Source organism: Arachis hypogaea, chromosome 4 (genome assembly GCF_003086295.3).
Source record: "Arachis hypogaea cultivar Tifrunner chromosome 4, arahy.Tifrunner.gnm2.J5K5, whole genome shotgun sequence".
NCBI classification, from domain to species: domain Eukaryota; kingdom Viridiplantae; phylum Streptophyta; class Magnoliopsida; order Fabales; family Fabaceae; genus Arachis; species Arachis hypogaea.
Window position 1 is genome coordinate 98,540,720 of NC_092039.1, and position 72,089 is coordinate 98,612,808.

A 72,089-nucleotide genomic window follows, 5' to 3' on the forward strand; every position below is an offset into this window, starting at 1 on the left:
GTATATATATTTTAAATTAATTTCAATATTATGTTATATTAATTATAAATTTATTGTTTTATTTTTAATCACACTTGTTGAATTAGAAAATAGATAAAAAAAAAAGCATCAATTAAAATTCAGAAATAAGGATATCAAATTTTTGGTAATAATTTTTTTTTATAAATAAATCCATTATAAATAAATTTTTTTATAAATTATTGTTAAAACTTTAAAAATTCGGTTTACATTCAATATAATTATAACCCAAAAATATTTAAGTTTTATTAAATATATAGTTAGATTAAGGTTTAGAAAATAGACTCAAATATATATTTAAGACTGAATCTAAATTATAACAAACTTGATTTCACTGGACCTATGTACACTTCTATTCCGGACCTCCGGCAAAAAAAAAAAAAAACCTCAAGTAATCAATTGCATAATTGAATAGACTAGTCATTTAGCGCTTCTTTCTCATTTATATTCCGTGTCGTGTCGCTGGCCATTTTATTTCATTTTATTCTAGACTCTAAACGTAATTAATCATCGTTGTATTCCTTTTTAAAATTAATTATATCAAAGTAAACAAGCATAAGTTTACATTTCATAAATTTTAATATAACGTAGCTTATTTAAAGTGATTATGTCTTCTTTATTTCTTCACGTATCATATCTACGGCAATTTGGAAAGTATATCTCATGTCATTGCTTTGAATAAATTACAGTAAATAAAATTGCTTTCCTAACAAACGATTTATCCAACACTCTGATTTGTTGGTACCTATAATCATCAGAAATAATGTACCTTTTAATTAAATTTTAGAGGTGCGTAAACTGGAAACCCATTATATATTTGGTACACGTAACCATTGTAGATAATTGAATTGGCCAGGGATAACTACATACTCAGAAACCTTTTTCATGGTGCTTAATTTTACAAGCATTAATGACTAAACTACAAAAATCACGTCGGAATAATTTTGTTATCAATAAAAATATATTTAAATTTTGTTATCGATAAAAATATTTTTAAACAATTTAAAAATACGAAAATATCTATATAACAAATATTTTTTTAAATGACAAACGATTTTTATATTTGACAAACCGTTTATATATTTGATTTAAAATTTTATAAAAATATTTAGATAATTATTTAAAAAATAATAAAAAATTGTTCTCTATATTTTTTATTTTTTTAAAATATTACTGGTTGTTGACAAAAAAAAACAAAAAAAATATATATTTAGCGAAAGATCACTAAATTTTAACGATAAAAATATTTCATTTTTCTAATTATCTTGTAAAAGACTACATTAAAATTTAATTTTTAAAATATTTTTTGAGAACATATATTTAATGTTGGACATTTTTGTCGCATTTTTGTCGATAATGGAATTCAAGTGCATTTTTCTCAGCGATAAAATTATTCGAATATATTTTGGTGGTTTATCCAACATTAATAGTAGAATAAAGTATAGAAAGAAAATTCTGCATCTTTTTTAATTAAATATATATTTTTTAATGTTTTAATTCATGACTAAATATTTATATAACCTTTTTATATTAACCGTATTGTCAGGGATAAATAGCAATTGAGCCAATAAGCTGAGCTGGCAGAGTTGGTTAGTTAGTTATGAGAATAGTTAGTCGTTGTTAGTAGTTGTTGTAAGAGCTGCTATATAAGACTAAGAGTCAATGTAATAATCAGCTAATGAAATCATTTCTCTCATTCACACTCTATGAAAGGGGTCCTCTCTCTCTTTTTCTCTCTCTCTCTCTTTCTCTCTCTCTCTCTGCGCCGGTGTGTTCTCATCCTCTTCTTTGAAGAGCTCTGATACCTCACATGGTATCAAAGCTTTCAGGTTCTAATCCATGGCTACTCTGAGTGAGTCTCAAGCTTCCGCAACCTCAAGTATGCGAACAATAAACACAGTGTCATTCAAGCTAGATGAAGATAATTTTGTACCTTTGAGACGGCAAGCGCTGGCGTTCATCAAGTCCAACAGATTCAAGGAACACCTCAATCCGATGAAGATACCAAAGAGATTCAAACTGACAGAGATCGCGAAGCAAAAATTGAGACTTAGGAGTTCTTCGATTGGGAGCAGGATGATCAGTTCTTGGTATTGTGGCTGTTTGCTTCAATATATCCAAACTTCACAAGTCAGGTAGCGAACTGCGAATTTGCGTGTGAGATTTGGTATAAATTAGAGGAATATTTTGCAAAATGACTAAAATCAAAGGTGAAGCAACTCAAAACACAAATCAAAGGCATCAAACTACAAGGTTCTGTAATGGCATACATGTCTAAGCTCAAGAAGGTAACAAATGCTCTCTCTACCCTAGGTGCACCTCTTTCAAGTGAGGAATTTGTAGAACTTGTGTTTCAAGGTTTGAATGAGGATTATAGTGCCTTTATAACCATGATTAATGCTAGAATTAATGAAATAGCTGAGAGTGAAGTAGAATCACTACTAGTGAGTCAGGAAGAACTAGTAGAGCATTTTTAAAGGACTATTCTAAGCACAATGCAGGTGAATTTAGCACAAAATATAGATCTAAGGTCACAAAGTCAACAGCCTAGCTATCAAATGTATCAACCTAATTTTCAACAACAGCAACAACAATTTCAAGGTAGAGGTCAGAATTTTAAAGGAAGATTTCACTGCTTTAATCACTATTTTCAGAATCCACATCAGACTACTGATAATGGACCAGCACCACCTCCCTCTTTCTTCCACCAGCCACAACAAAACCAGCAAGTGCAATCTCTCTTAGCCACTACACCTGTAGTAACACCTCTCATTGACAAAGCCTAGTGCTTGGACACTAGAGCTTCGCATCATTTGACCTTTGATGCAAACAACTTGATTTCAGGTTCAAAGTATGCGGGGACAGATTAAGTACTAACAGGTAAGGGCGAAGGTATAAGTATAAATAGTATTGGCAAAATTATACTGTTCAATGAGACCAACCCTCACTACTTTAAACTATTAAATCTGCTTCATGTACTTTCCATCACCAAAAATCTAATAAGTGTGGCTAAGTTTTCTCTTGACAATAATGTGTTTTTTGAATTCCATCATTTTGATTGTTTTATAAAATGTCAAGAGACCAAGAAAATTCTGTCAAGACACCAACACCCACAACACTAATACCCTCAACAGATCTCCCAGCCACAGCAGTACCTTCATCAAGTTCCCGTGAGTCCTCATCTTCAATCTAATTCGTCCACTCGTCAAGGAAGAGTTCTCGAGTCAGCCACTGTTATATCTTCTCCTCCAATTCTAGTTCCATTCGAGCCAACCTCAACCTCTCCACCAACCATAATCGAGTCATTTGTCAGTCCTATTTGTACTAATTCTTACCAATTCACTGCTGACACTTGCATCTCTAACTCTACTTTTGAGTTTTTCTTGAGTAATGCAGGGTTAACTGAACAATCATCACGTGTTGTTCCTGAGCCTGAAGCAAAGGTTGGACGCACTCACCTTATGGTAACTAGAAGTTAGGCAGGTATTTTCAAGTCCAAGGTATACTATTTCCAGGTTTGCTCCTCCTCACCTGATCTCACACAAGTGGAGTTCTCTTCCATTGCTCAGGCTCTTATCTCACCACAGTAAAAGGAAGCTATGGATGAAGAGTATGCTACCCTGATGAAGTGCAAAACCTAGAAGCTTGTAGATCCCTCAACAACAGCAGATCCAATTGGATGTCGATGGGTATTCCACATCAAAAGACAGGCAGATGGAAGTATCCAAAAGTACAAGGCGCGAATGGTAGTGAAAAGCTTTCATCAGAAGGAAGGCTTTGATTATGGGGAAGTATTCAGTCCGGTGGCTAAACCTGCTACAGTATGCGTTGTCTTGGCAGTTACTTTGTCAAGATAGTGGCGAATTAGTTAGTTTGACTTTAACAATGCCTTTCTCAATGGTGATTTATCTGAAAATGTCTACATGGTGCAATTTGACGGCTATGTGCAAGCTAGAGAAAGCATTATACGGCCTCAATCAGACTCCACGTGCATGGTTCCTCAAGCTAAATAGTACCTTTGAGAGTTTTAGGTTTATCAGTACTACCTCTGACCCCTGCTTGTTTGTCAAGCACAGCTTCCTCTCTACTATCTATCTTTTGGCGTATGTCGATGATATTCTAGTGATCGACATTATTGCAAGTGAGGTAAACAAGCTTATTGCTTATTTGAATGAGGTCTTTATGCTCAAAGACTTGAGATAAATGAGCTTCTTTTTGGGTATTGAGGCTGAGAGAACAGTCGTTGGTTCCTTAGTAATAAAACAAACGAAGTATGTGAAGGACTTACTCAAGAGGGCAGATATGGCTAATGCTCGCGCTACGCCTACCCCTATGATGAGTGGTCTTCGGCTTGATGCATCAGGAGCAGTGTTTGATAGGTTAACTCTGATCGATCGTGGTTGGTGGCTTGCAATACGCCATCATAACGAGGCCAGACATTGCATACGCTATAAACAAAGTCTCACAGTTTCTACATTCTCTCTTAGAACAATATTGGAAAGCTATGAAACGCATCCTGTGCTATCTGGCAGGCACGCCAAACATGGGACTTGAGTTCCATAAGAGTGAAGACTTCAAGATTTTAGCATTTTGTGACTCGGATTGGGCCGCTGATCCCGTTGATTGCAAATCTACTACGGGTTATTGTGTGTTCCTAAGATCGAACATCATCTCTTGGTCTAGCCAGAAACAAGTCTCAGTGTCCAAATCCAGCATTGAAGTGGAGTTCAGGGCGCTAGCTGATGCTATGATGGATACTATGTGATTGCAGAAACTACTATCTGAAATTCACCTTCCTCAAGACCTAGCACCTATACTGTACTGTGACAATCATAGCACCATACTAATGAATAGAAATTCAATACTTCACAGCAAGTCAAAGCACTTTGAAATTGACTTGCATTTTGTTCGGGATCGGGTTGTTCAACAGGAGGCATATGTTGTGCATATTCCCTCCCTTGATGAAGTTGTCGATCTTCTTACAAAGCCTCTATCTCATGATGCATTTATACGCCTCAGGTCCAAATTGAGATTGGTTTCACAACTTTCTTCAATTTGAGGGGGGATGTCAGGGATAAATAGCAATTGAGCCAGTAAGTTGAACTGGCAGAGTTGGTTAGTTAGTTATGAGAATAGTTAGTGGTTGTTAGTAGTTGTTGTAAGAACTGCTATATAAGACTAAGAGTCAATGTAATAATCTGCTAATGAAATCATTTCTCTCATTCACACTCTATGAAAAGGAGTCTTCTCTCTCTCTCTCTCTCTCTCTCTCTCTTTTGATCTCTCCCTCCTTCCTGGTATGTTCTCATCCTCTTCTCTGAAGAGTTTTGATACCTCACATGTATATTAAAAATTAAATTCTTATTTAGATAAAGTTTTATTTTTAGCGATAGCTTTTCTTTAAAAGCGAAAAACATTTGATTATTATCTACTAGATGTAACGAGAATATTGAATAGGAGTGGTGTATAATTTTCTGGTTTAAAATACTTCTCATTAGACATGGTCTCTAAAAAAATTGCTTTGAGTAATGCTACACATCTAAATTTTTCTATAAACCAAGTCTAACCAAGTTACATAATAAGACTTGGAATAATACTAGTTATAGCTGATTTTTGTTATGTTAGACCAACTTAATTGGATTTAATTAACAAAAGGACTTGGAAGTGTAATATTATTCATTTTTATATACATTTAATAAACAAGAGAATTGCTTTCAAAAAATAAATAAGAGAATGGAGTAAGAAGTGAAACATGTCATATCTCGAAGTGCGATTAAAATGCAGTATAGCAGAGTTCATATAATCCAAAAAAATTTTGAAACAAATGAAGCTTAACACAAAAGTGGAGTGAGAAAGCTAGAATATAAGCACAACATAACTTTAGACACCTAGTAATTCTAACATCAATAGCTTATCCCAATGTCATTTTCGACATTGCCATTAACAACAAATGGGATCCTTGCACCTCCACTCCTTGTAGTGAAGTATAGTCATGTTGAAGATTTCTTCATCACCTTTTCCTATGTTCTAAAACAACCTCCTGTTCCTTTCCAACCAGACGTTCCATACAATCGAAAAGAAACCTATGAACCATTTTTTACGCTCCTCCTTCCTACTTGTAACACCTGTCCAGCATTGAAAGTGTTCCTTCAAAAACCCGGACAAGACCATTGTCTGCCAAAATCAGATAACCAAGCACACCACACATGTCAAGTAAATTCACAGCCAAAAAACAAGTGGTGAACATATTCAACATCCTTATTACATAATACACACAAGTTATCACCAAGATTAATAATTTCGACTCAACCCAATCTTTCCTTTGTATTCACCCTGCCTAACAAGACAAACCAGGCAAACAGTTCTACTCTTGGAGGGACTAACCATTTCCAAAGAGTCTTAGTAAAACTATAGCTGGTTACGTCATCTGGAAGCGTTTCCGCCTGTAGCACCTGCACAAAAGAGTTAGTAGAAAAAACACCTTGTCTGTCATACTTCCAAACAACTATATCTTCTCTATCAGCGGCTAGTTTAACCGACCTTAAAGTGTCGTGTAGCTGATTCACAAGTTCCAACTCCCATTGGAATAGCTCACGCCTCTATTCGAAGTTTCATATCCACTCTAAGCCATCCTAGAACCCACATGCCCCTATGACAGAGCCTTTCTGAGTTAAAACTGAGAAGAGCCTTGGAAACCTGTCCTTTAGAGGACCACAACATAGCCAAACATCTTCCCAAAAAAGAGTTCTTCTTCCATCACCAACCTCCATAGACAAGCCAGTTATGATCTTGTCTCTTATACCTTGCTTCTTAATCTGTAACGGGCAAATATCCTTCCATAGACTCCCTCTAATAGGAAGAGCCTGGGTGGACAACAGTTCATTAGGGGAGAGGTTATTACAAGAGCATACCACCTTCTTCTACAAAGGACAATCCTCCTTTGAAAACCTCCACCACCACTTAAACAAGAGCTTAGTGTTACGAACCATCGCATTTCCGACTCCTAACCCCCAGCTTCTTTAGAGCTTGGACAATTTCCCATCTTACCAAGGTCATACCATGCCTTCCATCCTCCTTACTTCACAAAAACCTTCTCTGTAACGAAATCAGTTTCTCCGCCACTGCCTTCGGCATCATATATAAGCTTAAATAATAAATTGGCAAGCTGTTTAAAACTGCTTTGATAAGCACCAACTTCCCTACTTTGTTTAGGAGCTTTGATTTCCATGAGCTGAGCTTCTCCTTCACGTTATCTATAGCTGGCTTCCAAGTCTTGACCAATCGCGGGTTAGCTCCTAGAAGAATTCCAAGGCATCTAACCGGTAAACTAGCTACCTTGCACCCCAGCAAGTTGCACATCCTTCGAACCCACGATTGTTCACAATTGATTAGGATCAAGCTGGATTTATCAAAATTGATACTCAGCCCCGACATCAACTCGAAACATCGTAGGAGCCTCTTGTAATTCTTGATAGTCTCCTCCTCCGGCGGGCAGAATAACAATGTGTCATCGGCAAATTGGAGATGTGACAATTCAATATTATCTCTCCCAATAGATAAAGGAGATATCTGGCCATTTCTAGCTGCCTCTCCTATCATTCTATGCAGGACATCAACAACTAGTATGAACAAGAATGGAGATAGAAGATCACCTTGTCTCAGACCTCTTTCCATCTTAAATGGCTTTGTTGGTGAGCCATTTATCATCACCGACATAGAAGATGTGCCTACACACTCAATAACCCACTCCCCCCCACCTTTTCCCAAAACCCATTTTCTGCAGAACCATGTGCACAAAGCTCCACTTGACCCTATCGTAAGCCTTTTGAAAGTCCAGTTTGATTATTGTTGCTTCCTTTTTTCTCATTTTAATCCAGTGTACAGTTTCACATGCAATAAAAGCCCCATCATGTATTTTTCGCCCCTTGACAAATGCACTTTGAGTGTCTCCAACTAGGTCTGGCATGACTAATCTCATCCTCCTTACCGATACCTTAGAAATCACCTTGTACACACAACCAACCATGCTAATTGGTCACAAATCCTTAATCTTCTTAGCCCTAATGAACTTTGGTGCTAGTGCAACCCATGTGATATTAGAGTCTGTTGGTAACCTGGATGTCTGAAAGAACCCCATTATAACTGATGTGAACTCAGCCCCAATCTCGTCACAGCACTTCTTAAAAAAATTCATGTTTCACCCATCACTTCCAGGCGCCCTTGATGATTCACAGTCCCACACTGCCTCTCTGATCTCCGCCACCGACGGCAACACCTCTAAACTCGTAGCATCTTCTTCAGCTATCATATCTACCAGCCCATCCCTGAACCCCACCGTAGGAGACTCCTCCTGATGATATAATTTCTTGTAAAACTCTCTGACAGTTGATGAGCGGATAATTTATACACTTTTTGGCATTGTTTTTAGTATGTTTTAGTTAGTTTTTAGTTAAAATTCACTTTTCTGGACTTTACTATGAGTTTGTGTGTTTTTTTGTGATTTCAGGTATTTTCTGGCTGAAATTGAGGGACCTGAGCAAAAATCTGATTCAGAGGCTGAAAAGGACTGCAGATGCTGTTGGATTCTGACCTCCCTGCACTCGAAGTGGATTTTCTGAAGCTACAGAAGCCCAATTGGCGCGCTCTCAACTGCATTGGAAAGTAGACATCCTGGGCTTTCCAGCAATGTATAATAGTTCATACTTTGTCCGAGATTTGATGGCCCAAACAGGTGTTCCAAGTCAGCTCAAGAATTTTGGCGTAAAACGCTAGAACTGGCACAAGAATGGGAGTTAAACGCCCAAACTGGCACAAAAGCTGGCGTTTTAACTCCAAGAAGAGTCTCTACACTAAAATGCTTCAATGCTCAGCCCAAGTACACACCAAGTGGGCCCGGAAGTAAATTTTTATGTCATTTACTCATCTTTGTAAACCCTAAGCTACTAGTTCTCTACAAATAGGACCTTTTGCTATTGTATTATCGTCTTTTGATCACTTGAATCTTTTGATCATGTTTTTATGATTGAACCCTCTTTGGGAGGCTGGCCATTCGGCCATGCCTAGACCTTGTTCTTATGTATTTTCAACGGTGGAGTTTCTACACACCATAGATTAAGGTGTGGAGCTCTGCTGTACCTCGAGTATTAATGCAATTACTATTGTTCTTCTATTCAATTCAACTTATTCTTGTTCTAAGATATTCATTCGTACCCAAGAACATGATGAATGTGATGATTATGTGACGCTCATCATCATTCTCACTTATGAACGCGTGCCTGACAACCACTTCCGTTCTAAAAGCAAACAAGGCTTGAATGTTTATCTCTTAGATCCCTTAATCGGAATCTTCGTGGTATAAGCTAGAATTGATGGCGGCATTCAAGAGAATCCGGAAGGTCTAAACCTTGTCTGTGGTATTCTGAGTAGGATTCAAGGATTGAATGACTGTGACGAGCTTCAAACTCGCGATTGTGGGGCGTTAGTGACAGACGCAAAAGAATCACCGGATTCTATTCCGACATGATCGAGAACCAACAGCTAAATAGCCGTGCTGTGACAGAGCGCGTTGAACATTTTCACTGAGAGGATGGGAGGTAGCCACTGACAACAATGAAACCCTACATACAGCTTGCCATGGAAAGGAGTAAGAAGGGTTGGATGAAGACAGTAGGAAAGCAGAGAGACGGAAGGGACAAAGCATCTCCATACGCTTATCTGAAATTCTCACCAATGAATTACATAAGTATCTCTATCTTTATTTTATGCTTTATTCATAAATCATTCATAACCATTTGAATCTGCCTGACTGAGATTTACAAGATGACCATAGCTTGCTTCATATCAACAATCTCCGTGGGATCGATGACAAATGAATTTTTGTCGGTATAGAATTTATCAAGTGATCAATCGTAGTATAGTCTAAACCAACGCAAAATCCATCATCAAACAAATCTACAATCTATATCCGAGAGTACTAATCTCCCGAGTCGTTCTCCCTTGGAATTGCCAAAGTGTGCATCTTATTGATTTAGTAAGCCTTGTTTGAGTTCTTTGAAGATCTTAGCAAAGTAATGAGAAACAAACAATCAATTATCAAAAGGACTTGACTTAGGGTTGGCATTAGAAATCTTATCATTATAGTCCACTCAATGTTGACAACAATTAGGTCTTGCTCCATTTAGTTATCCCCCAAGTGTAGAGGAAAATCAAATGAAAACGATCAACTTAAGTCACAAGTTCTAGTTTCACCTCATGGGAATCTAGCTTTAGTGCACTCCAAGTCAATTGGCAATCCCTAACTCCAAATCAACCATTGACACAACTATTCAACTTATTCCAATGACCAAACCCTATGCCAAGTGTAAAAATTCTACTCCATAGCTAGTGTTGACATTTTATCAAACATGTAATGAGCAAAAAGGAAGGTCATAGTAAAATGAAGAGAAAAGTAGAATTAAAGATATTACACTACAAGGAATTAACAACAAACAATTGTCAAGGAGCAATAATGAGGATCAAAATCTCAAAACATCAATGGAATCCAAAAAATCATAAAGTTGAATCCTAGATCCAAGGAATTTTAGCAATTACAACTACAACTTGGAATTGGAAAAGAAAACCTATTACATGAACAAAGTGGAATGAAAGTTGCAATGGATCTCACCAAGGAATGGGTAAAAATCCAGAATTTTGATGAAGAAGAACCCTAGTAAGAACTTGAGTCCTCTCTCCTCTCTCCCAAAAAATATCTCCCAAAACTAGAAAATGAACTAAGTGTCTTTTACCCTTGCCTCCTTGGTCCTCTTAAGCCTTTTCCCGCCAAAGCCTTTTCCCCAAAAGTGGGATCCTCAACTGCCTCCATGCTTAAGTCACGTGACTTCTAAAAAAAAAACACATTCGCAAATCGGCGCGCACGCGCAAGGTACGCGTACGCGCCTGTTGAGGCGTCTTGTATTGTGCGCAGAGGCGTGATGTACGCGTGCGCATCCCTGAGGATCCTGGCTTAGCCGCCACTCAAACCGGCTCGTGGCTTGGCTCTTAGTCTCGGCTTCACGTTGCTCTCATCCGCGCGGGCGCGCCAGGTGCGCGCACGCGCCCGTGTGGAAATTTCCAAAGCCTAATTCTCATGCTTTCTTCCTTTTGCACCCGTCTTCCTTTTCTTTTCCTGTCCATTCCTACTCTATATCCTGAAACCACTTAACACACAAGTCACGGCATCGAATGGCATCAAGAGAAGATTAGAAATGTATCTATTTTAGTGCAAAATAAGCATGTTTTCATTCATGAGGCAAAACTAGGAAAAGAATGCAATTCCTTGTATTTTCATGCAGAAAGTGTGTGAAATCATTGATAAACCCCTTTGAAATTAGCACAAGATAAACCCTCAAAATGGGGTTTGTCAATCGACCCTTACTCGCGTAAGGTTTATTACTTGGACGACCCAGTGCACTTGCTGGTTAGTTGTGCGAAGTTGTGATAAAGAGTTGAGATTGCAATTGAGCGTACCATGTTGATGGCGCCATTGATGATCACAATTTCGTGCACCAACATTTACTTTTATTCTAGCTTGATTTCTTACCACCCTTTCATTAATAACCAATGCATTAATCCTGTTATTCTTCCTTCTTGCTGAAGCTATGTTTTGGAATTACCTGGTGTTTTTGTCCATGTCCTTCACGAGATGGAATCTCGACATCTGTTTCCAATGTAGTTCTTTTCTCACATACCACTTCTAACAACAGGTCACTAACGCCTTTCTTCTTGCCTCAATCGTTCCATCATACACCCCATTGCTAACCATGTCATCTACCTTCTAGATCTCTTCCTCAAACTTCATAATTTTCTTATTCATGTCGCCAAAGTTATCCCTGTGCCATCTCCCCAGCGGAACCGTCAAGGCCTTCAATTTATCTGTAAATTGTATCTCCTCTAACCCCCTCCATTCCTCTTTAACCATTCTCAAAAAGCCTTCATGTGTGAACCATGAGTCAAGGCTCCGGAACGGTCTAGGTCTACATCTCCACCTAGTATCTTCCACTATCATTGGGCAATGGTTTGACAACCCTCTTGGTCCTCCTCTCAAGCGAATCTCTAGGAATTCCTCAACCCATTCTAGACTGAGCAGAACTCTATCAGTCCGTCTGCATGAACGACCTCTAAACCAAGTGAACTTACGGTCATTGGGCGATAAGTCCACCAAGTGAATATCCTATATCCAATTCTTGAATTCTTCTGCAGATATTGTTAAGCTAGTAGTACCTTTCCTTTCCTCTACATGAACAATCTCGTTAAAGTCTCCCATAAAGCAACATGAGACCTGGCATAATCTAATTGTATAGCTCTACTCCTCCCACACAACAAGTTTTTTATCTCTAGTATGAGCACCATAAACCAGGAAAAAAACATAATTGAAACTATTCTTTAATATGACTCCTTCCACACACAACCACCTCTCCTTTTTATAGCAATTACTCATTTTAAAGATTGTTTCATCCCATATTATCAACAAACCACCCGATGCACCATCAGATTCAACATATTCCCATCCTACACTATCACACCTCCAAATTCTAGCTACATCAAATTTTGTCACTACATGTCTTTTGGTCTCAATCAAACATAACATATTCAATCTATATTTTTGCTTTAAGTCCTTAATCATTCTCAACTTTCCATCCCCCCTCAACCCCTTAACATTCCAAGAACTAAAGATCATTTTAAAAGATTGTTACACACCTTATTTTTATTCTTAGGTCTGCATCGTCTTGCCTCTCCTTTTGTTTTGACAGCCTTCTTTTCTGAGCAATTTCTTCATTTTGTGCTTAGAGAATAACCATGATATCGTCTTCTTCATTGCACAAAATGGCACTAGACTCCACTGCTATTTTCCATATCCTCTTGTTTTCCAACATTTGCTCTTCAAAGGTTGCACTTTGATTGTCACCCATATCCCCGTCATTTTAACCTCCAGCTTTCCCCATTTGAGTACTTCCAACTCCATCTCCCCCCTTCACCATCGTTCTCCGACATACCTTTGATTCGTCACTTACCTTTACAGCATCAACATCCTCAAGTTTATTGTTTGCCCAGTTCCTGTCTTCAGTTTCACTTACAGTGTTGTTATCCTCATTTGAATAATTATACCCATCAACATCCCTAAAATTTCTGTCTTCACTAAGCTCCCCACTTCATAGCCATTTTCCGTCTGGAACCCCAAGTTGTCAGCCCCCTCAAACCCTCCAGATCTTCCATCATCCGACTCTTCAGGAACCGCTACAGCAACAACACTCCCAACCACCCCCGTGTCACAGCATCCACCATCCTTGACCGGCGCCAAGGCTGGCACGCCAGTCACAACTGTCCCACAATTTTTGAGCCCATGACTCCTGCGGTTCAGCCGTCGATTCCCTGTGCTAGTTCGCTGTGCTCGTGCAACCTGGGACAACACAGCGCCCCCTCCTTGAGTCAGGCTTACTCCTTGTGATGCACGCTGGATAGGTCAGTTGCTCGTTTGGTTACAGCGCTCTTCAAGGCAAGATTCCACCCGACCGGCTCCTGCGCCCGGTTTGCCTGCCCCAGCACCCCTCTGCGTTGATCCAGATGAGCCAAGCGGGTCCAACTGCAGTGTGCAGCCCATATTAAGATAGCTAGCTATAATGGTCCTGTTTTCTTTTCTATTAAGCTAGCGTTTATTCTTCTCCCCCTTATGGCATCCTCCTGTAGCCCATAATTCGAACAACCAAAGGCCCATGACATCGTTTCATCCGAATTCTCTTTAGACCTCATACCGGTTTGCCCCACAAAATCAGCATTCCCTATATTCACATCATTATTTGATTTGTAGGTTACCAAATTTAAATGATTCTGCTTTAAATTTGCATTTACCCATTCATTAAAAATACTTTCTGAAATTACAATTCATAAACAAGATTAACATCATTAGTAGGACCGTAGGAGCATCTTCATATACAATAACAATAATATATTACTAAAAAATAACATATTAATTGTGTAAATTTTCTACCATTTTTGTTGCGGATTTATATTTGTAACATGAGTTCGTGAATAATTATTGATGCTGTTTTTAAAATTTACATATAATTTATCTTTAAATTTTGTCACAAAAACCTATAAAATTCGCAATTCATTTCATGAAAAATCAGACAATTATGTCAAAATTTGTTGCAAATTAAGCGAACGAAATTTTTACATATACCAAATATGCAACATAATTCATAGGTGCATGTGACAACAAATTCTACGAGTAATACACTTGTAATAAAATTTGCAACTAATTTTCTCAGCAAATTTCATAAGTAACATCATAATTCGTAACAAAGATCACAGGTAATTTTTGTAGCAGTTTTATAGATAATTAATTTATAGCGAAATTCGAAGCTAATTTTTACCGCAAATTTTGCAAATAACAAAATTTGCAATAAAAATTGCAGTTAATTTTTGCAGTCTATTTGACAAATAATTAATACGTTATAAAATTCACAACTAATCTTAATGCAAATAATTTTTGCAGTAAATTTCGCATATAATTAATCCGTTGTCAAATTTGTAGATAATATTAGTAATAAATATTTCAAATAAAATTATTCATAGATATTTTCAAATGGATTTTGTTTGTTAGAAGCGTGAACTTTTACGATATTAACCATGAGAAAGAAACAGGTTTATGAATAATTAATTATTGACAATATTCAAAAATGATGTGAAAAGCGGGTATGTCTAAAACGAGCACAACAATTATGTGTTTATTAGATGAGCTACCTTTATATAGATTATTAGATTTGATTAGATAAAAATCAAAGATTAATATGAAAAAAGAGCATTGATAGACTCTAATAAATACAAAATATCATAGTACATAAATAAATGCTTTAAATAACAATACTTTAATATACAATACTTTAAATGGTAACATAATCTTTTATTCTTAAATAATTAAATATAAAATATATAAATATAAAATATGAGTATTCTTTATTCAGTAAAATTAATTATTATGCAAGAAATTTTTATGATACTAAAAAATTATATTAAAAAAATTTTAAACTGTAACATAAAAATATGAAATAATTAAAATTTTATTTTATATTACACGACAAATAATTAGATTATTATATTCAAAATTTATTAATTAACTAATTTTGTTAAAGATATTATTATATAAAATAATTTTTTATCAAAATATTTTAAAAATATAATTTATTTAAAATATTATATATAAAACATGAAAATATTAATTTTTTATATTTTTTTTTTAGAAAAATAGAATAAAAATAATATAATTCTAAATACATGTCTATCATATTATATATTTACTTATATTAGTAAGACCTAAACTAATCAAACCTATGTGTTAAGTTAAGAAATTAACTAACATAATAGATTATGACAAACATTAGATTATTGGGCTAATTACCCAATTAGTTTTGATTATTTTGGTTGAGTGATGCAGGCCAAAATTCAATATATAGCTGCAGCCCAAATAAATGGAACAAAAATCTGAAGCTTTTATAGTGTGCTACACTTACAAATAAAGCCCAAATTAATTTAGAACAAAGAAAGAATACTACAGCATCCCAATAGGAAGAAAATCAAACCAAAAATAAAGTGGGCTACAAAGCACTAAAAGCTCAAAGCTATTAAGTAAAGAAATCACTTGGGTTGAATATGAAGAAAGCCAACCCAAATCCTAGTTGCCCCCTCAAGTTGATCCTACCAAGCTTCTCATATAAGATTGAAGTCTTCACTCTCTCTTATTGATTCGGTCAGCAACAAAATAAAAGAAAGAGAGATTTGTTCCACCTGCTCATTTTATCAGAGAAGAAAGAAAGGAAAAGCTTAATCATAAAGCAAAGATCTAATCACCCACATCAATCCATATTAAACGGAGTCAGAAATTAAAGGTGATTTATTTTCATTTGCATGCAACTTACTTTCTTCACTTCATCTCAAATCTTCTGCTTTACCATTTTTGGATAAATGAAAAAAGTGTTCTCTGTTCTACACTGTTGTGCATCTACGGTCACAAGTGAGTCTTGGGGACCAAGTAGCATTTCAGTAAAAAGGAGATTATAACAAAGGAGACTTTTTGTGTTTGCTGTCATGAGGCCTTTGGTCAACAAAGGAGATTAGAACCAAAGTCCCTAATTTGAGTAAAAATAGAAGAAAGTGAACGACTGAGTTGGTGAAGCACAAAGCTCAAGGTTTGACCTAGGAAAAAGCAACATGCAAGGAGATACAAAAGAAGCTGGCTCACCATTCAGAAGCCAAGGAGAGTAAACCAGTGTTCTTGAGGTGTATGTTCTGAGAAGAAGGCTCTTTGAATAAGAGGCTAGCAATTAGTGTATAGTCATTCTGCCTTACATGATAAGCTGCTATGTCTTACTTAGTTTAAACGCCCATTTTGCTACCATTCACTACATGATCATTAGTGTCTAGTGTCTATGCATTAAAGCTATATGAATCCTTCACCTCTCTTAAATGAAAAATGTGCTTAATTACAAAAGAACAAGAAGTACTTGGATTTCAAATTTTATCTTGAAACTAGTTTAATTATTTTGATGTGGTGGCAATACTTTTTGTTCTCTGAATGAATGCTTGAACAGTGCATATTTTTGATCTTGTTGTTTATGAATGTTAAAGTTGTTGACTCTTGAAAGAATGATGAACAAAGAGAAATGTTATTGATAATCTGAAAAATCATGAAATTGGTTCTTGAAGCAAGAAAAAGCAGTAAAAAAAAGAGAAAAAAATGGCGAAAAAAAGAAAAAAAAGACAAGCAGAAAAAGCCAATAGCCCTTTAAACCAAAAGGCAAGGGTAAAAAGGATCCAAGGCTTTGAGCATTAATGGATAGGAGGGCCTAAAGGAATAAAATCCAGGCCTAAGCGGCTGAATCGAGCTGTCCCTAACCATGTGCTTGTGGCATGCAGGTCCAAGTGAAAAACTTGAGACTGAATGGTTAAACTCGTGATCCAAAGTAAAAGAGTGTGCTCAAGAGCTCTGGACACCTCCAACTGGGGACTTTAGCAAAGCTGAGTCACAATCTGAAAAGGTTCACCCAGTTATGTGTCTGTGGAATTTATGTATCCGGTGGTAATACTGGAAAACAAAGTGCTTAGGGCAACGGCCAAGACTCATAAAGTAGCTGTGTTCAAGAATCAACATACTTAACTAGGAGAATCAATAACACTATCTAAAATTCTGAGTTCCTATAGATGCCAATCATTCTGAATTTCAAAGGATAAAGTGAGATGCCAAAACTGTTCAGAAGCAAAAAGCTACAAGCCCCGCTCATCTAATTAGGACTAAGTTTCATTGATACTGTAGGATTCATTGTATATTCTCTTCTTTTTATCCTATTTTGTTTTCAGTTGCTTGGGGACAAGCAACAATTTAAGTTTAGTGTTGTGATGAGCGGATAACTTATACGCTTTATGACATTGTTTTTAGGTAGTTTTTAGTAGGATCTAGCTACTTTTTGGGATGTTTTTATTAGTTTTTATGCAAAATTCATATTTCTAGACTTTACTATGAGTTTGTGTGTTTTTATGTGATTTCAGGTATTTTCTGGCTGAAATTGAGGGACCTGAGCACAATCTGATTTAGAGGCTGACAAAGGACTACAAATGTTGTTGGATTCTGACATCTCTGCACTCGAAGTGGATTTTATGGAGCTACAAAATTCCAAATGGCGCGCTCTCAATTGCGTTAGAAAGTAGATATCCAGGGCTTTCCAAAAATATATAATAGTTCATACTTTGCTCGAGTTTTAATGACGCAAACTGGCATTCAAACGCCCCTTCTCTGCTCTATTCTGAAGTCAAAACGCCAGAACTGGCATAAAAGTTAGAGTTAAACGCCCAAACTGGCATAAAAGCTGGCGTTTAACTCCAAGAGAAGCCTCTACACATGTAAAGCTTAATGCTCAGCCCAAGCACACACCAAGTGGGTCCGGAAATAGATTTCTGCATCATTCACTTAATTCTGTAAACCCTAGTAGCTAGTTTCATTATAAATAGGACCTCTTATTATTGTATTTTCATCCTTTGATCATCTTTTGATCTCTTGATCACATTGGGAGCTGGCCTCACGGCCATGCCTACCTTCATCACTTATGTATTTTCAATGGTGAAGTTTCTAAACACCATAGATTAAGGGTGTGGAGCTCTGCTGTACCTCAAGTTTTAATGCAAGTACTACTATTTTCTATTCAATCCATGCTTATTCTTATTCTAAGATATTCGCTGCACTTCAACATGATGAATGTGATGATCCGTGACACTCATCATCATTCTCACCTATGAACGCGTGACTGACAACCACTTCCGTTCTACTTAAGACTGAGCGTGTATCTCTTAGCCTCCATTCTGAAAGATCGGAGTCTTCGTGGTATAAGCTAGAATTATTGGCGGCCATTCCTGAGATCTGGAAAGTCTAAACCTTGTTTGTGGTATTCCGAGTAGGATCTGGGAAGGGATGATTGTGACGAGCTTCAAACTCCCGAGTGTTGGGCGTAGTGACAGACGCAAAAGGATCACTGGATTCTATTCCAACATGATCGAGAACCGACAGATCATTAGCCGTGCGGTGACAGCGCATTTGGACCATTTTTACTGAGGACGGGAGGTAGCCATTAACGCCAGTGAGACCTGGACATACAGCTTGCCATGGAAAGGAGTATGAAGGATTGGATGAAGGCAGTAGGAAAGCAGAGATTCAAAAGGCACAAAGCATCTCCATACACTTATCTGAAATTCCCACCAATGATTTACATAAGTATCTCTATCTTTACTTTATGTTTTATTTATCATTTTAATTATCAAAACTCCATAACCATTTGAATCCGCCTGATTGAGATTTACAAGGTGACCATAGCTTACTTCAAGCTGACAATCTCTGTGGGATCAACTCTTACTCACGTAAGGTATTACTTGGATGACCCAATGCACTTGCTGGTTAGTTGTGCGGAGTTGTGACAAAGTGTGATTCACGTTTGAGAGCACCAAGTCTATTGGGGCCATTGTTGATGATCACAATTTTGTGCACCAAATTTTTGGCGCCATTGCCGGGGATTGTTCGAGTTTGGACAACTGACGGTTCATCTTGTTGCTCAGATTAGGTAATTTTTATTTTCTTTTCAAACAGTTTTCAAAAATCTTTCAAAAAATTTTTTTTCTTCTTTTTCATTTTTCCACAATAATTTTTGAAAAATCCAAAAAAATTCATAAAATCATAAAAACTCAAAAATATTTCATGGTTCTTGTTTGAATCTAAGGCCAAATTTTAAGTTTGGTGTCAATTGTATGATTTTAATTGTCTTATAATTTTTGAAACACATACATTGTGTTCTTGATGATCTTCAAGTCGTTCTTGATGAATTGCCTTGTTTGATCTTCATGATTTATTGAATTGCACTGCATGATGTTCTACACATGCATTCTTGCATTCATATGGCCCAAACATGAGAAAGTTCTATGTTTGGTGGCCTCCATGTTTTCTTTCATTAAGAAAACTGAGTTCTTGATGTTCATCTTGATCTCCAAGATTGTTCTTGGTGTTCATCTTGACGTTCATAATGTTCTTGCATATATCTTGTGTTTTGATCCAAGAATTATATGTTTCGACTCATTTTGTTGTTTTTCAAAATTGAAAACATATCTTCTTGAATAAAGAATTTAGCAAAATGAAGATCCAAGAACATAAAGCAGAGGAATTACAGAGAAAAAGCTGGGTGTTCAAAACGCCCAGTGAAGAAGGAAAACTGGCATTTAAACGCCCAAACCATGCAGCAATTGGGCGTTAAACGCCCAAAACATGCAGCTCCTGGGCGTTTAACGCCAGGATGACACAAGGAGAGGAATTTTGTTTTCAAATCAAATCTTTTTCAAATCTTCATATTTTTTAAATCAAATCTTTTTCAAATCAAATATCTTCAATCATATCTTTTTCAAAATCATATCTTTTCAAACATATCTTTTTAAAAAATCAAATCTTTTTAATTTTATCTTTTTAATAATATCTTTTTAAATCATATCTTTTTTTCAAAATCACATCTTTTTAAAATTCTAATTTCAAAAATCTTTTCTAACCTCTTACCTTTTTCGAATTTACTTCTTATCTTTTTTCAAAACCACCTAACCACTTTTTTTTACTTTAATTTTCGAAAACCAGTAAACATTTTTTTTTTAAAAAATTATTTTTAATTAATTAATTGTTTTGAATTTTCAACTTGATTTTCGAAAATTTCCCTCTCTTTTTCTCATTTTTTTATTTAAATACTAATATTCCTCCTCTATTGTCAATTCGGACTCACTCCTTCTATGTGTGTTTGAATTTTGCCTTACCTCCTTCTTCTATTCTTATCTTCCTCTGACACCTCAAGAGATCTCTATACTGTGACATAGAGGATTCCATCTTTTCTTTGCTTTCTTCTCTTTCATATGAGCAAGAACAAAGATAAAGGCATACTTGTTGAAGCTGATCCTAAACCTGAAAGGACTCTGAAGAGGAAGCTAAGAGCAGCTAAAGCACAAAACTCTGAAGAGGACCTCACTAAAATTTTCGAAAAGGAAGCAGCAAAAGAAACAATTATGGTCGAACCAAACAACAATGCAAGGAAGATGCTTGGTGATTTTATTACACCAACTTCTAACTTCTATGGAAGAAGCATCTCAATCCCTGCCATAGGAGCAAACAATTTTGAGCTAAAGCCTCAATTAGTTTCTCTACTGCAACAGAACTGCAAGATTCATGGACTTCCATCAAAAGACCCTTATCAGTTCTTAACTGAGCTCTTGCAGATCTGTGATACTGTTAAGACCAATGGAGTTGATTCTGAAGTCTACAAGCTTATGCTTTTCCCTTTTGCTGTAAGAGACAGAGCTAGAACATGGTTGGATTCACAACCTAAGAAAAGCCTAAACTCTTGGGCTAAGCTGGTCAGTGCTTTCTTGGCCAAATTCTTTCCACCTCAAAAGATGAGCAAGCTTAGAGTGGAAATTCAAACCTTCAGACAGAAGAAAGGTGAATCCCTCTATGAAGCTTGGAAAAGATATAAGCAACTGATCAAAAGGTGTCCTACTGACATGCTTCCAGAATGGAGCATCATATGTATATTATATGATGGCCTGTCTAAGTTGTCAAAACTGTCATTGGACCATTCTGCAGGAGGATCTCTTCATCTGAAAACCCCTGCAGGAGCTCAGGAACTCATTGAAATGGTTGCAAATAACCAGTTCATGTACACCTCTGAGAGGAATTCTGTGAACAATAGGACGCCTCAAAAGAGAGGAGTTCTTGAAATTGATGCTTTGAATGCCATACTGGCTCAGAACAAGATATTGACCCAACAAGTCAATATGATCTCTCAGAGTCTGAATGGATTGTAAAATGCATCCAACAGTACTAAAGAAGCACCTTCTGAAGAAGAAGCTGATGATCCTGAGAAAATAGAATCTGAGGCTCATACAGAGACCATAGAGATTCTCTTGGACCTCTTTTTACCATTCATGAGCTCTGATGACTATTCATCTTCTGAAGAGGATAAAGACATTGTTGAAGGGCAAGTTGCCCAATATTTAGGAGCAATCATGAAGCTGAATGCAAAGCTGTTTGGTAATGAGACTTGGGAGGAAGAGCCTTCCTTGCTCACCAATGAACTAAATACATTGGTTCAGCAAAATTTACCTCAAAAGAAACAGGATCCTGGTATGTTCTTAATACCCTGTACCATAGGCACCATGACCTTTGAAAAAGCTCTGTGTGACCTGGGGTCAGGGATAAACATGATGCCACTTTCTGTAATGGAAAAACTAGAAATCTATGAGGTACAGGCTACCAAATTCTCATTGGAGATGGCAGATAAATCTATGAAAAAGACTTATGGACTAGTAGAGGACATGCTAGTGAAGGTTGAAAGCCTTTACTTCCCTGCTGATTTTATAATCCTAGACACTAGGAGGGATGAAGATGAGTCCATCATCCTTGGAAGACCCTTTCTAGCCACAGCAAGAGCTATGATTGATGTTGACAGAGGAGAGTTGATCCTTCATGTGAATGAAGAATGCCTTGTAGTAAAGACTCAAGGTTCTCCATCTGTAACCATGGAGAGTAAGCATGAAGAGCTTCTCCCAATACAGAGTCAAACAGAGCCCCCACATTCAAACTCTAAGTTTGGTGTTGGGAGGCCACAACCAAACTCTAAGTTTGGTGTTGAGAGATCTCAACCATTCTCTGAACATTTGTGAAACTCCATGAGAGCTCACTGTCAAGCTATTGACATTAAAGAAGCGTTTATTGGGAGGCAACCCAATTTTATTTTAATTTTATCTATATTATTCTGTTTTCTTTTTAGGTTGATGATCATGTGAAGTCACAAAGATAATTACAAAAATAAAGAAAAAAAATCAAAAACAGCATTGAAAATAGCACACCCTGGAGGAAGGACTTACTGGCGTTTAAACGCCAGTAAGGGTAGCAAAATGGGCGTTTAAACGCCCAATCTGGCACCTTTCTGGGCGTTTAAACGCCAGAATAGGGCACCAGACTGGCGTTTAAATGCCAGAACAGGGCAACAAAATGGCGTTTAGACGCCAGAACAGGAAGGAAAGCTGGCGTTTAAACACCAGAACATGGCAGCAAACTGGCGTTTAAATGCCAGAATTGCACTCCAAGGCGTTGTGAACGCCCAATTGGAGTAGGGATGAAGAATTCCTTGACCCTTCAGGATCTGTGGACCCCACAGGATCCCCACCAACCTCAACTCACTCTCTCTCCTCTTCACACCTTTCTACAACACTTTTGCCTAAATACCCTTCACCAATCACCTCCATATCTCTTCCCCAAATACCCCTCTTAACTCTTTCATTTTCACACATCATACACACCTTCTCCTCCTCTTGGCCGAAATACATACACCTTCCATCTCCTCTTTTTTCTTTTTCTTCCTTTCACCTTTTGCTCGAAGATGAGCAAATATTTTAAGTTTGGTGTGGTAAAAGCATTGCTTTTTATTTTTCCATAACCATTTATGACACCTAAGGCTGGAGAAACCTCTAGAAAGAGGAAAGGGAAGACAAAAGCTTCCACCTCTGAGTCATGAGAGATGGAGAGATTTATCTCAAAGATCCATAGCTCAGTAGTAGAGCATTTAACTGCACAACTAGAGAGCCCATTCATGGCACTTAACAAGAGCATGAGGAAGTTCCTCATCAAGAACTCTCTGAGATGCCTTAAGGGACACGTTTTCCTCTACACAACTATTGGGAGCAACTAAGGATGGAGCAACAAAGACGAGGAAGAGACATTGAGGAGCTCCAGCACTCCATAGGATTTTCAAGAGGAAGACACCCCCCTCACTAAGGTGGACTCATTCCTTAATCTCCTTGTCTATTTATTTTTCTGTTTTATGCTGTATGTTCTATCTATGTTTGTGTCTTCACTACATGATCATTAGTGTCTAGTGTCTATGCCTTAAAGCTATATGAATCCTTCACCTCTCTTAAATGAAAAATGTGCTTAATTACAAAAGAACAAGAAGTACTTGGATTTCAAATTTTATCTTGAAACTAGTTCAATTATTTTGATGTGGTGGCAATATTTTTTGTCTCTGAATGAATGCTTGAACAGTGCATATTTTTTATCTTGTTGTTTATGAATGTTAAAGTTGTTGGCTCTTGAAAGAATGATGAACAAAGAGAAATGTTGTTGATAATCTGAAAAATCATGAAATTAGTTCTTGAAGCAAGAAAAAGCAGTGAAAAAAATGGCAAAAAAAAAAAAGAAAAAAAGGCAAGCAGAAAAAGCCAATAGTCCTTTAAACCAAAAAGGAAAGGGTAAAAAGGATCCAAGGCTTTGAGCATTAATGGATAGGAGGGCCTAAAGGAATAAAATCCAGGCCTAAGCGGTTGAATCAAGCTGTCCCTAACCACGTGCTTGTGGCATGCAGGTCCAAGTGAAAAACTTGAGACTGAGTGGTTAAAGTCGTGATCCAAAGTAAAAGAGTGTGCTCAAGAGCTCTGGACACCTCCAACTTTAGCAAAGCTGAGTCACAATTTGAAAAGGTTCACCCAGTTATGTGTCTGTGGCTTTTATGTATCCGGTGGTAATACTGGAAAACAAAGTACTTAGGGCCACAACCAAGACTCATAAAGTAGCTGTGTTCAAGAATCAACATACTTAACTAGGAGAATCAATAACACTATCTAAAATTATGAGTTCCTATAGATGCCAATCATTCTAAATTTCAAAGGATAAAGTGAGATGCCAAAACTGTTCAGAAGCAAAAAGCTACAAGCCCCGCTCATCTAATTTGGACTAAGTTTCATTGATACTGTGGGATTCATTGTATATTCTCTTCTTTTTATCCTATTTTTTTTTTAGTTGCTTGGGGACAAGCAACAATTTAAGTTTAGTGTTGTGATGAACGGATAATTTATACGCTTTTTGGCATTGTTTTTAGGTAGTTTTTAGTAGGATCTAGCTACTTTTTGGGATGTTTTTATTAGTTTTTATGCAAAATTCATATTTCTAGACTTTACTATGAGTTTGTGTATTTTTCTATGATTTTTAGTATTTTCTGGCTGAAATTGAGGGACCTGAGCACAAATCTGATTTAGAGGCTGACAAAGGACTGCAGATGCTGTTGCATTCTGACATCCCTGCACTTGAAGTGGATTTTTTGGAGCTACAGAACTCCAAATGGCGCGCTCTCAATTGATTTGGAAAGTAGACATCCAGGGCTTTCCAGCAATATATAATAGTTCATACTTTGTCCGAGTTTTGATGATACAAACTGGCATTCGAACGCCCCTTCTCTGCCCTATTCTGAAGTCAAAACGCCAGAACTGGCATAAAAGTTAGAGTTAAACGCCCAAACTAGCATAAAAGCTGGCGTTTAACTCCAAGAGAAGCTTCTACACGTGTAAAGCTCAATGCTTAGTCCAAGCACACACCAAGTGGGCTCGAAAGTAGATTTCTGCATCATTCACTTAATTCTGTAAACCCTAGTAGCTAGTTTCATTATAAATAGGACCTCTTACTATTGTATTTTCATCTTTTGATCATCTTTTGATCTCTTGATCACATTGGGGGCTGGCCTCACGGCCATGCCTACCTTCATCACTTATGTATTTTCAACGGTGGAGTTTCTACACACCATAGATTAAGGGTGTGGAGCTCTGTTGTACCTCGAGTTTTAATGCAAGTACTACTATTTTCTATTCAATTCATGCTTATTCTTATTCTAAGATATTCGTTGCACTTCAACATGATGAATGTGATGATCCGTGACACTCATCATCATTCTCACCTATGAATGCGTGACTGACAACCACTTCCGTTCTACTGAGCGTGTATCTCTTAGCCTCCATTCCAAAAGATCGGAGTCTTCGTGGTATAAGCTAGAATTATTGGTGGCCATTCCTGAGATCCGAAAAGTCTAAACCTTGTCTGTGGTATTCTAAGTAGGATCTGGGAAGGGATGACTGTGATGAGCTTCAAACTCGTGAGTGTTAGGTGTAGTGACAGACGCAAAAGGATCACTGGATTCTATTCCAACATGATCGAGAACCGACAGATGATTAGCCGTGCGGTGACAGCACATTTGGACCATTTTCACTGAGGACAGGAGGTAGCCATTGACGTCGGTGAGACCCGAACATACAGCTTGCCATGGAAAGGAGTATGAAGGATTGGATGAAGTCAGTAGGAAAGCAGAGATTCAAAAGGGACAAAGCATCTCCATATACTTATCTGAAATTCCCACCAATGATTTACATAAGTATCTCTATCTTTACTTTATGTTTTATTTATCATTTTAATTATCAAAACTCCATAACCATTTGAATCCGCCTGACTGAGATTTACAAGGTGACCATAGCAAAGAGGCTGTTGAAGAATCAATCTCCTTCATGCTTTACAGATTGTAATTTTCTTTTCAATGTTTATCTTTCTGTAATTTCTATAGTGAAAAAGTATATTGAGAGAGCTCAAGTAAAAGCCAATGAGTGGAAGAGGCTGAGTAATACACTTGAGAGATAAGTCTAGAGTTACTTCAGATTTTTTTAGGTAAGTCTGTGTCTTGCATCTTGTACATGTGAGGTACCCTTTTCTTAGTTGGGTGAGCACTAAGAGTGAATAGTTAGGTATTAGCATAACCAATATCAAGTTAGGTTAGAACTTGAGTGTGAAAGGATTGTGTCAATCCTGTGGAATTAGTGTATGTAATACTTTAACTATAGTGAAAATTCCACCACTGTTGTGGTGGAGACTGGATGTAGGTTGCATTGCACAAGGCAACTGAACCAGGATACATGATGGTGTCAGCTTCTCTCTTCTCTGCTCTGTTCTGTTTTCTGATATTCATGAGACAGAAATAAATTGTCTCATAAATTTTTCGCTGCTGAATTCAAATAGAATCAGAATTGAAAGTTTGTTTTAAAGGGTTATTTTAGTAATATAAAAGAAAGGCATAGATTCAATCCCCCTTTCTTAAGCCTACTACAACTTTCAAATACTTTAAATGATAACAGAATCTTTTATTCTTAAATAATTAAATATAAAATTTATAAATACAAAAATATGAGTATTCTTTATTCCGTAAGATTAATTACTATGCAAGAAATTTTTATGATATTAAAAAATCATATTAAAATAAAATTTTAAACTATAACATAAAAATATAAAATAATTAAAATTTTATTTTATATTACATGACAAATAATTAGATTATTATATTCAAAATTTATTAATTAACTAATTTTGCTAAAGATATTATTATATAAAATAATTTGTTATCAAAATATTTTAAAAATATAATTTATTTAAAATATTATATATAATACATGAAAATATTAATTTTTTTATTTTTTTAAATTTTTTTAAAAGAAATAGAATAAAAATAATATAATTCTAAATACATGCCTATCACATTATATATTTACTTATATTATTAAGATCTAAACTAATCAAACCTATGTAATTAAAAATATAAAACATAAAAATACAAAAAATAAATATTTTTTATTTATTAAAATTAACATTTAAAGTTTCATATATATAATATTTAAAATTATATATTATAATAAGATCATTTTTTATTTTTATTATTTCCAAGTACTTTTTTATTGTTTTAGTTAAATTTTTTATTCTTTCGACCAAATTTTATATATATATATATATGTGTGAAAAATTAGTGTACAAATGTCATAATATTTTTAAAATATTTTTATTTTTTTGTATTTATATATTTTATATTTTTAATTACGTAAACTTGATTAATTTAGGTCTTATTAATATAATTAAATATGTAATATGATAGGTATGTTTTTAGAATTATATTATTTATTTCGTTTTTCTAAAAAAAATTAAAAAAATAAAAAGGTTAATATTTTCATGTATTATATTTTTGAAATATTTTGATGAAAAATTATATTATATAATAATATCTTTAATAAAATTAGTTACTTAATAAATTTTGAATATAATAATCTAATTATTTGTTAAGTAATATAAAATAAAATTTTAATTATTTTATATTTTTATGTTACAGTTTAAAATTTTATTTTAATATAATTTTTTAATATCATAAAAAATTTTTGCATAATAATTAATCTTATTGAATAAAGAATACTCATATTTTTGTATTTATATGTTTTGTATTTAATTATTTAAAAATAAAAAATTCTGTTGCTATTTAAAGTATTGTATATTAAAGTATTGTTATTTAAAATATTTATTTATATATTAGAATATTCTGTATTTATTAAAATCTATCAATGCTCTTCTTTTATATTAGCATTTGATTTTCATTTAATCAAATTTAATAATCTATATAAATATAATATATCTAATAAATATATAATTATTGTGCTCGCTTTACATATCCGTAAAAAGCGGTTTAAAAGAGTTCACAAAGAGTGGAGATTTTTAATTTAAACAGAATCCTATAGTGCAAGTGACATATACCTAACGACCAAAGAAGAGAAAACACAAAAAGAAAGACTTGGCCCCTATTGGTTGCTATATATTGTTACTTTTCTTTATTAGCAAATTAGCGTTCTGACTTCTGATTAAGCAAAGATGTAGAAAGTTATTAATTAAATAATTAAACAAAGAGTAACGCTAAAAGATTGTCTTCCTTTTTCAGCTAAAGTCAGCTAAATTTTTTAAAATTATCTTGTTTATATTAAATTATAAATTTTAAATCATAAATTTTTAATTTTAATTTTAAATTATAAATTTAAATTCTAAAATTAATTAATATTTATTAATTAAAAATTAATTTTTTATATATTTTTAAATAAATTACTGATATAATACACATATAAATTAAATATAAAAGTTCACCTATTTGTGACTAGTAAGAGAATAAAATATATCATAAATTTGAGTTAATTTAGTAGTAAGTTCATTAGTTCGTTTAACTAAGTATTCGTATTGGAATTTCGCTTCGTGTATATAATAATTTATTGACCAATAACAAATTATTAAATGAAGTCTAAATTCACGGCAGATTAATTCTTATTTTGTCAGAAATAAAATACGCAGATAACCTAAAAAAATAAGAGGATAAATCATATATTAATTAAATTTACCAAGTGATCTATATTAGGGATGTCAATGGGGTAGGGCGGGGGCGGGGAATGCCTCCCTGCTCCCCATCCCCGCCCCCAAATTTACTCCCCGTCCCCGTCTCCGTTCCCCGCCGTGGGAGGGATATTGCTCCCCATCCCCATTTCCCACAGGGCCCATTCCCCGCGGAAATCCCATTTCCCATCTATCTGATAGTTCTAACTAATTATTAATTTCCATATATGAATAGAGATGTAAGTATCTATTCTATACAAAAATAACAAGATTTTATACAAAAAAATCTAAACGACAAGATGGTGACTTCTTTCGAAATGACGCAGTGGGGAACGCAACAGCGAGCCAGAGGATAGAGAAGTAGACAAGGTGGGAGACGTTGCAACAGAGAGGAGAATGAACATGACGATAAAGTTACGGAAAGGAACATCGCAAATAGAGAGCACGATGCAGTGAGGATCATGGCACGGTGAGGTGTGACGATGCGGTAAGAAGAGAGAGCGACGAGAGGGTGGCTGCAGAGAGGTTGGATGGAGTATGGACAGCGTTAGGGATTTCTGAATTGAATAAGAGTTATACAAATGAGGATTAAGAATTTTGGGTTTATATACATGTGTGTGTATGTGTGTGTGTGTGAAATGACTATAAAACATATGTGAGAAATAAATTATTAAGAACAATTCAATAAATTTATGAACTTCGGGGATCAATGGGAATCGGGCGGGGATCCTCGCTCAGGTCCCCGCGCCTGCCTCGAGAGAATTTTGTTCCCCGTTCTCATCCCCACGGAAAAAATTCTCCATAGTCGGATCCCCATTCGAAGCAGTCTCCATAGAGATCCCCGCGTCTCGGGAAGTTTTGCCATCCCTAATCTATATAAAAATTTTATCCCCACTATTGTAATTCATTGTAACTAAATAGAAAGGTGTACGCGACTTGTGACTTGTAAGAATATAAAACATACGTAATTAAATCCACCAAGTGATCTATATATATATAAATGTTATCCCTTGTCCTTGTCTCATAAATTTGTTCATGTTTGAGAGTGAGAAGATGACAGGACCAGAAAGGCCTCAATTTGTCCTGTTTGGTTCTTCCATTGTTCAATACAGTTATTATGAAGGCTGGGGTGCTATTCTTTCTCACTTATATGCTCGTCAGGTACTTCCTCTTCCATTGGTGATGTTTTTTTTTTTTTGAGAAATTAAAGGATGATTCTTGGTCTGATTGGTGTCATTATATTCATCATTATGCAATCTCCTTATATATAATGACGTGAAAAGGCAAATGACATCTTAAATATATATATATAGAAAAAAATAAATAAGTCTTTTATTTTTTAATTTAAAGATATATAAATTTTGATTAATTTTAAATTTTTTTCGTCTAAAACATATAAGAACAAATAAAATTTTTAAAAGGATTTAAATCTTTGGTGATTTAGAAGGTGATGGATAATTTTATATTCTTAATTTGTCAAAAATTTATTTATCGTTGATATAAAAGGTTGTTTGTCGTTTTTTGATATATGTATATGTATATATATACACTTATTGTATAAAGATACATGTTTAGTATTAACAAAAAAAAGGGTTGATTATATGGCTATCTATAAGAAGTTTGGTTACTCGGTTTTAATAAATTTAATTATTTTATTAAAAAATATATATATAATAGTATGTATAAATATATCATAACTAATACTTTGTATTTAGAGATATTTTACAAAAATTATACTTTCTAATATAGAACGATAAAAGTTGAGATAAGTATGATTTTGGTTCCTAAAATTTTCAGCCAAAATCGAAACCGTCCCTCATCTAATTTTTGATATAAAATCGTCATTTTTAATAAAATTTTTGTTTTATTCCTAAACTATCCCTATTCCTATTTTAATAATAAAAATTATAAAATTAAAAAAAAAAAAGAAAACGCGTGTTGGGGGAGGGGGAAGAAAACGCGTTGTGGGGTGGGAAAGAAAAGGGTATACGAAGGAAGAGGGGTATACGAAAAAATCTCCTCGCCGCCACCACATGAGGAACCACCGTCCGCCGCTGTCTCTGCCTTCTGCATCTGTTTGTTTGTGCTTTGAATTTATGAGGAATCACCATCAGCTTCTTTGTTGATTTGTTACTTTTTGTTTCTATTTGTGTTAAATTTGTGCTTGAATTTGTTGACTTTCTGTTTCTGCTTCTCTGTGTGGAGGTGGAGGTGGAGGTGGGGGTGGGGGGAAGGGGAGACGGAGAGGGGGAGGGGACGCGGGATGGGGTGGGGGTGAGGGGAAGGAAAGACGCGCGGGGTGGGGATGGGGTGGGGGTGGGGACGCAGGGTGGGGGTGGGGGGAAGGGGAGGGGGAGGGGTTGGCGGCGGTGTTGGTAGTAGTCGTGGTGCTGGTAGTGTTGGTGGAGGTTGTGGCGGTGGTGTTGGTGTTGGTGGTAGTGGTGGTGGAGGAGGTAATTGGTGTTGGTGATGGAGGGTATTTTTGTTCAAAAAAATAAAAAGAACGATTTTAATATGAAAAAAAATGTTAAAGACGATTCTAAATCGAAAATTAGAAGAGGGACGAATTCGATTTTGACGCAAAATTTTTGGGACCAAAATCATACTTATCCCATAAAAGTTTTTATAGATATGAAAGTTTTGGTCCCTTAAAACATCTCTTCTCTAATTGGTTTTACAACTTAATTAGAGAATTATTGATCTGTTATTGTAACTTTTATATAGCATCATGTCATATATATATATAATGATCTATTAGTAAATTAATTATTTATATAAAATGTATGTTGAATACATATTAATAAGATAAAAAATGAAATTCAAAACTTCATATTGTTAACAAAAATAATTTTAAAAAATATGAATAATAAATAAGTATATAAAAGATTTTAAAATGTGATAAAGAAAAAATGAAAACTATAATATTTTTTAAGTGAAAAATGATTTTTAGATTTAGCAAACAACTTTTGTATTTGTTTTAAACTTTTGTAGAAACATTCGGATAACTATTTATAAAGACCATACAAAAAATCGGAACAAAATTTTATTTTTATATTTTTCTTCTTTTTAAAAAAAAATCATTAACAAAACAAGATTCTCTTGATAAACTAATCAAATTTTAAAGATGAATTGAAAATGTATCATTTTTTAATAATATTTATAAATAACCATATTAAAATCTAATTTCTAAATTTTTTTTTGAAAATACATATCTAATAGTAGGTTAATCTTTTCATGTTTTAAAATATTTGAGTACTTATTTGTAATTCGTATCTTTTTGATATTATTTTATCACGGTATTATTTTCGATAGTCTTTTTTCATAAAAAATGAAAAAATAATTTTGGTCGTTTGACATATATAGACATGCTTGTTAGTTATCATTTGGAAAAATAATTATTGTGAAACGACAATAAGATAATTTGTATCCTTGTGTTACCTTTTCAGTATTATCATTCTTTGAAAATATACATATTAAAATGGTAGAAACTCAGGTGCAATCGATTATACGTGAAGTTGATACTTGAGAATCGTTAGATGATTTGACTGATTTAACTAAATTTTCATCTAACGACTTTCAACTATCAACTTCACGTGAAGTCGACTGCACCTGAATTTTCACCTATTAAAATATATGAACATATTTATATGTGCTTGTTAGGGGTACACGTATAATGCATGAAATGAGTTTAACATAAAAATCTTTCTTTACATAACACAGGCAGACATAGTTTTGAGAGGATACGCTGGTTGGAACTCAAGGCGTGCTCTTCAGGTTCTGGATCAAGTTTTTCCCAAGGTATTTAGCCTTAGCTTGATGATATAGATATTATTATTATTATTTTTCCTTTTACCATTTAGTTTCACACATTTGTGATTTAACATTTCTCTAAAAACTTTTATCCTTTTGCTTGGTACATAATGTTGAACGATTAGAATGCCACTAAGCAACCATCATTGGTTATTGTGTATTTTGGTGGCAATGACTCTGTTATTCCAAATAAATATGGCCTTGGTCCTCATGTGCCTCTTCAAGAATACATAGAAAATATGAGGAAGATTGCTCTCCATATACAGGTAATAAATCTTTCAAATGATCTAGTTGGGGGTGTTTTGTTAGATGCATGTAATCTCTGTTCTTTGTATTTCGAATTGATGTAACAAAACTAATTGATTTAATTGTGATCTGTTCTTTTTGCACTATGGAGTTTGACTTATATCATGTGATTATTTCAGTGCCTTTCAAAGATGACCCGCATCATATTTCTTAGTACCCCTCCCATCAATGAGGAACAAATCGTTAACAATAGGTCTGTCTTCCATAATCAATTTAAACCTTTTCGTAATTACACATTTATCTATTTCTATACTATATATGACAGTGTGAGAAAGATTGGTGTACAATTTTTTTCTCTCTAAAATATTCTTATTATATATAGTTTATAAAAAAATATTATTTTTAAATTATTTCCAACACTTTATTTAAGGCATTTTAATTAAGTTATAAAAAATTTGCTATCTCGAAAGTAAAATTTAAGAATAAATAACTATTTCTAATCATAAAAGAGTCACGCGCTTGATAAATCTAACTATAGAAAAATAAAACGAACATTATACTCATAAAAAATATATTTTGCTGGATACAACAACCCAAATCTTAAAAAATAATTAATTTAAATTACCAAATTAACCTTCTTGATCTAGCATAACCTAATTTAAATCTCCAAACTTCAACCCTTCCTTTATTCTCTTTATTAACAACTAATTCTTTCATGATTATTTACTCTAAATTTAACAAGTGAAAAAATGAAATAACAGATATGAAAGTACCAGTCAATATACTAGTTTCTTATCACGACAAATAGAGGGATTATATATCAGTGATGGTCTAACTTTTTATCTAAGAAAATTTTTAAATGGCGATTGCCACTACCAAATGTCATTAACAGTTGTGGCTGTTGAATTATTTATTTGTGAGCAAGTCTCTGAAAAATTTTGGGATAGATTAATAAATTTCTACAAAAATTTAATAAACATACAGATTTTTGAGTTAAAAAAAAAAGGAACATAGAAAATTCAATTACAACATTAGACTTATAAATTCCTGATTAAATCGAATGAAAGACTAACATAGGGATGAAACATGTTTAATGTTGCAATTTTTTTAGAAGTATAATCTAACATTACTATTCTTTAAGAATATATTTGATATTTTTTCATCTTTAGGAAATTTTTATAAGTCCATTTTAAAATTCTTATTTGTTCTATTATTTTTGTTGTTTATTTGTCTCTTCCAACTTGAAAATTCGTTCAATGTGATTATATTTAAATCAGTCTTTCAGTTTTTCTCTAAACCAGTTAAACTCCCAAACAAAGCTAAGTGACATGTTGTTGTTGTTGTATTTGATTTTCAACCTCAAAATCTCAAATACTAACGAATGAAGTGTATGGCTTTAAACCAGAGATCCACAGGGAAATCTGATAAGAACAAATGAAGCTTGTCGAGTATATTCCGAAGCATTGTTGTCACTGTCCCGCAAAATGAACATCAAGGCCATTGATCTCTGGTCTGCAATCCAAACAAGAAAAGATTGGCAAGAGATTTCTTTCATGTAAAGTATAATCATTATTATTTCAATTCCATCAATATTATTTGATTCAGTAGTGTTCTATTGGTAACTTTGGTTACTAATTATTATTTCATAGTGATGGAATTCATTTAACATCTGAGGCAAGCATGACAGTGGTAAAGGAGATATTGAAAGTGCTAAAAAAAGCAGAGTGGGAGCCAAGTTTATACTGGAAGTCAATGCCAATTGAGTTTGGAGAAGATTCACCATATGATCCAGTTGCACCTGATGGAAAGTCAACTATAAATATATCTGGATTTGCCTTTCCTAATCCTGCTATGTGGGAGTTGGATTAAGCTTATTTGCAATTGTAGACTGTCTATTGATGATGTATGTGATGATGTGCCTCAATCTCATTGAATTATTAATCCCAAAAATACTAATAATTGGCCATTATTGAAAGGTCACTTAAATAAATATATTTGAATTACTCTTTGAAGATATGGTTTGAGATGAATTTATTTAGCCAACAAGCTATAGTTCAAATGGCATAGTCTCTCTATACCCACCTAAAAAGTTACGGATTCAAATTTTCTTATTTTCTCTTAAAAAAATTGACTTATTTATTCTGATACGTGATCCCAATTATAATAAAAACTTTTTTTATTTGTTATCATTGTGTAGACCTTGTCAGAGGAACACATAAGAAATTGATTTTAACATGGCTTAGCCAGATATATAAAATAAAAAAAATGTTGAGGATTAATAATTTTAATTTGTATTGGCTAGTGTTTTTTGTTAATAGTTTAATATTTTTAGTCTAATTGTCCAATACTATATTTTTAAATATTATTGACTAATTATTAAAAAAAATTGCTATTTTAGTTAAAGTGCTCAAATAAAATTGAAAACAATTTAGATATTCTATATGGGTGTTCTAATAGGTTTAGTTATTAATCTTGATTATAAAAATATATGTAATATATAAATTAAAATCAATGACTAAAATACTTAGAATATCAATATTTTTGGTATATTTAAAAAAAAATTATAAAATTTTGTACAAGCACGTATAGTAGAGGCCTACCTGGTCGGAAGAAAAGTGGAGAGTGTGAATGCTGGTGTGGATGGTCTTGTGACGATAGTCACATGATGGCTGCGTGAGGCAAGGAGTTGTGCCACTTGAACGGGGGAATTTGGTGACCAGTGACCACTGGTCAAGCAACACATAGGGAAGCATGTTGTTTTGGGGGTTATCTGATATTGCTGATTTGGACATGAACGAGAGGTTTAGATGCCTTTTGATGGTGGTGTCGATGTATTCTCTAATGGGACGAAGACGTCCGAGGTCATCGAGTGAGAATGGAGAGTGGTACTTGTAAGGGACTCCGATACTTAAATTAGCAAGAATTTTAAGCAGGTTTAAGTATATTAGGATCAAGAAATACTTGAGTTTGATGATGTATTTATACAATAAGAAAGATAGGATTGCTATCTTTTAGTAACTTATCCACCTATAATGGTGGATGGTTACTTCTTCTTTTATTTAAGGGTTGTTAAGATCTCATATTTGAATTGTGGGTGGATCTGTAGGTGCAGTTAAGATTTTGAACGTGGGTCGGATGTACAAACCAATGGATCCATTTTTCGTGTAGGTCGGACTTGTGAAAATACAAGAAGGCTAAGAGCAAACTTAGGGAGTAAAATAAGGTTTGCAAGGAGTTTTAATAAGAGAGAACTTGTAGGGAGTTTTCATAGGAGGATTTTATTCTTGTTCATTAAAATTATAGCATAGATGATACTATATATATTTCTGTAGCATTGTAATTGAAACATCATCAAAAATAAGAAAGAAAATTAATTCACATCATATTATATAGAGTAATCACATCATATTTTCTCATATTGGCTTTGTTATAGTTAGTGCATTATTGTGAGTAGTGTTCAATTTTATATTACTTTGTATCTATTAAAAGTCCAAATTCCACTGCAGACTCAACAATTGGTATCAAGAGCTAATATTATGTTATTCATTATTTGAGTGGTAAAATTCAAGTTTAAATACAATGGCTTCTACTAGTAAAAATATCAAAGTAGGCAAATATGAAATCGATAAGTTTAATGGAAAAAATAATTTTTCTATTGGAAGATGCAGATAAAAAATTTGCTTATATCACATAAATTGCACAAGGTACTGGCGGGAAAAGAGCAAAAACCAAAGGATATGAATGATGAGGATGGGGAAGAATTAGATCTTGAAGCGCATGCTGCGATAATCTTATGCCTTGAGAGGGATGTTGCTTTCTTGGTGAATGAAGAAGCAACTGCAGCAGGTGTCTAGTTAAAGTTAGAGAGTAACTTCATGACAAAGACTCTAACTAACAGGATCTACTTAAAATCCAAATTGTATACAGGCAAGATGGAGGAAGGTACCTCAATCCGAAAATATATTAATAAGTTTGATAGGATTATATCAAACTTAAAGGATATAGATGTGAAGATTGATGATGAGGATCAGGCACTCATATTATTACTTTCATTACCAAAGTCCTATGAAAATCTGGTGCAGACTTTGATGCTGGTGGGTGACACTCTGACCATGGATGAGACGAGGGCATCACTTTTAGCGGATGATATACGTAAGGTTACTATGAGCATAATGTCATCTTCAAATGGAAGAGAGTATAATGATCAAGCACAAGGATTGTTTGCAGCTAGAGGAAGGAGTAATGAAAGAGGAAAAGGTAAGCATGAAAAGTTTAGGCTAAAATCTAGACCTCATGTGGAGAGAACATACTTTAAATGTGGTGAGTCTGGATATTTTAAAGCAAATTGCCCAAATAAAAAGATAAATTCCAAGAAACAGAACAATGATAACTCAAAAGAAAAACAAGAAGCAAGTTACATCTCAAATGATGATGAAGATTGTTACTATGTAATATATGATTCTTACGAGATATCTAATAAGTAGATGCTTGATTCTGGAGTTTCTCACCATATGTGTCCAAATAGGAAGTGGTTTACTACCTATCAAAGTATTAATGGCGGCACAGTTTTGATGGGCAACAATCATACTTGCAAAACTGTAGGAGTAAGTACTATAAGAATCAAGATGAATGATGGAGTTGTAAAAACCTTAAAGGATGTGAAACATATTCCTGACTTGCGAAAAAATCTGATATCTATAGCTCTGTTAGAGAAAAATGATTGCAAAATTATTGCTAAAATGAGGTTTTAAAAGTTGTTCGTGATTTTTTGTTAATGATGAAGGGGGTTCGTTATGGTAATCTTTATCCTCTTTTGGAGACAACTGTTACAGGTGAGCTAGCAATTGAAATTGGTGAAAGTAAAGACCAAACAGACTGCACGAGAATTTGGCACATGCGGCTTGGGCATATGTCAGAAAAGGGTCTATCATTGCTTAGCGAAAAAGATTTGCTGAAAAATATGAAGAAACCACAAATTGAGTTTTGTGAACGCTGTGTATATAGAAAGGCACACAGGGTGAAATTTTCTACAAGCAAACACAAAAGTATAGGTTGTTAGACTACGTGCATACTGATGCTTGGGGTCCGGCTAAAGTTACTTCCAAGGGTGGTTCCATGTACTTTGTTATGTTTGTTGATGATTATTCAAGGTATGCTTGGGTTTACTTCCTCAAGTATAAGAATGAGGTATTCGAAACTTTTAAGCAGTGGAGAGAAATGGTTGAAAATAGAACAGGTGGGAAGCTAAAAACTTTTCAAAGAGTTCTGTGATCAGGAAGGTATTGTGAGACACTGGACAGTTAGAGACACACCACAATAGAATCGAGTCGCGGAAAGACTGAATCGTACACTACTTGAGAATGCAAGGTGTATGCGGTCTAATTCTAGGTTAGGCAGAGAATGGTGGGCTGAGTCAGTTGCTACAGCGTGCTACATAATGAAATGATCTCCACATTCTTCTTTAGATGGAGCCACACCTTATAAGGTGTGGTCAGAGAAACATGAAGATTACGAAAAACTCAGAGTCTTTGGATGCACGGGTTATTATCATGTCAAAGACAATAAACTTGATGAAAGAGCTATGAAGACAATCTTTTTGGGGTATCCAAGAGGGGTTCAAGGCTATCGTCTTTGGAGCGTAAGTGATTCTAAGTTTGTAATTAGTAGGGATGTGACCTTTAATGAAAGATCCATAGTAGCTTTGTCTAAAATTATGACACCAAATGATGGTGATGTTAGAAAAACTATAAACACTCAAGTGGTGGAGATAAAGTCTAAAAAACAACTAATAGACTCTAGTCATGTTTAGTTGGAGCATCTTAATACTACTCACGAAGATGAGGAAGATGATGAACTTGATCATGAAGAGATTCAGTGAAAAAATACACATGTATTACAACAGCAACAACAAGATTCATTGGTATCCACTATGCCAAAGAGAAATTACAAACTCGTATAGAAGCTTGAATCAGACAGGCCTCTAATGCATTATGGGCAATTAAATTTGGTAGAGTATGCACTCTCAGTGGAGGATGATGAGCCAGTCACCTTCAAACAAGCTAAAAATAAGGATAGTGAGAGCTGGTTGGTTACTATGGAAGAAGAGATGCAGTCTCTTCATAAAAACAAGACATGGGAGGTGGTCCCATTGCTTGTGAGAAAGACTGCTATTGGTTGCAAGTGAGTGTATAAAAGAAAATAAGATCCTACTAAATCGGATGGTACAAAATTCAAGGCTAGGTTAGTGGCTTAGGGATTCGCACAGAAAGAAGGAGTTGATTATAATGAGATATTTTCTCCTGTGATGAAACACACTTCCATTCGGATGTTTTAAGTCTTGTAGCTCATGGCGATATTGAGTTAGAATAACTAGATATGAAGACAATGTTCTTACACGGTGATTTAGAGGAAGAAATTTACATGTATCAACCTGAAGGTTTCAAGGTTGAGATTAAAAAAGGTCAAGTTTGTCGCTTGAAGAAATCACTCTATGAATTGAAATAATCCCTTCGATAGTGGTACAAGCGATTTGATTTCTTTATTTTAAAACAAGTTTTCTTTAGAAGTAACTATGATTGTTGCGTATATAAGCTTCCTGGAGGTGATTATATCTATCTTTTATTGTATGTGGATGACATGCTCATTGCTTCCAAGAGCAAGGTGGAGATAAATAGGTTAAAATTTCAACTTGGTGAAGAGTTTGAAACAAAAGATTTGGGTGCTGCGAGAAAAATTTTAGGCATGGAGATTAGAAGAGAGGGATCAAGTCGAAAATTGTTCCTGAGCCAAAAAGGCTACATTGAACAGGTTATCGAAAGGTTTGGGATGAAAAATGCTAAGTCGGTGGTGACTCCATTGGCTCCACATTTCAGGCTCTCAGGTAAACAATCCCCTACAACAGCAGAAGATAAGGCTTACATGGACAATGTACCTTACGCAAGTGCTGTAGGCAGCCTAATGTACGCTATGGTGCGCACACGCCCAGACATTTTACAAGCAGTTAGTGTTGTTAATAGGTTTATGGTGAATCCGGGGAAGACACATTGGGAAGCGGTCAAGTGGATATTAAGATACTTGAAGGGTACCATTGGCACAGGTTTATGCTTTGGTGGAAAATCATCATGTTAAATTAGCGATTTTGTTGATTCTGATTATACTGGTGATCTAGACAGACGACGATCTACAACTAGTTATGTATATAAAATATATGGTGCTCCGGTTAGTTGGCTATAGATGTTACAAGCTACAGTGGCACTATCTACTATAGAGACTAAGTACATTATAGTAGCAGAAGGGGGTAAAGGAGGCATTGTAGTTAAGGGGCTTTTTAGATTATTTGGGTTTTAAGCAAGACTGTGTGAATCTTAGTTGTGATAGCCAAAATGAGATTCATTTGGCTAAAAATCAGGTTCATCATGCTCGTACCAAGCATATTGATGTTAGGTATCACTTTGTGCATGATGTTATAGAGAAAGATAACATTTCTCTCGTGAAGGTACACACAAACAAAAATCCAGCAGACATGTTGACTAAAGTAGTGTCGGAAAACAAATACCAGCATTGCTTGGATTTACTCAACATTATTCCATGTTAAGTAATAAATGGCGAATAACGGAACTATGTTTCATTAGATCCTAGTAAAGGATACATAGACAGTCATTGTTAAGATGGTGCAATCGGATACGACTACTACAATTTGTTCATTCAAAATTTGAGTTACTTTTTCAAATTGTGACCGAGGTAGAGAATTGTGAGAATACAAAAAGGCTAAGAGCAAATTTAGGAAGTAAAATAAGGTTTGCAAGTAGTTTTAATAGGAGAATTTTATTCTAATTCATTGAAATTTTAGCATAGATGATACTATATATATTTTTGTAGCATTGCAATTGAAACATCATGAAAAATAAGAAAGAAAATTAATTCACATCATATTATATAGAGTAATCACATCATATTTTCTCATATTGGCTTTGTTATAGTTAATGTGTATTTGTAGGTAGTGTTCAATTTCATATTACTTTGTATCTATTAGAAGACTAAATTCTGTTGTAGACTTAACAATAATTGTGAGAATACAAGAAGGCTAAGAGTAAATTTAGGGAGTAAAATAAGGTTTGCAAGGAGTTTTAATAGGAGAGAACTTGTAGAAAGTTTTCATAAGAGAATTTTATTCTTGTTCATTGAAATTATATCATAGATAATACTATATATATTTCTGTAGCATTTTAATTGAAATATCATGAAAATTAAGAAAGAAAATTAATTCACATCATATTATATAGACTACAGAGTAATCACATCATATTTTCTCATATTGTCTTTGTTATAGTTAGTGCATTATTATGGGCAGTGTTCAATTTCATATTACTTTGTATCTATTAGAAGTCTAAATTGTACTGCAAACTCAACAATAATTGTGAGAATACATGAAGGTTAAGAGCAAACTTAGGGAGTAAAATAAGGTTTGCAAGGAGTTTTAATAGAAAAGAACTTGTAGGGAGTTTTCATAGGAGAATTTTATTCTGGTTCATTGAAATTATAGCATAGATGATACTATATATATTTCTGTAGCATTATAATTGGAAACATTATAAAAAAAAATAAGAAAGAAAATTAATTCACATCATATTATATAGAGTAATCACATCATATTTTTTCATATTGGTTCTGTTATAGTTAGTGCATTATTGCGGATAGTATTCAATTTTATATTACTTTGTATTTATTAGAAGTCTAAATTCTGTTGCAGACTCAACAATAATTGTGAGAATACAGGAAGGCTAAGAGCAAACTTTGGGAGCAAAATAAGGTTTGCAAGGAGTTTTAATAGGATAGAACTTGTAGGAAATTTTCATAGGAGGATTTTATTCTTATTCATTGAAATTATAGCATAGATGATACTATATATATTTCTTTAGCATTGTAATTAAAACATCATGAAAAATAAGAAAGAAAATTAATTCACATCATATTTTCTTATATTGGATTTGTTATAGTTAGTGCATTATTGTAGGTAGTGTTCAATTTCATATTATTTTGTATCTATTAGAAGTCTAAATTTCATTGCAGACTCAACAGGACTGACGAAAAAAATTTTCTAGACTTTTTTTGTGTGTGTTGTGCTTGTTTACTTTGGACCTGACTTTATTATTGGGCTAGTGTATGAAAACATGTATATCTTTATTGGATGGGATGTTCATTTGCTATACGAAGGAAAAGAAAATGTCAAGAAAGAAAAAAGATGAAAAAATAGTTTTTTTTTGTTTTTTGGATGAGGGAAGAAAACTAAGTGGGAAGAAAAAAAAAAGATGTTGGATCCATAAAAAAATTTTTCTCCTTAAAGATGAGATGAAAACTAAGAGAATATATGCAAATATTAATAAAATTACAGATTTAACCTTTAATTTTACTTTATTAGACAAAACAAAATATTTAAAGTCATTCTTTACTTGAGCAAAGTCATTGAAAGAGTAAGTATTTGAAATGAATAAGAAAGAGTTGTAGTTATGAATCACTAGTATTTTTATTTGATGTATGCGAATTGTATTTGGATCTAATTCGAACTTGTGAGATAGGACTATAGAATTATTACCTAACTCCTAAGTCCTACCTAATTAATGCTTTTTCAAAAGGTACTTAATTTGATCCAGTAATGAATTATAATTTGAGTAAAAATAAGATAGCAATGATGTCTTACCTGAAAAACACATCGATGCTTTTAATTTACAAATAAAAACAAAACGCTCTAAGAATCAATTTCGGATCGGTGTCAGAATAGAAGAAAATAACAAGTAAGGAAGAATGTGTAGTTTCTTTTGCTTTAGTGTTAGATGGGATTTGTCCAAAAGCGCGCTTTTGTAATATTTTTTGCACAATTAACTTCGAATGAGAATTAAGGGTGTTTATAGATCGGATCGGATCCACATATCTATGGTGTTTATCCGAATCCGATCCAAATATTGCGGATATGGATCCAATCGGCAATGTTATTGGATCATATCAGATTCGTATACTAATAGGATCAGATTGCTGATTTTAGGTAGGTATCCGCATATTTGTGGATCCGGAGAAATAAATAAATATTTTTTATGTTTTATTTCAACTAATAATTATCATATATGTTGTATTATTTTATTTTTATTGTTTAAGAAAAGTATGTTTAATAATATTTTAATAGTAAACATGTTTAAAAGAGTGAAAAAAAATATTTTTTTGATATTTTTTAATAAAAATAAACTTTTAAAAATATTTTTATGTTTTGCGAATATATCCGATATCCGATCCGATGCGCATATTATCGGTTTGGATCGAATTGGATCCAAACTTAAAAAACTGCAAATATTAGATCCGATCCGATCCGCATTCACCCCTAATGAAACAAGATACACATTCACCATATGCTCCCTGTTTTTTCGATTATTTTTTATCTTATTATTAATATTTATTATTATTTTCGTTGTGACGTATAATTCTATTACAGAAGTCAATAATATATCAAAAATTTTTACTTCGATAAAAAATTTATATGTATCGATACTTAAAAATATGAACAAATAACAAAATGACATGTAGACTATGATTTTTACGTCAACATCTATTTTTTTAAAAAAAATATATATTATATCAATATTTTTACTAAAACAAACTTATAATTTAATAAAAATAAAAAATATTTTTTAATTTTATAAAAAGACTTAAATATTTTTTTATGTTAGACATAAACTACCTCTTAAAATTAGTCAAATTTTAAAATAATTTTAATCTTATAATTTCAAACATTAAATAATTTAAAAAATAAAAAAAATGCATTTGATTATTCATCTACAGTAAAGGAGATTGCTTAAATCTTATAGTAAAAGACAAATAGGTCCCTGACCTTTTAAAACTGGGACATTTTCGTCCCTCAAAATTAGAAAATATATTTCGATCCTCCACGTTTTAAAACGGCGGACAATTATACCCTTCCGTCCGTTTTGGGCCAAAAACGGCAACGGAGCCAACTGACATGGAGGAACAGTGAATGACCTGACCGTTACACTTGATGAGGTGGATTGGGATGAATTTTTAATGGACAAGTTCGTCCCTTAAGGCCAAAACGACGCCGCAGTGAGCCCTATTTCATGAAAATGCAAGGTGGAAGCCATGGCCGCTGCTCGAGGCTCTCCCGGTTCTTAGCAGTTCCGGTGCCATGTAGCCAACCGTTCCGATCACTCGAGAGGTGTTAGGTATCTGCTCATGATGATGCATCCGGGCGAGTCCAAAATCCCCCAACCTTGCATTCATATCCTTCTCAAGTAATACATTGCTTGCTTTTATGTCCCTATGCAACACCTTAACTTTCCAACTCTCATGCAAATACAATACCCCCATAGCCACATCCTTCAGCATACCTCCAAACTCAATTATATTCTGTTCTGAAAATGCTTTAGTTGCAGCATAAATGTCTTCATAACTAATACGGTGTGGCCAATACTCTAATTCCCAGTCTTCAATATCTCCCTCTTCCTCCATTCTTTTGCTTCTTTTTCTTTTGAGCAAAACAACAAACACCATTGCTGCACTACCAATAACAAAGATAAAAATTCCAAAACTGATCCCTGAAACAAAACCAAATGAAGGCAAATTCGTAGTCACCAAACCATCGCCGATCGAAAAATTTGAGTTGCTAAAGCTCCATGCCAAAATCTTGTGACTCTCAACAAGTTGCCCTGTTGCCCCACAAAATCCCACAAACATTTCATCCAAAAAGACATCAGAAAGATTCACAAGTTCACTAATCAAAGGCCTATTAGGCCTTCTTTTCCCTGCAATAGCCATTGCTACATTAACTTTAGAATCTGAATACTCAATCCACACTTGATAGTTCTCACCATTGTTAAACTTCAATTCCTTAAACTTTTCATCATGTTTTCCACTGACCCAAAATTCAGCATCGTGTGAGGCCAAAGAAGTAAGAGAATTCACATCCAAACCCACATGGTTATCATTGATGTCATTGAATTCTTGGTTCTTGAACACATCAAACTCAATCCCAAAAACATAGTTTTTGGGGTTACCATTGTTGGTCAAGTTGAAGAGGCCAAGGTGCTGAGCTGAGCTAACCCCGTTTGCTCCTTCAAAAGGTGAGAACAAGAACACAAAACCATAGCCAGGGAGAAGGTGTTTGAATGGTGCAACGGAGAAGATGAAGGAGGTTGAGAACGGTAAAGGGTTGGAAGAAAAGGAAGATTTTGTTGGGATCTTGGAAGGGTAGAAAGCACGGCCAATAGAAAAAGAGGCATGGTTGGTAAGGGTGAGAATTGAAGAGTGAGAGTGAGAGTGAGAGTGAGAGTGAGAGTGAGAGTGAGAGTGATCATCAATAGTGGCGTTTGCATAGAGTTAAGGGACTAATTTGTCCACTAAAAAATTGTTCCAATCCACCTGATCAAGTGTAACGACCAGGTCATTTACTGTCCTTCTATGTCAGCTGGTTCTGTTGTCGTTTTTGGCCCAAAACGGACAGAAGAGTATAATTGTCCGCTGTTTTAAAACGTTAGGGATCGAAATGTATTTTTCTTCTTAAGGAACGAAAATGTCCTCATTTTAAAATGTTAGGAACTTATTTGTCTTTTACTCTAAATCTTATTATACTTATCTTTAAACTCTAATTTCTCATAGTCATTCATACCTGGGGTTCTAAAAATTGGATAGGATTGGTCAATCTAATCGGTTCAACCGTGAATTGGCAGCACAAACGGTTCGTTTTGTTTCGAAAAATTGATGCCTCCAAAACCGGACCCGAGCTGCTGAACTGTTTAAGAACCGGTCTGTGGGATAGAACTTGGAACTTGGAACTTGGAACTTGGCCGATTCCCCCAAACGGCGCCGTTTCGTTATCTAAAAACAAAAAACACTTCAGTTCAGTGGCTGAGCCAAGCCCCTTCTCCCCTTCTACAGAACTCAGAAGCAAGGTCTGAGAACCCTTACCTCTCTTCGTCTGTCCGTCCGTCGCACACAGGGTCTTCTCTTCGTCCATCGAGCCACTGCGCCCCCATCTCCTTCTCCAATCTTCTTCCTTCAGCAGAACTGCGAGTAGCCCTAGCCCCTCACTCAACCTCGTCTTCGTCTGCTAGCCTTCAATTCTCGAACACCTCTCATTCCCCAATCGTGTGGTCGTCCTCTGGTCTTCGTCTGGTCGCCGTCGTTCGTCGTGCTCAACCGCTCTCCGGCGTCCGTCGAAGGTCAGTGCTCACTGGTAGTACTGGTTATTCGTTTTTTATGCTCTGTTCAGAAATCAAACCCTCTTCCTGGTTTTTTTTATGCTCCCTGCTACCATTAGTGTTTTGTGTTTTTATTGAATGATTAATTGATTATTGATTAGTTCTGGCTGCTCTGCTGTGCTGCTGTTTTGTATGATCCACTTACAAATCCTTTTTGTATGATCCACTTTGTATTTGGAATGTGAAGCATAGAAAGAACTAATCTAAATTATTGAAGTGAGTGCAAATTATAATCAGAACATTTTTTATCGGAGAGTTGTGAGAAAAGCCTAGTCGACCATCTAATGAAAAACTTTGAGGCTGATTTAGATTCTACTTCTCCAACAAATGTTGGTGTGCAAGCTTGAAGCAACAAAACTTTTGAAGAGAATGCTGGGAAGAAGAAACTAGATTAATTGAAACTAATTAGCACTTTTGTTAAAAACTCATCATATGTATTTTGGAAATGTGATTAGTCGTAGGAACTTTTCCAAATCTTAACTAATTATAAGAAATTTCTTCAGGTTAGTTTATATTTCGTTGGTTGGTTAAATTTGTTTCAAAGATGGAAATATCTTGATGTTAATTACTCTGTGTGCTTAGGTTTTTACTTATGCTTTTGGTTCTATCATCATGGAGAACATTAGTAGGGGATCAAGTAGTACTAGTACTTTATTAGCATATAAGCATCTAATTTGGTTCAGATGGGACAATAATTGCTTAACAAAAAAGTTATTATTATTAATTTCCATTCTCATCAATAATGAGACTAGAGTTAGATTCAAAATATATTCAAAATATATTCTAATTTCATCTATCATGGTGGAGCTAACATAGTGCTTCATTTCTCACTTGATCGTCTATTTATTATGTAGGTGTACTATGAAATGAAAAATTAGATTTTTACTTGTCAAAGTAGACTTTGGGTTTTTCACAATATTTCTATGTTTATTTACTCTTACATGTGCTTTTAATTTATTAACCTTTGTGCATATGTTGACTATGACTAAGATTGTACTATGGTTTATGTCTCTGCTGCTGATTCTGATGAAAAGGAATGTTACTTGAAAATTTATCCATGAAATCTTATTGAAATTGACAGGAATGAATTTGGTTATGAAGTAAGACAACATTAATAAAATATAATGCTAGGTTAAAGTACCAAACCTAGTATGCTTTTAGTTCAAAGATTAAGCCAAGCTGCTGCACAATTAGTTTTGCTTTCAAACAAATGCATGCACATTTATCAAACAAGCAGCGCAAATTCAAAAGTTGAATGGTTTAATTTCTTTTAATTTGATGCCTGAAAGTTGCTGCATCTATATTCCGATACTATGAATTAAATTTTGTAGCACTCTTATTCATTGGAGAGAGTGAATTTAGGGAGGATTTGATTTTCTTCTTCTGAATGGAGCTGAAATTATTTCCTTGACTTGTGTAATTAATAATTAAGTTCTACTGCCTTTGCAGCCTGTAACTGAAAACAATGCCAATCTAAAGACATGCTTTTTTCATGTTCTCTTCAAGCCTCAAGGTTTGGTTTATCTGATTATGATCTCTTGCCATATCTTCCTCTTCCTATGAGTCATATCTTCCTATTAGTGTGGATGAATAATCAAATGTGTTTTTGTTTTATTTTTTAAATTATTTAAAGTTTGAAATTATAAGATTAAAATTAGTTGAATTTTAAAATTTGATTAATTTAAAGGGGTAGATTTTGTCTAACATAAAAAAAGATATTTAAGTCTTTTCATAACATTTTAAAAAATATTTTTTTTATTTTTTTTAAATTATAAGGGTATTTTAGTAAAAGTATTGATATGATATATATTTTTTAAAAAAAGATTAGATGCTGACGTGGAAAATATAGTCCATGTGTCGTTTTGTTATTTATCCACGTTCTTAACGTATCGGTACGTATGAATTTATCATTGTACCGAAACAAACACCTTTGATGTATTATTGACTTTTGCAATAGAATTACATGTCAACGAAAATAATAATAAATATTAATAATAAGATAAAGAATAATTGGAAAAACAGGGAGGATATGGTGGGTGCGTGTCTTGTTCCCATTTGAAGTTAATTGTGCAGAGAGATATCGCAAAAGCGTGCTTTTGGACAAATCCCCTCCAATACCAAAGCAAAAGAAACTACGCCTTCTTCCTTGCTTGCTATTCTCTTCTCTTTTGACACCAATCCGAAATTGATTCTGAGAGCATCTTGTCTTTTTATCTGCAAATTAAAGGCACCGATGTGTTTCCCAGGTAAGACATCATTGCTATCTTGTTTTTGCTCAAATTAAGATTCACCAATGGATCAAGTTAAGTACCTTCTGAAAAAGCATTAGTTAGGTAGAGCTTAGGAGGTAGGTAGTGACGGCCCTCCCTCACGATCCCAAGTTAGATCTAAATACAATTCGCATACATCAAATCAAAATACTACTAGTTTGAAACTACAACTCTTGCTGATTCACTTCAAATGCTTAACCCTTCAGTGGCTTTGTTCTAATCTTAGTAATTTATTCATCACTAGTTGCTACTGAATCACAACCATTTATAATCTTTTATTTATTTTCATTTTCCAAATAGGTGGCGTGTATCGAATTGCGACATTTCATTTGTAAATCGTAATCAATCTAGCTTGGGAAAGTGAAAGTCATGTACACTTATGCTCAACTTTATTAGCCCTTTCTAAGAGATACCAACAGCTAGCAGCAAGGATTATAACATTTTGATCACAAGCCATACAAATAAAAGATGCCACAGGTTGTAAATCCCAGGCAGGATATTTTGCATACCTATTCCTCTGCCTGTTTCAGAGAGCACTTGAAGGAGCCAGCTGATTCTAGGATTTCCCATGTGGTTTTCAGCTTGTTTTCAAGGCACCATCGTGGCAAACTTTGTCTTGGTGACACAAAAGTTAAGCCTTTGAAATTGATGAGGCGCACATTATGCCCTTGTAGTAGAACAGGAGTTGTTGCAGATGAACATCAAGAAGACTTTCCTGATGAAGATGAGGACCTGTGTCCCGTTGATTGTGTAAGGGAATTCACGACGGATGAAGAGTTCTGCAGGATTCTGGACAAGGCTAAAGGAACAGGATCTTTGGTGGTGGTAGATTTCTACCGCACCTCTTGTGGAAGCTGCAAATATATAGAGCAGGGTTTTGCCAAGTTGTGCAAGAAGGCTGGTGATGATGAAGCCCCGGTTATTTTTCTAAAGCATAATGTTAGTATATATAAACATCAGTGATTCTTATCTTTTGTTGATTACTGGACTGAGCACTCATGCTATCTAGAAACTCTTTTATAATGCTATTCCTTGCAGGTAATGGACGAGTATGATGAGCAATCCGAGGTTGCAGAGCGACTAAGAATTAGGGTATCTCTCTTTAGTTTGTTATGACATGTCTTTGTAATTCTTCACAGAATCCTCAGAATTTTAAATCAGACAGTTCGGTCCCAATAAATTTTTATTCACTAGAAGTCCTCAAGAATTATTCTCATAAAGACAAATTGGTGCCTCCATAATGTTCAATTAGGTAAAAAAATATTACTATAAGATAAATTAGTTCCTCTTCAAAATGACAAAAGAACCAATATGTCCAACGTGAATAACTCTTGAGGATTTTTAGAGAATAAAAATTTATTAGAGATTCTTTGGGTACCAATTTGAGTGTTTATTCTTTTTTTAATATCTCTCGAAATATCCTCGTTTCTCCCTGCTCCTTTTTGGATGATTCAATCTTCTCTATATATGGGAGTAGGTATTAAATCGTGTATCATTTGTGCTGAAAATAGTAATTCAATTGGTGCAGGCTGTGCCTCTTTTCCAATTCTACAAAGATGGAGTCCTGTTGGAAGCATTCCCAACCAGAGATAAAGAAAAGATTGTCGCAGCCATCCTCAAGTATTCATCTCTTGAGCGTCAAGATATTTTGTGTTAACTTCATGGGAATGGATCACTCATGCAAAATTGGTTCTACATGACACAAGTTCTTTAAAGATAATTTTGTAGACCACACAAAATATTTTAGCCATGTGATTGTATTTCACTTAATTGGAACACTTGCTTAGTGCAGGGATTCTCAATTTCTCATAGACCCTTCAGGGGGTTTCAATAAATATTTTTTTTTTTGTTAACCTTGTGCGTCTTGTTTGTTTAGCTCACATGGCATTTCGCTCCCTTTCCATCTTAAAGGTTTCGGGCTCAACTTCTACTGACTGAAAAAAAAAAATTTTGACCGAAACCTTTCACTGCATGTAGATTTAAATAATAGTACAGGCCTACAATAATTTGTGTGTATTTTCATTGGGAAGAAATATATGTCTTATTTACATAAACAAAGAAGGGATATGCGGTAGTTTTTTTCCACTCCAGGTCACTTTTTTTCAGGAAAAAAAATCATGTTAAATTCAGGTCACTTTTAAGATTGTATAGAGTGTATTGTAGAATTCATCTACACAAATTACAAATATCATCGGGTATTAAAAACAGAAATGATCAATCGTATTCATTCAGTATTGGGAGGCACACAATCAAAAACCTTCCCAATTAATGCTGAACCTGTAAATTGATCTTAGTCCTGTTCGAGGCAAGAAACTGATATTCAAACCAATTAAATTATGCCATTTTTCTATATGACCTTTCAAGGACCTGCACCTCTGGTCCATATATTAAACGGCAATGTTTAGTAAATGAACCAACTATCCTAGAGGCTACCTCCTTGAAGAACATAGATGCAATCTGACCAACAGAAAAGGAACATTGATTAGTCACCACCCGAAAAATACATAAAAATATTAACATTAGCGGGGTTTATTGTGATGGAATGGGCTGTATAGTAGATTGTATGAACACAGATGCATGCATATAAGAGGGTTAGTCATGTCAAGTTACTGGTCATGATACTCAGCAAATAAACCCTTGGCACACATGAATTAACTAATTAAGGCCTCAAAAGTCAGGGAAAGAAAAACATAAAAGTGAGGACAGAACATTGATTCCAAAAAAGCATAATGATAGTTAAAACAAGTTCATCAAGACAGATATAGAATGACAGAACCATCCCTATCTGTGAAGAGGTGACTGAAACTTGAAATCCACCAAAACATAAAGATTGCAATTCCCTGTAATTGGGTATGGATTGAATTCCCATATGTTTATCAAATGATCAAACAGTGTACTCTGTGAAACAGTTGTCTAAAAATACAAAATATAAAGTATAAGGCTATAAGCAGAACAAATAGCAATCAGTAGAAACAAAGAACAAAATTCTATTGCCATAAACGAGTTGATTTCGTGTTGCCCCATTCAACAAACCAGCCAACCCTAATCCTGCTAGTGGTCACTTGGCTTGACCCACTCCATAGAAGTGGAACAATTGTCAAAAGCCCAAATAACACGTGCATTTTCGTCGCCTCTAGCTTTGAGATGTAACATGATACCCTCTTAACTCTTTTAGCAATTTTCACATCAGAGTGATACCAATGACTGATGACGTAATACATTATGTAGAGTTCTGTAGCGACGACATATTGGCAAAGCGACTCCTTTGCATTGGCATGAACAACATATTGCCAACATTTTTATAGAAGCAGAGTCCAACATATTTTAATTGTAAAAAAAAGAGAAAGTAACCATAATCATTCTGAGTAGAGAAAATGAACTACCTTTATACACTTTGGTCTTTCCAATTCAACGTGAGAAACGTAACTTTCAACAAGGAATTTAAATCCAATTTCCAACTCAGCATCAAATGATCCATCTCGATAGTGGCTAAGTATCTCCGACCTCTGACATCAGAGAACAAATCCATGGTAGAAGACAACAGCTGCAACAACATCAAATAATTGTTAGAAAATCATTTAAATTTTTAATTTTTTTTGTGGTAATACAAATATTAATTGTAATTATAAAATTATGCTATTTCAAATTAAATAATTTATATAACGGTGATCTTATTTATTATTATAAATGTTAAATTGAATAAGTCATAATTACTTTTGATTTTGAATTAAATGAGAATAAAATCAGATATTATATTTATGGGCTTTAGATAATATTTTTATTTGGATTTTAGAGTTTAATGAGTGCCATGTTCAAATATAAATAGTGGCTTTAGGATTTCGGTTTCTAATATACCAAAACTGTCTCAACAACTCTTTCTCTATTAGGGGAGTTGCAATTCAGCCATCATATTAGGTATAAGAAAGGTTTTGATGAAGGAAGACTGAGACAACTATTCCATTAATTTTTAATTTCTAATTTCTATAAATAAAGGTACACTTTTATATTATGATATATATAATTCTTAGTAATTCAATATGAATGATCTAGATTAATGAAATAATTTATTCCAATAAGTGATATCAGAGCCATCCATAATTTAATCATAAAAAATATTAAGCTTTTGTTATTCTTTTGAATTTAACTTCTCGATCAAAATATGTTTATATATGCCTTGCTTACATTAATATTATTGCATCGCGAAGTTATATATATTATGGATAAACACAAAATTTTCTTTTATGGTCCTGCCTATTACTGTTGTACACATATAATATGTTCTCCTTTTGATGTCGTTTAGGTTGCAATTCTTTTGTATGTGTACTGCCATGGCCATTTATATATATTACTTGTTTGAAAATATATATATATTGTTGCAGGCCTATAATGTAATACAAACTAAGCATATTTTAGTTATTTTTTTATTTTCTTATTGTTCCGAGAATTATCTGAAACATTGAGCGGGCTTGGGCTTGAACGTGAAGTCTAAATTCTGAGTGAGGTGATTTCCGACTTATCTTGCTTCAAGCAGCCATCGTCCGAATTGTTTGTGAGGAGAAGGGGGTGGTACTTACAAAATACTCTGATGCCTAAGTCAGCAAGGGTCTTAGCATGTTTAAGTATATTAGAACTTAAGTATACTTGAGGGTGTCAGTGTATTTATAGGTGATGAGCCAATAACCATCGTTGGAATAGTTCTACTTCTGGTGGTGGATAATCGTCCCTTTATCTAAGGGTTGTTGAGATCTATCTTCTAGAAGTGGGTGAGAGATATTTGAGATTGGTTATAACTCCTTCAGAGGGGAGTTATCACCTCGTAGTGTTCTGTCCGACCTCTCAAGATGTCGGTTATGTGGTATATGTCTTTTGGACTTTTATGTGCTTTTGGGTCTAACTTATATTTTTGGACCAAGTATGAACAATGTCTCTGTTTGAGTCTGATCTTTTGCTTTAAGTCCGATTCAAGTATAAATGAAGTCGGGTGGACACCAAGGATTATGATTATCACATCGGGTCTTTCAAGTCGGTTTCTGTGTTCAAGTCAGAAAATCGACGAGATTGTATAATGCCGATCGTTGCGTCTGTTGGCTTTTCTCTTTGACATGTGGGGTGCGGTTACATCTGTAACTGTGCACGTTCTTTAACGAGGGGAGGGGTTTTTACAGTTTCGTCCCTTGGGTCTTTTAAATACTCTTTTCCTTTCTCTTTCTTTCTTTTCGTCTCTCCATTCCCTCTGTGATACTCGCTCCCTTTCGTTTTCTCAAGCCCCTCTTTTTCCTTCAAAACTCCTTGCATTGAAATTTTGTTCTTTCTTTGAAGAACCTTAAAGAATGTGGAGCATTTTGGGAAACTTCTTTGCTGCTTCTACCATGCCATTATCCTTCTTCAACTTCTTCGAGAAAAGAGGTTAACTTCCTTTTCTGCTTATGTAGTGCTTTTCACTGTATTAGAGTCCATTGTTTAAATGCGGAATCTGTGCCAATGAGGCTGCACCTGTTGATAGTTTTATGGAGGTTAAGATAGTTTTGGTGTATTTTTGCTATCGTATTGCTGTCGTGATTCTCCGTGTGTGCTAGAATGTCCCCAAGATTACTGTGTTTTTTTAAAGATTATTTTTTTGTGGCTATTGGTTGCACCTGTTTACAAAAAGAAAGTTTGCTTTGTTTCGAACTTGTTTATAATGCTTTCTTTTGTGTAATGTAGGTATATTCTTCTATGTGTCTCGTCCAATCCCCTCAAAAATGTCTTCCAAGATTCTTGAAGATTTGTTAAAATGGGTAGACTCTTCGGTTTTGTGTTCGGTTCCTCTAGTGGATAGTGTTTTTGTAGAGGAGTTCCATAAACATCATAGGATTTATAGTTCTAAGGATGATGAGGTAAAATATGAGTTAGTGGCCCCTGACCCTGAAGACCGAGTTTGTTTCGGCCGAGTTGCTGATTTGAAAAGACATTTTATTTTCATGTATGATTGTCTTTTTACCCGACTTGGGATGGTATTTCCTTTTTCAGATTTTGAAACTGAAGTTTTGTCTTATTGTAAAGTCGCTCCTTCCCAAAGGCATCAGAATTCTTGGGGCTTTATGAAGATCTACCAGTTCGTGAGCTGTGAGCTTAGTTTTCCGATTTTTCGGAAGATATTTTTCTTTTTATTTCATCCCACCAAACCCTTCAGTACCATCTCGAACAAGCAACAATGGGTTTCCTTCCGAGCTATCTAAGTTCGGAAGGTATTATCTATTTTTGACGAGTCATTTCTTGATTTTAAGAACTTCTTTTTTAAAGCCTACACTGCTGAGGGTCACCATCCCTTCTTTTTGAGTGAAAATAATGAACCTCGTTTCCAATTATACTGGGTAGAGGCAGCTCCTGTTGAGAAATATAACTTGGTTGACTTGGATGAAGTCGAGGAGGCTATAGTCGGGTTCTTCTGAGAGGCTTGGGGACGGACTCCAAACCTTGACACTAAAAAGTTCCTTTTTGGAACACCGAGTTATGTTCGTACCGAGCTAGGTAGTTTTTACTACTATTTTATGGACAACTGCTTGTTTTTCTGACTTTTTTGTTGATATCTCTTTACTTTTTTTTTTGTAGAAAAAAATGAAAAGCGGTTCCAAGGCCTATCAGAAGGTTTAGGAGACCAAGAGAAATGCCCAAGCTCGAGCTACTCGGCTGCATGAGGGTGGCAAGCCTGACACTCCCTCTTCGACCAAGTCTGATACGGGTACCTCTTCTCAAATAAAATAATCACAATTCTCTTCATATATATGTATGTATAGGTATAGAAACTATTTCTTTTTCTATTAAATAATTATTCAACAATTTTTCACTATCTAACTGAAGAGTTTATTGTACTTATGGTAGAAGTCTTTTAGACAAAAATGATTATTAAATATATATAACACTGCCAAAACTAAATATTATATATATATATATATATATATATTAAATACTAATAATCTATTTATATTTAAAAAGTTAGATTTAAATTTAAATAATTAGATAATTGGGTTATTATTATTTGTACTTTTTAGTTGAACAAATATAATTTTATTCAATCTTAATAGATTAAATTCATATAATACAATAACTTTTATTATTATATTAATATTTAATAATATAAATTTTGTACACATAAATTATTTTTTTTAAATACAGAGACAGGACACGCACATTATTACAGTAGACTCTTTATATATATATTTTTTTAGAATAAAATACTAAATTAGTCCCCTACGTTTGGGTATAATCTTATTTTGATCCTTAAGTTTTAAAGTGTTCTATTTGAATCCAAAAAAGTTTCATTTAACTTTAATTTTGTCCCATTGTGAGGTTAAAGATAAATAATTAACGAAATGTCCTACATGACAGCAGTATAAGAACAAGGTTGATAATTTGGAGAATAAGTACAAGCTCCAAAGGCACAAAATCAACCGTGAATGCATCAATACATGTATTTAACATTTTTTTAGTTTTATAGAAAATATTTCATTTTAATTATAAGAAAAATGATAAATAAATGTATTGATGCATCCACGGTTGATTGTGTGCCTTTAGAGTTTGTACTTATTCTCTAGATTATCGACCTTGTTCTTATACTGTTGTTATGTAGAACATTTCGTTAATTATTTATCTTTGACCTCTAGTGGGACTAAATTGAAGTTAAATGAAACTTTTTTAGATTCAAATAGGACACTTTAAATCTTAAGGGGCAAAACAGAATTACGCCCAAACGTAGAGGACCAATTTAGTACTTTACCCTATTTTTTTATTTTTAAGATTTAACAGGGGCAAACCCTAGCTGTTACTCACACTGTGTTACCTTCCTCTCTTCTATCCTATACTCTTTAAGACTCTATCACTCTCAAATCATTTTCTCTCACGGATTCATCACTGCCGACCGCCGACCGCCACCTCTTACCCTCAGTCCCTCACCGACAACGCTAAGATCCTCTCTTCTCAGTCTCGACGTCACAGCAGCAGTGATTCGTCACCGTCCAAGCGTCCGAACCTCTATGCCGCTTCTCAGTCTTCATCGTCTTTGCCGTTGGAGCATCCAAGCCTCTGCTCTTCCCTCTAGTAAGTAGCTTTTGTGAACTCTGAATGTTCTTTTTCACTTTGATTTGAAGCATTTGTGATTTTGATATTAATTTTTAGTTTGTGGTTTGAAGCATCAAAAATTTTATTTTATTTTTTTACTTTGATTTTGAGTTAGGTTAACTATAATTTATGTTTTTTATTTTGATTCTAATTTTTATTATTTATGTTAAAGAGAATTCAAACTATTTTATCGACATGAGTGTTTTAAATCAAAAAAGATTTCAACTATCCTTTTTTTAAAATCATTTTTTTTATATTAACATGGTGGTAGAAAGAATACTATACTGCATCTAAATTTGAAACTGCCTATGCCTAGCTTTACTTTAATCATGGTAATAGTCCAAAATTATTAGTTCATAGAGAATCAAAGTGGATTTAATAATGAATCACAAAATGCTATGGTTCTTAAATTTTTTTTCTTAATTTATTAAAACTAGATTTTTTTTTTTCAGAAGTAATTCGTGGGATCATGCACTTTTTCCTATTTATATATACAAAGAAAAAAGTGCAGTTGGTTCTATCTAACCTATTCTTGAAATAAATAATTCGCACACACTCCATTTCCAAAAAAAAAAAACAAATACACTAAGCACTACACTTAGATTTATTAGATTTGTTGCTAAAATATCGATATTAAACCTAAAACTTCCGGCGGATGGCCAGTAACTCAAACAAAGGAAAGAATCGGTTACATTTTTTATATGATCTCATCTCCTCTTCTATTATGCATAGACTAATTTTCTTTCTATGATTCCGAATTTGTTTTAATTAGAATTTTTTTATGTAATTTTATGTGTTTATGTTATAGTTTCTGATTTTGATTCTGATTTATATAATTTATGTGTTTGTGTTATAATCTTTTTGAGTTAGGTTAATTATGATTTATCTTTTTTATTCTGATTCTGATTTGTATGACTTATGTTTATAATTTCTGTAATTTATGTCTGTAGGATTCAAGTAAATTGGACTTTACTATCACTACCATTACAGCTATTACAGGATGAAAGAAGGTTTGAGAATTATGTTTGGTTGTTTATGGATTATATATATATTATTATTTTTTGTTGTTTTTTAATATAATTTGGGATTATCTTTATTTTTTATTTTTTTATTATTTTTTTATAAAAATTTGTAGATATCCGCGGAGATTCCGGCGGATACAGAGTCCCCATTACTATAACGGGGACAGGGACATGTTTTGGAGACGGGGGGCGAGGGGTGGGGCATATTCCCGTCTTATGGGGACTCGTTGCCATTCCTACCAGATGCCAAATATGGAAGCATGTACATCTTTATTGAATAGGATGTTTTTATTTGTTATAATTTTTTTAATTATGTATGTGTATATTAAAATCAGTTATTAATATAAAATAAAAAATAAATTAAATTATATAAATAAATATATTGATGATTGATTTTAGTGACTAATTTTAATATAAGAATAGTATTTTTATTTTATTTTCACTTTTCATTTGCTATATTTAATTTAAGTTTGCAGTATTTACTTACTATGTTTTGCAGACCATTTTCGTTTATCAGTCTAACTCTATATCCAAATATTTTTATAAACCAAATTAATCAAATCAACTCAAATTCATCAAAAATTGCTCATACATATGCGTATGAAATCACGTTTTTTTTTTCTCTTTTCATAAAAAATAGCACCAAAACAATTTAATTTTGATACAAAAATTATTTAATTTTGACATAATTTTTAATTTTGACACAGTTTTTAAAGTTTTAAATTTAATGCTGTTTTTTTTTCCTTTTTTCTTTATACATAATTTTTTTAAAAGTTGTGTTTATTGTCAAAAATGATAAACTAAAAAACAAAACAAAAAATTATATAATTCTTAATTTCATTTTATTATTTTTTTATATTTTCTTCTCTTTTTTATTTTTATTCTTCTTAAAGAATAAAACAATAAGAATTATGCGAGTGTAAGAAGGAGGAGGAGTTGTTTAGAAAAAAACATAAAACAGAGCAATTGATTAATCTCTACGTACAAGTGATTTAGCTATATAAGTCTTACAAATCCTCTAATTGATGTTACGCTCAAACGCGTTTGTTATGCATGTATGTTTCACGCACCTCTAACAGATTTTTAACTCAATCAATGCGCGAATATATAACTTTTTTTTTTGAAAATATTTCATTTCTTTTTTCAAATTTCTTGCCTTTTCTCTTCGATCTCTTTCGTGAGTTTCTCTTTGCCTTCTCCTTCGTCGTTTACGTGCGTTTCTCTTTGCTTTCTCCTTCTTCATTTACGTACTTTTCTCTCTCTGTTCTCTTTCTTCGTTATTCTCGATTTCCATTGTTTTTTGACATCAAGCTCTAAAATCGTTTTTGAAGATAATGGATTATTCAACTTCAGATTGTTAGATGAACCAGAGCGAAGTGGATTTTGAAACTGAATCCAATGAAGTTCCTGAGGTATGATTTAGTTTTAGTTAGTAATTGAATCTGAATTTGAATTCAGTGAGTAGTTTTTGATTGTGTAGCTGAATAATACGTGAACCTTGCCTGTGAAATTTGCTGTTAATTCTTCCTTGTTTGAATTGAAGCTAATGTATTAGTTTTGATTAGAATTAATATAATTCTGTCCATTTTAAATCAGATGTTCAGGCGTAGATCAAGAATATTTGGGTGTATTTTAGGAAAGTTTGGGTGTATTTGCAGTTTATGACTTTTCATATCTGATGGAGGGTAAATTGTCTTATTATTTTTGTTGAATTGTTTTAGTTTCTATTTAGTTATAATTCATGAATCTGGTTTCGCTATTTTTTATGATAGTTTTATAGTTGTATTTGCATTCTATAGTTTATGTTTATTTTAATATGGTGTATTTTGGGTGTATTTTGAAGCTTTTTTGTGGTGTTGATGCTCAGTTTGTCCCCAAAACTGGGATGACTTTTAACACCCTTGAAGATGTTGCAAAATTCTACAAGGATTATTCAAAGGTTGCAAGTTTTTCTACAAGAGTTCAGAGCACAAATAACAAGGGAAACGAAATTAAGAATCAATGTATATTTGTATTCGAGTATGTATTTTATACTGGTGGCTGACTTCGGTGGTTGATTTTAGTGTACACGTAACATAACTCATTTATGTATTTGCAGCAAATTTGGGTGTAAAACGAAGATATTTGGGTGTATTTTTATTCTGATAAGTTCTGCATAATTCAGAACTCTTCCTCTTCTTCCTCCTCATCTTCTTTTGCTTCTTCTTGTTTTTTCATCATCATAACCATCATCTTCTTTTTTCTTATTCATCTTTTTCTATTTTATTTTATTTTCTCAAGTTTCTTTTTGTTTTACTCTCTTAACAAGAATAAAAACAAAAAAATCAAATAAAGAAGAAAAAAACACATAATGCTGCAAAATTACTTGGAAGAGGATGAACTTACATTCATTTAACTAAAAGAAAGCAAGAAATAAGGAAAAGAAGAAGAAGAAGAAAATGCAGCATTAGAGGAAATATTTTTCTGTACAAAAATGCTATTTATACACTAAAGTCAGCCATTAAAATCAGCCACCAATATATTTGTGTATAAATACATGTGTGTTTTAATTTATTTTCAATGTTGTATTCCAGTATGTATTTTATACTGGTGGCTAACTTTGGTGACTGATTTTAGTATACACATAGCATAATTTATTTCTTTATTTGCAGCAAATTTGGGTATAAAACAAAGATATTTGTGTGTATTTTTATTCTGATAAGTTCTACATAATTCAGAATTCTTCCTATTCCTCCTCCTCATATTCTGCTGCTTCTTCTTCTTCATCTTCTTATTTCATATTCTCGTAATTCTTTTTGGGAGAAAAAAATCAAACAAAGAAAAAAATAGATGATGTTGCAAAATCAAAAGAAGAAAGAGGAGAAACACGACAATGAAGATGAATCACGCGAAAAAAAAGGAGGAGAAACACCAAAAAGGAGGAGAAGAAGAAGGAAGAAGAAGAGGAGGAGGAAGAGAAACGCGAAATAAAAATGACAGTTGTGATTTTCATCGAGGAAGAAGAAGAATAGTTGTTCATAATGGTGAGTAGCGCGCTTTGGAAATAGGAAACAGTTGAGTAACGCGTGTGTATTTACTCTCGAATGTGGGAGTGTAATGTGCGTGTGTTTTGTTAGGTTTGTGCCAACTTGTAGGACTTGTAAGGCAAAAAAGTTTGTATGTGCAGCATACCTGAAACAGAATAGCACTAAAATTTTTTAACTTTGACATTGAAATTTTCTAACACTAACACGTAAGAATTTTAATTCTCTAAATTTTGTTTTTCACTTGAAAGGGTTTGGTGTGATCTATCATATTTGAATGTTTTCTCTTTATTTTACCTATAAAATAAATGGTGAGAGATGATACTTTATCATTTTAAGTGAAAAACAAAATTTACAAGATCCAAATAGAACACGTAAAACATAATGCTACAATTTTTTTTTGTTCTTATTAATCTTCTTCTTTTTTTTCTTGTTTGGTGCAGAATTTTTGTGCTTTTATTTATAAAATTATGCATTTTTCTTTTAAAATTTTTTATGTCTAATGTTACAAAGGATAAACCAAAAAATGAAATAAAAAATTGCATATCTTCTTTTTTTTTGTTTAATTTTTATTTTTATTTTTCTTAGAAGATAAAATAATAAGAATTATGGAAGTAAAAAACAAAAAAAATATGAAAATAAAGAGGAATTGTTTGAAAAAAATATAAAATAAAAAACAACACCAAAAATTTTTAATTGTAGCATAAGAATTTTTTCTTATTTTGAAATCAAAATTTTTTAAGCATGACAAAAAATAAAATACTACAAATTTTTTTATTTTTTTGAAAGAAAATGATAACGATGACGATGAGGAGAATATTAAAAAAGAATTGTGTAAAAAAAGATGATACATAAAACATAATGTTGTATTCTTTTCTTATTCTATTTTAGAAGAAGGAGACGATAACGACAACGACGTTAAAAAAGAAGAAGATGATGATAGTAGTAGTGATAGTGGAAGAAGAGAAGGTAAAAAAATGATGATGATCATAATAATGATAATAATAAATGAGAAAAAGACTAAAAAAAAAAAAAATAAATAAAAAATAAAAAAGTGCGTGAATGTAAATTTGACTTAACTATTTTTAGTTAAAAAAATTGATCGTCTAATATTTATATATCATTTATAGAGGTGATGAAAAAAGATTATAGCTATCATATAATTATGGAAGCTTTTCACCTATTTCAGTATATTTATTGGAACATGATTTAATATAAAAAAAAATCCTAAATGATCTAGATTTAAGGGACGAGATTTGTTGTGGACATCAATAAAAGAAGAGCATAGAGGATATCAACGGTTTCATCTTTATGTAAGTTATTTAGCTTGAAAATGTTTTTTTCGTCCATGTTGGCTTCAAAAAGATCAAAGTGTTTAGTTCTTTCATATTTTTTGGTCTTAAATCTAAAATAGTTACCGTGAGAAATCAATACCTGATTCATTGAAGTTATACTATTTAAACATTCTTTAACCATTAAATTATAACAATTTTGTAGTGATTGTTTTATATGAAAAAAAGCAGCACAATAATCATGTTAGTGCCTGTTGGAATATCAATAATAGAGTGAATCTTCCTTATATGGAAAAAAGGTGAACAGTATTAGCATGTGTGAAATATTGAAAATGAACCGTCAAAATTTAACAGTCCAGATTGTATTTTTCTGCTGGCAAGTCGCGATCATAAAAGAAAAATATTAAAAATTTATTAAAATTTATTATCTTTTATTATTATTTATTTATTAATTCAATTTTTTAATTTAATTTTTTAATTTAATAATTTAATAATATATTTTATTATATATTTTTAAATATTATTGATTAACTGAAAATTAAATATAATTCATTTTATGATCCTCTCGTCTGGCATTTATCCTCATAAAATACTAGTATTACTAATTGATGGATTTTTCAGGGGCGGGTTCCTAAAGTTGAGGACCAACACGAAAGCCCCATGATAAGGACGGCCGACAGCCCTTTCACAGTTTCACAAACATCCAAATGCCAAGTTGCCAACTGAATAAAAAAAAAATTAATTACTAAAATAGTAAAATCAATCATTAGAATCTAATATACACTGTCCAAAAAAAAAAATCATTAGAATCTAATATAAAATATATATTAAAAATAAATCAAATTATGGTAATTAATTTTGGTTTATAAATAATATTTAAAAATTAATAATAATAAATAAAAAGAGTAGAAAGGATCTCATATCAAGTCTATACACGTTGATCACATTGTCCATCATTCAGTGAGTGTGAAGTAATCACTAATCACTAAGAAGATGGTTGGACCAAAGAGGCCTCAGTTCGTGCTGTTTGGTTCTTCTATCGTTCAGCACAGCTTCTACGACCAAGGCTGGGCTGCCATCCTTTCTCACTTGTATGCTCGCAAGGTACACTCCTTTTCTTTCAAATAAAATTACTGTTTCTGAGGATTATCCTTACTCCAGGATTCTTTTAGGATGTGGTGCTAGTAGCAGTCTTCATTCTCAAGGCTTTCTTCTTTCTTTGGAACATATTATCGTAGTAATATTTAATTGTTTTACGAAAGAGACTATTAAAAGGCTCATTCATAATAGTTAGACAGTGAACAGCCTTTTTGAGGAAACAAGGAAAAAAAAGACTCAACCAACTTTTAGTTTGTGAACGTTAGCAAAATTCAAGGTTTATAATTAAGATTTATGATTTAGGGTCTAGAATTTATAATAAACCAAAAAATTTTAAAGAAGTTAGCTGATGAAATTAGTTCTAAGAAAATGATTTTAGTGATAATTGGAGTTTTGATGGAATAACAACTCATTTGACATTGATTTTGACATGGCATAGGCGGATATAGTTTTGAGAGGATACACTGGTTGGAATTCAAGGCGTGCTCTCCAGGTTCTCCAAGACATTTTCCCCAAGGTACTCTCATCCGGTACCAAATCGGATTTTGAGCATTTGAAGAATCTTCAAGTTTTTGTAGTGATTAAGTTGTGTCACAAATTGATCTGTTACCCTATATATTCTCTTGATGCAGGATGCCACTGAACAACCATCATTGATAATTGTGTACTTCGGTGGCAACGATTCCGTTCTTGCTCATCCGAGTGGACTCGGACAACATGTACCTCTCCAAGAATACATTCAAAATATGACCAAAATTGCTATCTATCTAAAGGTAACAAAAGTTTCACAGCAGAGCAGCATTTTCTTTTTATACAATCACTGCAAAGTTTGACGTGAATGTCAATGATTGCTAGAGCCTTTCGAAGAAGACGCGCATCATATTTCTCGGTTCTCCTCCTGTCAATGAGCCACAACTTCTTGGAAACAGGTTTCGCGTTCTGCCTGTACCTGAATTGCTATAATTGATTTTATAATTTCGGACACAAAAATTGTACACAAGTTATTATGCATTTTACATATGATTACTATAATTGTTGGAATGAAACCAGTGATCTACTAGGCCGGCCATTTAGGACGAACGAATCGTGTCGAATATACTCCGAGGCATGTTTGTCACTCTGCCGGGACCTGAATATCAAGGCCATTGACATCTGGTCTGCTATTCAGAGAAGGAAAGACTGGCGAGAGGTTTGCTTCATGTAAGTGGGCTCTCGTATCATTTGTAGTTAATTTCAAAGGTGGCTACTGATACAAAAAAATGTTTTCATGCAAAGATGACTGATAAAATACGGTATTACTAGGATGACAAAAAAAAGTTAGAACTTGTTTTATTTAACATTCATTAATTGTTTCAACAATTAATAAATACTAAATAAGATAAGTTCTGGTTAAATGTTTTTGGTTATCAAACATTTCCGAGTAAAATATGTCAAATGTCTTTCGATTCTTAACTATCATCTTTATATAAAGACATTTTTATTGAAGTAGTCACCAATTTCAAAATGATTGGAATATGCATTTCCTTTAACTTGATTAGCCGTTCGGCTATTCGATAGCGATGGGATTCATCTGACAGCTGAGGGAAGCAAGATAGTGGCAAAGGAGATATTGAAGGTCCTCAAAGAAGCAGAGTGGGAACCAAGTCTGAATTGGAAGTCAATGCCAATCGAATTCGCAGAAGATTCGACCTATGATCCAATCGCGCCAGATGGAAAGACAACTATAAATATCTCTGGTTCTCCTTTCCATGGAGATTCGGAATGGGACTAGATATCTTGATTTTTTATGGCATTTCTTAGAATCTTTATGCAGCATTCCAAAAATTTAAAGCCTTTCGTGCTTTGGCTTGAAGATACAAGATTTCATATGTTTCTTTATGTTCAATAATAATGAAGAGGAATAACTTTTTTTTTTTTGTGAAGACTCACGTGCAATTGAATTGCATTTGTTTTTACATCTTTTTTCTTTCCGTTGCCATGATAATGTTATTGCTTTCTAAATCAATTGCATTTGCGTTTTTCTTTTATTGGCGGGATTTATCCTCAAACAAATGAAGTTTCTCCAAGTGTAGCAGCTACATAACATACAAATCGTAACCACAATCGTAGTTTGAAATCATATTTTAGACACACAAAACTCTTGATGATTTTGGAAGGTTCATTTCACATTGTTCAACTTCAGCCATGTATTCATGGGGAAGCAGCATGGATTTGAAGATTGGCGTGTTAACCAAGTTGTTCTTGTGTTCTGTTGTTTGTGGTGAACCTTTAACTGATGTTGTAAGAAAGTAAAATTAACTACTTTTACTGGCACATGCTGAACACGGTGTGGAAGCTAGAAGGTTAGACAACAACATAGTGGGTGTGTTACATGCTCAAAGAGGAAAAGAATTTGAGTTGTTCACGTAAAACTTACACAGTTCTATATAGATAAAATTAAAAAAGTCAAATGACTAGTCTGTCTAAATTTGCGAGTTAATCAAGTGTTGTTCAAAATAAAAGTTTATCTATTTAAAAGAAAGTTTATCAGGTTAAACAGATCAATTTGTTTTTTTTTTAAATAGATAATTTTTAATTTAAAAAAAGACATTTTCTTTAGTTAAAAATCAACTTTAAGGCAAATGTTTCCTTTTTAACAGGTTATTGGATGAAATTTGAGATATTTTGGCTGAATTGTTAAGAATATTAAAGAAATGGAAAAAAAATAACAAAAAATTTAAACAGCTAAACTAACTTAAATTAGTCATTTGTCTATTTAAGAAAGTGTCGATATTTCAAAGAAGTGGTGTTGGTAGTAAATTGATAATGTTAGAAAATATGAAATTTTTGCATAACTACCAATAAAGTGTACAGGATTGTATTAAGTAATATTATGATAAGTGAGTTATCGTTTTCATAAATATTAACGGATTAAGCAACCATGATAATTGATTATTCAAGTCAGATGATTCATATTCGAGTGAGAATTAATCAAAGAACATAAATATAAAACTAAATAACTTGGCATTAAAATAAATAACTAGAAATAAATGACTGGAATTTAAATAACTTGAAGCAAAATTAATAGAAGTATTTTTACAAATACTTGAAAGATATAAAAGTAAAATATAATAAAATTGTAATAATAATAAAATCTAAAAATATCAAATGTAACAAAGTAATAAAATAATAAGAATTAAATCAATTGAAAGACATATTGTGCATAAGTAAATAAAGCAATAAACATGTATAAATAAATGACCAGAATTTAAAGAGAACAACTAAATGACAAGAATTAAAGATAAAAAATAAATGACAAGCATTACAGGGCAAGAATTAAATAAAAGCTAGTAAATGACATGAATCTTAAAAAGCAATAAATAAATTAGAAGAGTAATATGCATTAAAACATTAAGGGTTGGAGATATTGAATCTTCATGAATCAATGAGACACACTCCCTTTTCAATCATACAAAATTAGATCTATGACAAATCATAAGTAATTGAAGTTCAATTTCTTAGTGATTCAATTTCTTTTGACTTTTCAATTGCCAATTTATTAATCAATTGCTCATGAGAAGAGATAAAGTTTGATTTCTGATTCAAAATCACATTATTTTTGAGATTTAGATTTAGATTGATTCAATGTCACTTATCAAATTCTAAATCCAAAATCCAAAGAATGATGAGAGAAGAGTTTCAAGTTCAATTTATATGATTCCTTTTTCAAGTTCTCATAAAATTTAAGTGAGATTCAAACTATTTTCGAATAAATTTGAATCCTTGTAATAAAGAACAAAACTCTCTTTCAAAACAATAAAGCTTGAATCAAAAAGAAGAGAAAGATAACATCAATTCATTATTATTCAATAGAGCTCCTCTCTTTAATGGAGGAATTAACTACTCATAATTGAAGAAAAGAAAAATGAGTATGGAGTATGTACAAAAAAAGAATTATAAAGAAGAAGAGAATGAAAAATGGGTGTGCCCAAAGAAATGGGTAAAGAGGTGTCCCTCACAATGTATTATCTATGAGCTTTTATACTATTCTAGAACTCAAATTCAAATGCAAACCAAATTCAAATTATATCAAATTCAGATCTTTTAACAATTTCTAGAAGATTCTTGTTTGTTAATGAGTCCTTTGTGATTTTGATTGATTGTGAATTGTGGCTTGAACGAAGGTTTGAGTGTGTTTGTTGTATTGCCTCGCAGTGAGTTTTTCGGGCTAAAAGATGCCCGTTGTTCATTGCCCAAATGAATCTCCACTATAAACTATTATATATCGTTGAAAAGTTCTGAATGTTATTTTCTAACACCGCTGAGAGCACATCATTTGAACTTCTGAAACTCATGTTATGTTCCTTCAAAGGTGAAGAGGTTAGAGTATCGGTGGTGGCTGGTACTATGCTCAGCTCTCTTTCCATAGCAAAGAATGGTGTATTGTACTCTTAGATTTAGTATCCACTATAAATGATTATATATCATTAGAAAGTTTTAGATGTCAGATTTCTAATGACACTATAATCACTTTATTTGAGTTTTGTAACTCAAATTATTATTGATAGAGTATGAAGAGGTCATGATTACAAATTCTCTTTGAACTTCTCTTTAGTTTGTTTTCAACTTTTGTCACTTTTCTTGCTTTTCCAAAAGTCTTTTTGGTTGTCCATTTTCTCCTTTGTTCTTATCTAACATCTTTCACTAATTTCTTATAATAATCAAAGTACAAAACAACTTTAAAAGGTATTGATTAAAGCACCAAAAAACTTAACTAAAATAAGAAAATCACTAATTTTGTTCAAAGAAAGAAATTTTCAAAAACATTGATTAAAAACATAAAAATCTTAATGAAAATACGAGATTACTATCTTTATTCAAAGAAATAATAACTAAAAATAACTAAAGATGCTCTATCACTAAGAAGACAAAAAAAAAACAGCTAAAATAATAATTAATGAATACTAATTAAAGATAAATTTTAGCTATTTTTGACTAATTTTATTTTATTATTAAACATTTTCAGTAGACAACAATAATATATACGTCTAATATAAATACAACAATTTTGTGTGTATTAGATGTGTCACAATTTTATAAAACCATTAAATTTCATTAAACATAAATCAAAAGCTACAAGCCTACATCCTACTATAAAAGAAGAACATTGACATTGATAAGTTATAATAAATATAAAATACATTAAACATTATTAATACATAAATAAATAAGTATCTTTTATAATATTTTAAATGGCAAACATATTTTTTTAAATAATAAATATAAAATATATAAATATACAAACTATAAATCTTTTATTTATTTATTAAGATCAATTATCATGCAATGCAATTTTTATAATATTAAAAAATTATATTGAAATAATATTCTTAACTACAATACAAAAATATAAAATGATTAAATTTATTTTATACTACTTAACAAATAATTAAATTGTTATATTAAAATTTTATTAATTGGTTACTTTATTAAAAATATTATTATATAATACAAATTTTTATTGAAATATTTATAAAATGTAATTTACTTTAAAATTTTATATATAATATATGAAAATATTGACATTTTTATTTTTTAATTTTTTAAAGAAATTTGTTTTGAATAAAAAAAAAAGAAAATAAAGAATACCCACATCTTTTATAAAAAAGAGCACATTGAAAAATAAATAAATAAATAAATAATCATAAGACACAACACTGCAACAAATTAAACGCAACTTTTAACAATTTTTCTTATTTTTTCCTTTTTTTTTCATAAAAGATATGCGCATTCCTTATTTTCTTTTGTTTTTTCCATTTTTATTCAAAACATTTTTCTTAAAAAACTTGAAAAAAAAGACAATATTTTTATGTATTATATACAATATTTTAAATAAATTATATTTTGTAAATATTTTAATGAAAAATTATATTATACGTATTTTAATAAAATAATTAGTTAATAAAATTTTAATATAACAATCTAATTATTTTTAAAGTAATATAAAATAAAATTTAATTATTTTATATTTTTATTTGCTATTTAGAATATTATTTTAATATAATTTTTTAATATTATAAAAATTTTATTGTATGATAATTAATCTTATAAATAAAAAATTTATATTTTTGTATTTATATATTTTATATTTATTATTTAAAATTAAAAGACTATATTTATTATTTAAAATATTGTATATTAAAAGATATTTATTTATTTATGTACTAATAATGTTTAGTGTATTCTATATTTATTACAATCTATCAATATAAGTATTAATAGACTGTAATAAATATTTAAAATATCTAATAAACATAATCATTAACTTGGTTTTAAAATCATCTTTACCTTAGGAATTAAAACTGTACGAAGGTGGCGACGGAAACAGAGATAAAGGTGGAGCTCCTTCTTCTTCTTTTCTTCCACTTTTTTTTTCTTTTCTTCTCCTTTTATAAGAGTAAAAACACTCTCTTTCTCTTCTTTTTTTTTTATTTTATAATTTTTTTTATTATGAGTAACTTGGTACAAAATTTTAATATTTAAGTAAAAATAACGATTTTAAAATTTGGTTTTAAATCTTAAGAACGATTTTGTATGCAAAAAAAATGTTAAGAACAAAAAAAAATTTCAACGTATACCTTAAAAATTAAAATCGTACTTAATTCAAACATTTATAAGACTTCTTCCCTTCATCATTGATAGGTGCAAATATGTTTTACAAAAATAAAGAATTCATATCAGATAAAAAAATCAGTTTTTCCTTAAATTAAATTGATCAAAGAAATATCGGCAGTTAAACGTAAATTAACTAACTTCAATAAAACTAAATAAAATTTGTAATATCAAAGATGTTGAAAGTAAAAAAATGATGACAATAAGAGAAATACAACAAAATGCATTGAATTGGCAAAAGAGTAGCAGCAAGAATAAATTAAATGAAACTATAAAAAAATATTTTTTATGATTTAAAAAATAAATAATTAAAATGAGGCTACATTACTAGTCAGATCATTAAAGTACAATACTGTATTCACAGGCATATTCAGAATAACACAATACAAACAAAAATTAACATAAAATTAAATAAAACATAATTTAAATAAATACCTCAAACTATAATAAGATTCATAAAAAATTATTTATTACCAATTAAACACGTGTTAGCTTTTAATTATTCTTTTTTTCATTTTATATATGGTCCAAAAATCAACCTTTTGAGTTGTTATCTAGTTTAAGACATCATAAAAACTTATTTAGATAATTATTAGAAGATAAATAAGCAGAATTTAAAAAATTGTGAAAAAAATAAAAAAAATTGTAAAAGTAAAGAATTGAACAGAAATTATGCGTGAAATTTTTGTAACTGTTAGTGAAAGCTAACTGTAAAATAGTTTTAAATCATGTTAGTAGGATTAAAATAGCTAGGAAATAAAAAATTGGATACCAAACTTCATGTATTAGCATTATATATTGATATAGATTATAGATTAGTTTTTCTTCAAAGAAAAATAAATATTTAACTTTTGAAAAACATCTCAACTTGTCCTAGCCTACTGATTGGTACTCTGTCTAAATTAATGACAGATTTTTATTTATTTATTTACCGCTATTATCTCTGGATTATTATTCTCCTCTCGCAATTATATATCTCCCCTAAAGGCCAAAACCCAACTCAAAACCCAGGGAGCTCGTTACTTTTAAATTGCACAAAGTTAAAAAGTACACAAATAAAGAATAGAAAACTACAAGGTTTGTTTTTTGGCAGTTTTTTTTTTCATGATTTTGGCTATTCTGGAGGTTCTGATCCACACGGATAACAAAATTAAGGAGACATGCCTCACAAAATAGAAGCTATCTAGATAAACTATGTTCTAATTTCGTTACATTACATTAATTGATAAATAAAGATGATATAATACCTAATTTGAAGAAGTTAGTAAAAGGGGGAGATTCATTCGAATATTGTACCACCCTCTTTTACATAAACCTACGAACTTCCACCAAGCTTTAGCAAGAAACCTAACACATTTAGGTCTTGTCATCCTATGGTACTTTTGTTGATGATCCTTTCGTCTTGAATCATCTAAAACAAATAATGGTTTTGACGATGATATTGAATAATCCACCCAAAGAAAGTGGAGATTCATTCGGATCTTGTACCACGCTCTCTTCCACAAACCTATGAATTTCCATCCAGGTTTAGCAAGACGTGAATCACCTAATAAACTATGTTGTTGTCTTGAAGGATTTGAAGCCATCTCACAAATTTGCAAGAGGAATCCTTTGATTATAGCTAGAGGAGAAAACTTGTTTTTTGATTTCCTCTAGGTTCTTTTTATATATTACATGTTGTGGCTGTTATTAACTAAATATATCCAAAGTAACAGACCTTGTATTGCCATTGTTTTATGGTTACTTGTTAGTTATTATGTTAATCCTCAGTTGTTAATTGCTGTACTTTCTTCTGTTTCTGTTTAATTTAATTTATTACTAATCATCCTTTCTATTCTTGGCTTTTATTGGATTAACTTGTGGTCCATATCTAACTTGTTTAACCAAGATAACTAGTAGATATGAAGAAGAAAAAAATAGGTAAATATTATAAAAATTTAATTTATGTCTTTAAATAACGCCTTAATTATTTTGTTTATGAATTGTTTAGTGGTGTATTTCTTGTTGAAGATAAGTGTGGATGTATGTTTTGTGAAAAATTATTTAATTGTATAATTTGTTTGTGGACAATATATATATATTAATTATAATAACAAATTATGCTATTTCAAATTAAATGATTTATATAATGATGATCTTATTTATTGTTATAAATGCTAAATTGAATAAGTTATAATTACTTTTGATTTAGAATTAAATGAGAATAAAATCAGATACTATCTTTTGGGTTTTAGATACTATTTTTATTTGAGTTTTAGGGTTTTAATGGATGTTGTTTCGAAGGTTACCTGAAACGATGGTTTGAGCCTGAACGCAAAGTCCAAACTCATTGTGAGGTAATGTCCGACTTGTTCTTATACCGAGGTGCCGTCATCCGAATTTCTCGTGAGGAGGCGAGGGGTGGTACTTGCAAGAGATTTCAATGCTTAAGTTAGCAAAGGCTTTAAGCATATTTTTAGTAGATTAGAACGTGAATATACCTGAGAGGTGTTAGTGTATTTACAGTGGAGTCGGTAACCACCTTTTCGGAGTAGTTCCATCTTTGTTGGTAGATGACTGTTTCCTTTATTTTGGGAGTTTGTTGGATTCTATCTTTAAGTGGAAATAGAGATAGTAGGAAAGATTTGGGGAAGCAATTACTTATTTTGGATAAGTAAAGCTGGACCATTTTGTTGTGTCCGACCTCTTAAGAGGTCGGAT

The 72,089-nt window shown here is 32.8% G+C and overlaps 4 protein-coding genes and 1 long non-coding RNA gene across 14 annotated transcripts; 3 read left to right on the top strand and 2 right to left on the bottom strand.

Annotated features, from left to right (window-relative positions):
• Positions 1-10,495: 10,495 nt before the first annotated feature.
• On the bottom strand, positions 10,496-13,892 carry LOC140184454 (uncharacterized). Its single transcript, XR_011881269.1, has 2 exons — positions 12,754-13,892; positions 10,496-12,288 (listed from the first exon to the last, which is right to left on the bottom strand). It is a non-coding gene; the product is annotated as an uncharacterized lncRNA (long non-coding RNA).
• A 15,737-nt stretch (positions 13,893-29,629) lies between these two features.
• On the top strand, positions 29,630-34,691 carry LOC112794345 (GDSL esterase/lipase WDL1). Its single transcript, XM_025836399.3, has 6 exons — positions 29,630-29,782; positions 32,342-32,419; positions 32,557-32,697; positions 32,857-32,930; positions 34,083-34,232; positions 34,327-34,691. Exons 1-6 carry the CDS (start codon positions 29,657-29,659, stop codon positions 34,544-34,546), a joined length of 789 nt encoding a protein of 262 aa, XP_025692184.1. The 5' UTR covers positions 29,630-29,656; the 3' UTR covers positions 34,547-34,691.
• Positions 34,692-43,383: 8,692 nt separating this feature from the next.
• On the bottom strand, positions 43,384-45,070 carry LOC112795063 (probable L-type lectin-domain containing receptor kinase VII.2). Its single transcript, XM_025837022.3, has one exon. It carries the CDS (start codon positions 44,492-44,494, stop codon positions 43,796-43,798), a length of 699 nt encoding a protein of 232 aa, XP_025692807.2. The 5' UTR covers positions 44,495-45,070; the 3' UTR covers positions 43,384-43,795.
• Positions 45,071-45,493: 423 nt separating this feature from the next.
• On the top strand, positions 45,494-50,059 carry LOC112797027 (thioredoxin-like 4, chloroplastic). 9 transcript variants are annotated; one of them, XM_025839767.3, is made up of 7 exons: positions 45,494-45,897; positions 47,386-47,449; positions 47,959-48,182; positions 48,507-48,683; positions 48,788-49,145; positions 49,245-49,298; positions 49,735-50,059. In XM_025839767.3, the coding sequence occupies exons 5-7, from the start codon at positions 48,855-48,857 to the stop codon at positions 49,861-49,863; spliced, it is 474 nt and encodes a 157-aa protein (XP_025695552.1). In that variant the 5' UTR covers positions 45,494-45,897; positions 47,386-47,449; positions 47,959-48,182; positions 48,507-48,683; positions 48,788-48,854; the 3' UTR covers positions 49,864-50,059. The 9 variants fall into 9 exon arrangements, with proteins under 9 accessions (XP_025695552.1, XP_072091838.1, XP_025695546.1 ...); XM_072235737.1 differs by having other exon boundaries at positions 48,010-48,182; XM_025839761.2 differs by having other exon boundaries at positions 48,507-49,145.
• Positions 50,060-62,395: 12,336 nt separating this feature from the next.
• On the top strand, positions 62,396-64,660 carry LOC112797028 (GDSL esterase/lipase WDL1). 2 transcript variants are annotated; one of them, XM_025839769.3, is made up of 6 exons: positions 62,396-62,744; positions 63,178-63,255; positions 63,371-63,511; positions 63,594-63,667; positions 63,789-63,938; positions 64,296-64,660. In XM_025839769.3, the coding sequence occupies exons 1-6, from the start codon at positions 62,634-62,636 to the stop codon at positions 64,507-64,509; spliced, it is 768 nt and encodes a 255-aa protein (XP_025695554.1). In that variant the 5' UTR covers positions 62,396-62,633; the 3' UTR covers positions 64,510-64,660. The 2 variants fall into 2 exon arrangements, with proteins under 2 accessions (XP_025695554.1, XP_025695555.1); XM_025839770.3 differs by having other exon boundaries at positions 62,570-62,744; positions 63,606-63,667.
• Positions 64,661-72,089: the final 7,429 nt, after the last annotated feature.

Coding starts and splice junctions, on each gene's coding strand:
- LOC112797028 (XM_025839769.3), top strand. CDS start 62,634: ATGGTTGGACCAAAGAGGCCTCAGTTCGTGCTGTTTGGTTCTTCTATC. Junction 62,745..63,177: donor CTCACTTGTATGCTCGCAAG/GTACACTCCTTT, acceptor GACATGGCATAG/GCGGATATAGTTTTGAGAGG. Junction 63,512..63,593: donor AAATTGCTATCTATCTAAAG/GTAACAAAAGTT, acceptor AATGATTGCTAG/AGCCTTTCGAAGAAGACGCG.
- LOC112795063 (XM_025837022.3), bottom strand. CDS start 44,494: ATGGCTATTGCAGGGAAAAGAAGGCCTAATAGGCCTTTGATTAGTGAA.
- LOC112794345 (XM_025836399.3), top strand. CDS start 29,657: ATGTTTGAGAGTGAGAAGATGACAGGACCAGAAAGGCCTCAATTTGTC. Junction 32,698..32,856: donor AGATTGCTCTCCATATACAG/GTAATAAATCTT, acceptor TGATTATTTCAG/TGCCTTTCAAAGATGACCCG. Junction 34,233..34,326: donor TGGCAAGAGATTTCTTTCAT/GTAAAGTATAAT, acceptor ATTATTTCATAG/TGATGGAATTCATTTAACAT.
- LOC112797027 (XM_025839761.2), top strand. CDS start 48,675: ATGCCACAGGTTGTAAATCCCAGGCAGGATATTTTGCATACCTATTCC. Junction 49,146..49,244: donor TTATTTTTCTAAAGCATAAT/GTTAGTATATAT, acceptor TATTCCTTGCAG/GTAATGGACGAGTATGATGA. Junction 49,299..49,734: donor CAGAGCGACTAAGAATTAGG/GTATCTCTCTTT, acceptor CAATTGGTGCAG/GCTGTGCCTCTTTTCCAATT.